Below are 53982 nucleotides of genomic sequence, written 5' to 3'. Positions count from 1 at the left end.
CTGGGTGGCCTCTGGCATCTCCTATTGCCTCTCTGAGCCTTTGGTTTTTCCATCTGTGAAAGAGAGGACAATAGGCCAGTTGTATGCAGGCAAAAGACGCTCTCCAGAATTCAAGCCAAGGAATGAATTTAAAAATCAGAAGGTGCGGTAAGCACCATAAAGCAGTAAAGATAGGCTGGGTGCAGTGGCTCACACCTGTAATTCGAGGATTTTGGGAGGTTGAGGCAGGCAGATCACTTGAGGTCAGGAGTTTGAGACCAGCCTGGCCAACATGGTAAAACACTGTCTACTAAAAATACAAAAGATTAGCTGGGCATGGTGGTGCACACCTGCAATCACAGCTACTCGGGAGGCTGAGGCAGGAAAATCGCTTGAGCCCTGGAGGCAGAAGTTGCAGTGAGCCAAGATCATGCCATTGCACTCCAGCATGAGTGACAGAGACTCCATCTCAGAAAAAAAAAAAAAAAAGAGTATAAAGAGTATATAAGATTGAGACTAACTGGGCAGGTGGGTGAGGGAGCTACTATGCGCAGGTGGTCAGTGAAGTCCACATGGGGGAGGCAGCCATGAGATGGGAAGGACCAGGCTTGTGAAAAGCTGCAGAAGCAGCACTGCAGGAGGCAGGACAAGCATGTGCAAAGGCCTCTGTGGTGGGAAGGAGCCTGGTGCTTCGGGGAGAGCTGGAAGGGGAATAAGGGGCATAGTGCTTGGCAGGGATGGGTGACCAGGAGATGAGGTCAGACGGGCAGGGACAGATCCCGCTGGCCCTGGTGGCCGCATGGAGGCACGCGATTGCTTTCTGCTTTTGGAAATGCTGAGTCTGGGTGTTGGGAATGAGGTGGTTTTTTTAATCCAGATGCTTTCAGTCTGCAGCCTGGGAATGGCTCTGGGCTCTTCCAGAGATGATGGGCAGGACAATCTCTTTACCCTCCATCCTAATTCCTCTACGGGGATATTGCAGGAGGGCAGTGTCAGCTTCTCCATCCTCCCTAGCCTTTCATTTCCCAACAGAGCTGAGGTGTGGGGGTGCCATTAGCCTCTCTTCTCCCACGAGTCTCCCCCTTACCCTCACCACTGCCCTCCCATCTCAACGCAGGTACAGCTCACCTGGAACAGAGGATAGCCTGTGACTCTGCAGCTTGCCTGGGCCGACAGATTCTCAGCACACAGCACTGCCTGGGATGGCTGCCTGGCTGCCTTTCCGGGGCAGGTATGTGGGGTCTGGCCGCTGTGCCCAGTGTGGGGCTCCCCTTTGCTCCAGGCTTCTCGGCTGCCCCCCCAGGTCACGGTACCCTATTCTCTTCTCTATCAGCTCCAGGAAACATTGGGCCTGGACCCCCTGCGGGGCCATAACACAGACCCCAGACATGTTCATTGAACAGCTCAACCTGTCCTGGGGCCAGCAGTGCATGCAGCAGAACTTGACATACGAGGTGAGGCCTGGGGAGCAGTGTCCAGGCAGGGAACCCCCACATGGCTCCACATGCTACAGGAGTGCTGGCTCTGAGACTGTGTGGTTTTGAGTTCCAGTGCTTGTGGGACCCTAGGCAACTCACTTCTCTGCTGTGCACCTAGGTTTTCTCACCTGTGAGATGGGCACAATACTCCCTTCCTACCTGGGTTGTGGTGAGGGCTCTGGAAGTCAAGAAAATCAGTTGTTTCCCACATGAGATGCTGGAAACAGATGGGGAAGGAGGTGGGGTGCTAGTGGGCTTCTCAGGAGGGTGCGGAGGGAGATCGGGAGCTCAGGTTCCTTCCTGGAGGCATCAGGGACCAGGTCTCCTCCAGCATCACTACCTGATGGGCTCCTCATGGGGCCAAGCACTGTTCTGCAGAGCCTCAGGCAGGAACCTTCCCATGGAGAACTGGGGAGAACTGGCTCTGGAAGCCCCCTTCCTCTTCTGGGCCTTCCATCTGGGTTCCTGGGGCTCTTAGGCCCATCCCCCTAAGTGCTCACAGCACAAATCCTGCCATGGTCAGGGTGCAGTGGCTCACTCCTGTAATCCCACCACTTTGGGAGGCTGAGGCAGGGAATCACCTGAAGTCAGGAGTTCAAGACCAGCCTGGCCAACATGGTGAAATGCTGTATCTACTAAGAATACAAAAAAATTAGCTGGGTGTGGTGATATGTACCTGTAGTCTCAGCTATCTGGGAGGCTGAGGTGGGAGAATCACTTGGACCTGGGAGGTGGAGGTTGTAGTGAGCCGAGATTGTGCCACTGCACTCCAGCTTGGGCTACAGAGCAAGACTCTGTCTCAAAAATAAGAAGAAAATCCTGCACCAGAGTGTAAGGGAGTGCTGTGGCTGATGAGGGCTCAGATGGTGGATTCCTGGCACACGTTCTTGCTAGGTGAGGGTCTCCACCTGCAGCTGGCCATGTACATTCTCTTACGTGATGAGCCCCTGACACATGGGCCCTCATTCCAGAGGCATCGGCCATCTCAGCCAGACAAGATCATCATGGAGGCCATGCTGGAGCATGTCCTCAGGGCCTCTTGTGCCCGGCAGAGCTTCTGGGGAGAAGTACAGACTGACTATGCACACTGGCTGCGGCACTCCCTCCATCTGGGGCTCTGTGACCTGCCCAGGGTGAGTCTGCCCTGGGGAAAGGGGCAGCTGGAGGACCAGGGACCCATGGTGATGGGGCAGTATGGAGGGTGGTGCCCGCAGAAGGCAGGGGTGTGAGTGAGGCAGCCAGACGCCAGTATGGTGGCTCTTCCATTTGCCTGCTGGTTGACTGAGCAGGGCACATCTCTCTAAGCTTCCAGTGTTTCATCTGAGGAATGGAAGCAGCAGCAGGCTCCAGGATGTAGCGTGATGGTGAGAGTTAAGAGAGATGTGATGCATAAATGCTCAGCCCTGGTGCCTGGCACAGAAGTTAGCATTGCTGTTGTCATGATTGTCTCAGAAGAGAGGTGTTGGGACCCCGTTTCCTCAACCCCTTTCCCCTCCTGGGGTTGGTAGCTGGTTCATTGGTTCTTTTATCCACCCACCCATCCTTCCTTCCTCTTTCCCATCTTCCATCTATTCCCCTATTTCTGCCCTCTCACCCTTCCACCCTCACTGCCTTGCATCCCTTCATCCCTCCACCATCCATTCATCCATGCATCCATCCATCTATCATCATCCACCTACCATCCATCCATCCATGCATCCCAGAGACCCACACTCTTCTGTAAAGGAACAGATCGTAAATATTTTAGGCTTTATGAACCATACAGTCTCTGTTTCAACTACCAACTCCACCACTGTCTTGTGAAAGCAGCTATAAATGTGTAAGTGAATGCATATGGCTGTATTCCAGTAAAAGTATTTATAAGAGTTGGCAGTGAGCCAGATTCAGTCCCGAACCATCGTTTCCCACCCCTTATCTATTCCTCTGTTCATTCAGAAAACATGTATGTGTTTTACCTATGCCAGGCTGTGCTCTAGGTTCAGGGACTGGGTAGTGCATTCCAGTGGGGCCAGGGAGATACGGCAAACTAGAGCTGTTTGGTCTGTGGTGAGGGTGTGGTAAATGCTGTGCAGGGAGGAAGAAGGGAGAGGGGGCAGGGTGTTGGAAAAGAGGCCTCACTGGTGAGGGTGAGCCCTGCAAAGGGAAGGGGCCTGAGGCAGGACTTTGTCTTGAGGACCACGGAGCAGCCCTTATGGAGGGAGTGAGGGAGGTGAGGTTGGGAAGACAAAACAGTCCACAGGCCATGCCAGAGCCCGGCTTCTCTTAAGTGCAGGGGACAATGTCTGACTCACATTTGTTTTTTTGTTTTTTGTTTTCCTGAGACAAAGTGTTTCGCTCTGTCGCCCAGGCTGGAGTGCAGTGGTATGATCTCAGCTCACTGCAACCTTCGCCTCCAAGGTTCAAGGGATTCTCCTGCCTCAGCCTCCTGAGTAGCTGTGATTATAGGTGAGTGCCACCATGCCCAGCTAATTTTTGTATTTTTAATAGAAACGGAATTTCACCATGTTGGTCAGGCTGGTCTTGAACTCCTGACCTTGTGATCCACCCACCTCAGCCTCCCAAAGTGCTGGGATTACAGGTGTGAGCCACTGTGCCCAGCCCTGATTTGCCGGGAGGTGACAGCTGCTGTGGTATTCCAGGTGCAGGGGATGGTGAGGAGAAGCAGCTCTTACCACCCAGCCCCCCCCCACCCCGTGCCTGCCTGACACCCAGACTCTTTCATCCTAGGCGCTCTTGGTCTCCAGGGAGCACATCCTGGGCCAGGGTGGGCTCCTGCTGCATTCCCACTGCCAGTTGGGCTTTGCCCCAGCCCCAGACCACAGCCTGCACCTCAGCCTGACCCTCTGAAACCACAGCAGGCCTCATTTGTCTGACTTCTCCAGGGAGCTGGAGGTGGGTGGCCAGGACCAGGCTGACAGTCCCTGTGGAAGATGCCCCGACTTCCCTCCTGTTCCTCCCTGGCCATCAGGTCCTCACTTCCTGGGCACCGCCATCTAGTGGCCACCTGAGGAACTGCAGACAAGCACCCTGGATGGGGCCAGAGGACACTCTGGGTGCAGAGAACACCTGCTGAACCCCAGGCTAGGCCTGCTGCCAAGACAAAGCAGCTCCTCCACCGGCCCAACACCCAGCCCTTCCTATAACAGAGAGGTAGTAGCTGGGCTGCCCAAGTTTGAATCTGAGCCCAGCTGCCTCCTGGCACCTGAGATTCCTCCTCTGTAAAATGGTTATAATAATTGCACTGGCCCTATCTCCAATGGGGTTAATATTGCAAAGATTACATATGTTCATAGGCATAGATTGCTTAGAGCAATGCCTGATGGAAAACTGCCACTACATAAGTATTTGCTGTCATTAGCCATTATTGGCCCCATCTCCTTCCCTTCCTGCCTCCCAGCAGCCCTGGAAAGTAGAAAGGGGCAGAGTTTGCCTCCAATGCCTACTCTGCCCTGACCTGGCCAGGCGATCCCAGCAAGGAACCTCTCTGAACAGCTGTTTCCTCATCTTGGATTAGGTATTTCATAGGGTGGTTTTTGGGGGTCTGGATAGCAGTTCCCACTGCCTGCGTAGCCAAAGCACGTGACATAGCAGGTGCTCTCTCGATGTTTCCATCGACCTCCTCTGTCTCCCTGGCCAGGTGAACTTGACCTTGTGACTTTCCTTTGCTGAGCCTCAGTCTTCCCCACTGTCAAATGGGAACATCTAACATCTCCCTTGCAGAATCCTTAGGAGGAAAACAGACATTTGTACAACATCTGCACATAGTAGGTGCTTGTGAGAAGGGAATTTCCTCACTTCCTGGCATCTGGAGCTGGATGAGGATGGCATTTGTGGGTTGATAGTCCAGCAGCTATGGCCATGTCAAAGGAGCTTCTCCTTCCAAGCTTCTTGTTCTCTGGGACTGATGGTCACTTCCCGTTTCCCAGCCAGGCTCCTGGTTTCTCCCAGATCTGTAAGCCCCATGCCCGATGGAACCAGATGCCTGGGATTGAGCCTGTGGTGGACACTCAGCAAGTGACTGGTCCTCTTGCTTCCCTGTCCCAGATTTATTTGGGACAGCTCTTCCGGTGCCTTCTCATTGGCTCCATTCTGGGAGCCAATGTTTGGTCTCACAGTTCTAGACACCAGAAGTCCAAAATCAAGTTGTCAGCAGGGCCACATTGCCTCTGAAAGTCCTAGGGAAGATCCTTCCATACCACCTCTAGCTTCTGGTCACTGCCGGCAATGCTTGGCTATGGTGGCATTGCGCCAGTCTCTGCCTCTGTCCCATGTGGTGGCCTTCTGCCTTCTGGGTGGTGTCTTCACATGGCCTTCTCCTAGCAACAGCATTCTTTGGGTATGTGGCCTACCTTCATCCATTGTGGCCCCATCTTAACTTGATATTTGCAAAAAAATCTATTTCCAAATAATACCACATTCAGAGGCATGGGGGGGTCACCACTTCAACATATGTGAGGAACCAAATTCAACCCATAACAGACACACGTGCATGTGTGCACTCTCTCTCTCTCTTTTAAGTCCTTCTAAGTTTTGTGAACCATTTTTCTATATGTTATACAGACCTTGGAACTGAGGCCCAGAGAGGGTGCCACCCTTACTGAAGTGTGCACAGCTTGTTAGCTGCAGTGTCTGGAGTAGAATACAGGATAGCTGAGGCTCCTTCCCCCGCAGTGCCTCCTCCAGGCTTGTGTTCTCTGGGGGTCTCTGAGCCTCTCCCCCATCCCATTCTAGACACCTGTCCTGGTCCTGGTCCCTGCCATGCCCCAAGGATAGGCACCTGTAGTGATTTAGGTAAACTGCTCAGTGCCTGGGCTGTTATGTCAGGTGTTACCCACATCTCCTTGAATTTGCTTAGACCTTTGCAGTGGTTTCTATGCAAACTCAGAAAGCCTGGGCTGTTGGCAGAAACACCAGGGAACTGTGAATGTTAGAAACACAAGTGCCCAGGGTGCCCCCTCAAACCAATTAAATCAGTGTCTGGGTGGGGTCTGGGAAGCCATCTCTAAGTTGCCATGTGGAGGCTGCTGCTGGGTTGGTGGGATCCTACATGGTGTTTTTTTGTTGTTGTTTTTTGTTTTTTTGTTTTTTTTTTTTTAAGAGAAAGAGTCTCATTCTGTCACCCAGGCTGAAGCTGAAGTGCAGTGGTGCCATCTTGGCTCACTGCAACCTCCACCTCCCTGTTCAAGTGATTCTTCTGCCTCAGCCTCTCAAGTAGCTATGACTACAGGTGTGTGCCAGTACACCAGGCTAATTTTTTGTATTTTTAGTAGAGACAGCATTTTACCAGGTTAGCCAGGATGGTCTCAAGCTCCTGACTTCGTGATCCACAATCCACCTGCCTGGGCCTCCAAAAGTGCTGGGATTACAGGCGTGAGCCACCGTGCCTGGCCTAGATGGATATTTAAAAAATTGTTTAAATCTATTTGCTAAGAGACTGGCTAATTTTTGTGTTTTTGGTAGAGACAGGGTTTTGCCATGTTGCCCAGGCTGGTCTCAAACTCCTGGGCTCAAGTGATCTGCTCATGTTAGCCTTCTAAAGTGCTGGGATTACATGAGTGAGCCACTATGCCCTGCCCTGATTATTCTCATAGGTGCTTTCTGTGATGAGGCACTGGGAGCCTTTCGGGAGGGATGTGGCACAGGGAACCTGCTGCCCTGGAGAATGGGTGTGGTTGTTGTGCCTTCCCTTTGTTTTCTACAGGTCCGACTGTAGCCTCTTCAGCCAGCCCCTTCCTAAGCCTGGGGCTGGCAGGAGACAGAGACCAGGGACAGGGCCTGGGACAGACTCCACTCAGGACTTTGCCCCCCAGCTCCCAGCTTCGTGGCTCCAAGGCTCAGCAGGTTGGCCTACTGGGACGTGTCTCCACCTCAGCTTCTCAAAGCCTGGTCCAGTTGGAGGGAAATGTGTACAATAGGGAGGAGAAAATGAGGCTGTCCATGTCCAGGGCCCCAAGCTGTCTCGAGGCTTCTGTGTCTCATGAAGAAAGTGAGTGGCAGCTAGGTCCCAGTTCGGCTCACTGGGTCATAGCCCCCATTGGCTCAAGAAAGGAGAAGGGTCTGGGCATTAAGATTTCAGAAGTCAGGACTGGGCCCAGGGGTTCACACCTATAATCCCAGCACTTTGGGAGGCCAAGACAGGAGGATCACTTGAGCTCAGGGGTTCGAGACCAACCTGGGCAACATAGTGAGACTTCCATCTCTACTTAAAGCCTGGTGGGGTGGTGTGCTCCTGTGTCCCAGCTGCTGGGAGCAAGCTGTGATGGTGCCACTGCACTCCTGCCTCAGTGACAGTGAGACCCTGTCTCAAAAAAAGGCTCAGGAAACCCTATCAGGAGTGCATGGCATCCCTCACTGACAGCCATGTCAGGTGAGGCTGCTGGGAAGGGTACAGAAGAGGGGGCTTCAGGTGACTCAGCAGGTTGACTGAGGTGGTGCAGCTTCAGGTTCTCAAGTCCTAGGGCTTTGAGGCTTGGCCTGGGGCAGTAGGGAGCTAAGGAAAATGGTGGAGTAGGAGGCAGCTGGAAACATCAGGGTACCCCAGCCGGTCCCCTTCTGGCTCCAGAAGGCAGAGAAGAGAGTGTGGTGCTGTGGACATGTGCCCACGGGTGGTCAGCAGAGGTAGAGGTCCTGTTCCAGGATGACAGGCAGCCCTTCCAGCCCCTGGGATGCCTGACCTTGCAGGCTGCCAACCACAGCCTCCTGCTGGCTGTGTACGGCTGCCAGGGGCGCCTGCTGGACCATGTGGAGGTGAGAGGACCTGGACTGGGACACAGGGAAGGGGTTACCGTTCTCTCTCTGGGCAGAGGCCACAGTGCCAGGAACCCCGAGCCCTTTGGGTCCATCCATGCCCAAAAACCAGAGCACACGGCCCCAGGGTGAGGCCTGCACCTGCTTCTGGCACCGAGACCTTTTGTCTATTTCATTCCTATGCGGCCCCGAGGGAGTCCCAGCCTCTTCTCTGTCTTAACAGTCCAGAATTGCAGCAGTTGGCTGCCAGGTGCAAGCCTGGCTGGAAAAGAAGTTTCCAGCACCTGGTGGGTAGCACAGGGGGGAAGGATTGGGTGGAGAGCTCCCCCTCTGGCCTGGTTTGTAACCCCCACTTGCCAGGCATCCCACACTGGGCAGGAGGGCCTGGGGCTCTCTCTGCCCTGAATCTCACCCTGATTCTGCCTTGGCTTCCCTGCCCAGGTACAGCCGGCAGGCACCCCGGATGGCATGGCAGGCCGCCTCCTTCGGCTGTCCCAGGCAGGGCTGGAGGCCATGCAGGTGAGTGGTCGGGCCGTCACCACCTTGTGAGGCCAGAGCCAGGCCAGGCAGGCACTGACCTAGCACCTGCTTCTTTACCTGGACCTGCTGCAGGTGGGGCTGGAGCAGCGGTGGAATGATCTGCAATGTGAGTGTGGGAGGGAGGGCTCAACCCTGCACCAAAATCCAGGCCCAGTCCGGGGCCTGAAGCCCTCACATTGGCCTATGGCATTGTTTCAATCAGAATGGTGGCCTTGCTTCCCGCCGGCCTGCAGCTCAGCTGTGTTGAGACCCCCGCCTTACTTCTTACAGACCTATAGTCTTTGGTGCTTTTTTTTGTTTTGTTTTGTTTTTTAACACGGAGTATTGCTCTGTTACCCAAGCTGGACTGCTGTGGCACGAATTTGGCTCACTGCAACCTCTGCCTCCAGGGTTCAAGTGATTCCTGTCTCAGCCTCCCAAGTAGCTGGGACTACAGGTGAGGGCCACCACGCCAGCCAATTTTTCTATTTTTAGTAGAGATGGGGTTTCACCATATTGGCCAGGATGGTCTTGATCTCTTGACCTCGTGATTCGCCCACCTCAGCCTCCCAAAGTGCTGGCATTACAGGTGTCAGCCACTGTGCCTGGCCCAACCGTTTTTTCCATAGTCTGCTGTCTTATTGTTACAGGGTCTCCAAGCTAATATCACTTATGCCTGCTGCCTAGGTTTCTCCAGTCTTCTGCCTGCTTTCTTTTGAGTGGACAGCCTTGTTTCTGTGAAGCTCACTGCCACACGGTCTCTTTCGGGTTCCATGATGGGCTCTCTGTGGCTGTGTGGTTGTTAAATGCTCACAGCTACTGCCCTCCTGGCAGGACTAAGAACTTCTGGCCTCTCCACCATCCAGAGCTAATGTCTGGCCCAGCGCAGAGAACCCAAGACCTTGCCAGCGCCAGGGTGGGTGTCCCTCTGACTGGCTGTTGAATGTCACCTCTGTATCCTATCTGCTGTGCCAGAGTCCCATGGCCACCCACAGGGCAGTAAATTTGAAAGAGTGCTCCACGACTCGGCACACTGTGCTGTTCGCAGCTATCATTGACTACAGTGAGAGGAGGCAGGAATGTTGGCGCAGGGAAGGGGGCCGGGGCAGAGTCCAGGGGGAACCAGTCCCAGCACCTTCACACGGGAGGCACTTGGCTGTCCTAGCATTATGTGACACATGGTCTTTAGTGGGGCTGCCCCATTGGCAGGTGCTGCTTGGTGCGGACCACGCTGTCAGACTCCTAGGAGGCAAGCAGGGGGTCAGCATAAAGCACATTTGTGCAAACAGTTCAGGTGCAGAGAGCCTTGTATCACTCTAGGAGTGGTGGGAGCCCTCCCCAAATCCAAGTTCCCAGACAAGCTATGAGCAGGCCATACAGAGGTGGCTTGGTTCTGCTGTGACAACTCACCCGCAATCTCCAGTGCCTGCTGCTCTATTCCTTTTCCCCCACTCCCCCACCAACTTTACCCCAGGAAGAGGCCCTGTCTCCTTGAGGCCTGGGCTAAGCCTCTGACCTGCCCAGAGGCCTCATGGTGGGTGTTGGCTGCCAGTTGCAGGGCCCCTGGCCACACTGAAGGACTCCTACCTGGAGGTGATGCTGCAGCCCCTAAAGGAGATATGGGAGTGGGCAGAGGAGGCCATGTGGTGGCTGCAGATCTGGGTGCCCGGGATGCCAGGCAACGGGGGTCGCAGGCCCATCAGGATGGCCCTGGGGTCCGGGAAAGGTGCCCTGGAGCTGGTGAGTGAGAGCAAGGATGGGGCGTGGCTGGCAGTTGAGGACAACTGAGACAGCTCTCACTATCTCCTCCCTCTCCAGGTGGCCCACCAGATGCTGTCCTGGGCTGAGGCCATGTTCTCACGGGCACAGAAGAGGCTCTGCAAACCCCTGCTGGACCTGTATGACCTTGTAACCAGGTAACACAGGGCTGGGAGTGGTGCATCCAGCGTTCCTGCCACATATCAGGCACAATGCTGAATGCTTCGACACACTCTGACTCACTGACTCCTCTGTCCGCCCTGCACAGAGGCTTCTTCACTCCCCATTTCACAGAAGAGGAAGCTGGGGTTTCTTCCTCACTCCATAGAGACCTCATGAGCATGGTTCCAGGGCAGGTAGGATTTTAGGAGCTGCTGCGGAGAAGCGCAGTGGGCAAGGCTGACCCCTGCCTTCAGGAAGCTCAGTTTTACTCAGAGACAGACATGAAGCCCAAGAAATCATCTACAGCAGGGTATGCACAGCTCCCTGCAGAAAGCCTGAGAGTCACCTCTCTTAAGCAGGCCATTCCGCTGTGTCACATTTCCTTTTGTTTTGTAATCATCTTTTTTTTTTTTTTTTTTAGATGGATTCTTGCTCTGTAGCCCAGGCTGGAATGCAGTGGTGTGATCTCAGCTCATTGCCACCTATGCCTCCTGAGTTCAAACGATTCTCCTGCCTCAGCCTTCCGAGTTGCTGGGACTACAGGTGTCTACACCATCGCACCTGGCTGTTTTTGAGTTTTTAGTAGAGGCAGGGTTTTATCACTACAGGCTGGTCTCAAACTCCTGACCTTAGGTAATGCACCCCACCCTCTTGGCCTTCCAAAGTGTTGGAATAACAGGCATGAGCCACCACTCCCAGCCTGTTTTGTAATCTTTTAAACACACAAATCCCTTCTTTCTTGCAGGCCATGCGGAAGCCGGCTGTGGGCTGGGTGTGGCCCACTGCTCATCATTTACCACCACCGAGCCGTACCTTAGGTGGCAAATGCTAGAGATGGAACATTGGTGGGATGGTGGGCTGGGAATCCTATGGTGTGGCCATGGTCAGCTTTGAGGAGAAGGTACAGTTCAAGCAACAGCCATGGGGCCAGAGTGGGAAGAGAGTTCCAGGTGGGAGCACCACTGCACAGAGGCAGGGATGTGCCTGGCCTGTTTTTGAGATGGGGTCTCATTCTCTGTCAACCAGGCTGGAGTGCTGTGGTATGATCTCAGCTCACTGCAACCTCTCTCAAATTAAAGTGATTCTCCTGCCTCAGCCTCACAAGTGGCTAGGATTACAGGCATGCGCCACCATACGTGGCTAATGTTTGTATTTTTAGTAGAGTCAGGGTTTCACCATATTACCAGGTGTGTCTCAGGCTCTGGGCTCCAGAGACTTGGCCTCCCAAAGTTCTGGGATTATGGGCAAGAGCCACCATGTCTGGCCTGTTTTAATAGCAAGCTGGTTGGGCTGAAGCAGAATGTGAGCAACGGAGAGTGGATGCAACTGGGAGGGACTGGGAGGTCCCAAGGCTGGAGGGTGGCGGGGAGGACTCTGGCTTCTGCTCTGATCTAGGAAGGACATGATCACCCTTTCACTTCAAAAGGCCCCTTTGGTCCCTGTGTTGAGAACACGGCTGTGGTGGATGGAAGTGGGGAACCAAGTCTAGAGCAGGGGCCTGGGGACCCAGTATCCTTTTCCCTCCCAGGCATAAGGCCCACCAGGAACTGGGCTCCAGGAAGAGAGGCAGCCCCCTTCTTCCATGCTGGTGGCCTCGTAGAGCATCTGGACTCCAGCTCTGCCTCTAACTGGGATTCCTCTGCATTGGCTCTGTGTGCCTCAGTTTCTCCAGCTGTAGAATAGGGACTAGACCCATGTCATGGGGAAAAGGCTCCATGTAATACAAGTTCCTGCTCCTGCTGCCTTGCAGTCAGAATGTAGGCTGAGGAAAGAAAGAGCTCCCAGTGTGGGGCTTTGGCTTGGTTGAAGAATCACCTGCCTGGTTATTCACCTACGTGGGAGTGGGATCTGGTGGGGGTGCCAAAAAATGGATTCAACTGGCAGGGAGGGCATTCAGGCTCTTCTTGCCCCCAGCTGCAGGGCCTCTGGGCTCCCTAGAAGGTAAGTGAGGCCACCTGCCCCTGCACCCCCTCCACTGGCCTATCAACAACAGAGTGAGCAATGTTCCTCATCCCACTCCACCCCTACATGAGCCCAGATCTCCCTGATCATTCAGATCTCACGGGCTTGACCCTACTCTGCATATTGAGAAAGTGCCTGTCCTCCCCTCAACTGTAGACATTTGCTAGACCTGTTGGCTGGGCACAGTGGCTCATGCCTGTAATCCCAGCACTTTGGGCGGATCACTTGAGGTCGGGAGTTCAAGACTAGCCTGGCCAAAACGATGAAACCCTGACTCTACTAAAAATACAAAAATTAGCCGGGCATGGCAGTGAGTGCATGTAGTTCCAGCTACTCTAGAGGCTGAGACAGGAGAATCACTGAAACCCAGGGGGCAGAAGTCGCAGTGTCAAGATAGTACCACTATACTTTAGCCTGCGACACAGAATGAGATTCTATCCCAGAAAACAAATCAAAACAATTTCCTATACCTTCTAGCTCCTGTCCTCTGCAACCCCACACATAGGCCCCATGCTGCCCAGGACCCAGGGGGCAGATCTGGCATGACATCAGACATCTGTGTCCTCAAAATAAGGCAGGTTGTTTCTGTCCTGGCCTCAACCCCACCTCCACTGTCATGCCGGCATCTGTGCTCCTCCACCTCGTTATGGGATTCCCTAAAACAAGGACAGCCCCTCCCCAAGGGGCACCTCCATGCTTTCCATGGCAGAGCTCTTCCTGCAGACCTGTGAGCTCCCCCTCTGCAGCCAAAGGAAGCATGGCTCGGCTGGGCACAGCAACTTGTCCTGTGCGTTCGCTCTAGAAACTACTCAGTGGTGGTGAAGCTGCTGCTGCTCCTGCTGCTGCCTGGGGGTGACATGGCCTGGGTGACTGGCTGCCTGGTGGAGGAGAAGCTGCTGTGGCCACTCTGACAGCTGTCCAGGGCCAATGTGCTGGCCGGGTTCTACCGGCTCAGACGCCGCCTGCTGCAAGGTCCCTGGGAGTGTGAATCCTGCCCCACGCTGTGCCACCCTCCTCCCTGGGAGCCCCCTGCCCCATGGGCACAGCAGCAGGGCCATGCAGGGACAGGTACTGTGGGGGCAGAGGGAAGCCTGCAGAGGCTCATGGCATCACAGTGCCAGGCCCAGAGCTTACTGGACTTGCCAAGGTCCTGTGGGACTAGAGCTGAGGCTACACATCCTGCTTTTGTCCAGAACATAAGGCCTGGCCCAACAGAGGAGTACAGTGGGTGGTTTAGGGCTTCAGGCCAGCTCCCTCCCTGTGGGCTCTGCTGGAGCAGAAGGCAGACCTCCCATTACAGCTGGAAGGGCACTGAGTTCGCAGGTCAGGGGCAATCTGCTGCTGGGATGACCAGCTCTGGGCTCCTGGGGAGCTTGCGTGTGGCTCAAGTGAGCCTGCTAACCTCTGTGGACTTGGATTCCTCCACTGTGAAATGCAGGTAACTATGTGGCTCGCTCACATGGGTAAGAGGCATGTATGGTTCTTAATGCATGAGGGAGCCCCTCCTGTCCGTGGGGGAGCCACTGTTCCCAGGCCTGGCAAAGAGCGGTTTATCTGTGTGCGACTCACATGGAGGCCTAGGGCTCCCTAGAAGCAAGGGTGCAGTCATGTCTAAGCAGCACGTTGATGCTATAGAAAAAAGCCTCATCTTCAAGTTGTGTGTGTGTGTGTGTGTGTGACCATGGGCTTCTCTGTGCCCCTCAGTTCTCATAGCTGACCATGGGACTGGTAGTGCCTCCCAGGGGATGATGGCCCTGGCCAACAGGTGTCTGGCTGTGCAGGATGGATGGTGCTTTCCCACCATGGGCAGGAGCACCCCCAAGGCACAGCTCAGGGGCCGTGCTGGCTGGACTGCTCAGACCTGCTCCTTCACAGGCCATCTCTTCCCTAACCTGAAGAGGGCAGGTCTGCAGGGCACCGCTGTCATGTTTGAGGGAGCTGTTTGCCATCCACTTAATGTCTTTTTCCCCCCAGTAGCTTCCTTGAGATTAAATGGATGACTTTTATGATTTTTTTTTTTTTTTGAGACTAGGTCTCACTCTGTTGTCATGGTTGGAGTGCAGTGGTGTGCTCTTGGCTCACTGCACCCTTGACCTCCTGGGTTCAAGTGATCCTCCTACCTCAGCCCTGCAAAGCACTGGGATGGCTTAGCACCACCGTGCCTGGCCAATTTGTGAATTTTAAATGCACAATTCAGTGGCTTCTAGTTTATTCAGAGTTGTGCATGCCTCACCAAAATCGATTTTAAAACGCTTTTATCATCCTCAAATAAAACCCTGCAGCTGCCAGTCTGCCTGCTGTATCCATGGCTGTGCCTGCTCTGGACATCTGATATAAACAGAGGTATGACTGTGACCTCTGAGCCAGACTTTGTTACTTAGCACAGCAGTTTTGTAGTGGGTCTCAGGACTCGATTCCTCGTTAGGGCTGAATTGGCTGGAGGCATTCAGCTCATGTCATCCTGAAGCTGGTGGGGGATCGCTGGGGCTCTGGCTGCTGCACCAGGGGAGGGGGACTCCTGGCCTCAGGGCAGGCTAAGCCGGGGCTCTAGGCATTGGGGTGCCCAGCAGGCATTGGGCTCCCACTGCGATGGGTGGAGCTGGCTCCACTTACCCTGCCTTTGGGGCTGCTTCTCCCCAGACCATGCCCTGGTGCCCTGGGCCCAGCACGTGGTGACTTTTGACAGCCGGGTGTGAAACCTCAGCATCCAGTGCGGCAGCATCCTCCTGGCCCAAGACTTTGCTCACAACACATTCTCCCTGATGCTGATTCGGACAGGCTTGGGTCTCATGGCCCTGACCGTGGAGCTGAACCATGTGACCCTCATCTTCTACCCCAGCCTGCAGGTGAGAAGGAGAGGCCCGAGCTTCCCCTGGAGACCTGTGCCTGTGGCAGGTTGCCTGGGGGATGGCACTTTCAAGCTTGTCCCCTGGCTGTGGGTCAGCTCTCCTGCCCACCCGCTCTGGTCCACAGGCCTACAGGCTATACAGCTCCTACCTGCTGGGGGAGAGCTGTCCAGACCTCCAGCTGCCACCTGCCCTGACAAGGAGGGACGTCCCCAGGATTGAGCTGGCCAGTGAGGACAAAGTCTGTCTCCTGTGATGTGCCCACCAGCCCCTGCAGCCTGACTCTGGGCCTCTGGCACCATGGTGAGTCTGGGCCCTGGCGGGGTTGGCTCCACCACCAAGAGCCTCTCTGGGATACACCATTCTCAGCTTCCAGTGGGACAGGTCCCCGGGCTGTAGGCAGGGACTGTGGTTGAGATGATGGCACTGAGGCCCAGGGCTTTCTGCCCCCATCCCTGGGATATGTGGCTCCCTGGGATAAGGGTGAAATGGGCCCTTCTCTCGTCCCTCTGCCAAGGAACATAAAGGGTGGGCCTGGATTCTGGCCACTCAAGCTGAGGCCGTGGGGAGGGGATGGGAGGGACACATGCTGTCCTCAGTCCCTGTGCTTTCTCTCCCTCCTTTGATGAGGGTATGGAGCCAGAGCCCTGGGCTCTGGGAGTCTGGGGTGGAAGTGGCAGGATTCTACCTCTTCTCAGTGTGCCTAAGGCTTGTCTCTCATACAGGTCCCCAGGGGGAGGATCACGGGCTCTCAGGACCTCCTCAGCTTCCCTTCTTCCCACAGGTATATCTGCTGGCCTTCTGAGCACCAACAACAAAGAAGTCAGGCAATGAGCTGATGTTGTCAGTTGGCTCTGTGGCCCACAGCCTGGAGAAGCTCATCCTGGCCTGGCAGGTGAGCAGGTGCACCTGCCCTTCCTCCCTCTGGCTGAGGCTCTTGAGGGCTGTTCACTGCAGAGTCCCAGGAGAGGCAGGTGGCCTGCTGGCTCTGCAGCGGTCTTTGTAGACCCAGGGTTGGGGGGAGTCTCCTGCTGAGGCTGATGTATGTGGGGGAGCCACATGGTCCAACGGGAGGCCTGCGTCTTGCGTCTGTCCCACCAGGTGGATGGTGACTGCAAGGCCACCAAGAAGACTCAGCTGACCTGCCCAGGACAGAGCCCTGCCTGCCAGGCCTTCTTCCAGGACCTCCATTCCAGCTTGAGGAACTGCTTCTGGGTGGTGAGTGTGAGCCTGGCCCCTGGAGCACAGAAAACCCTTTCCCCAGTCTACCCTGGGGAGTGGCATGGAGGAGGGGCCTAGGCTAGAGATAGTGACTGGGTGGCCCTGATTTCAGGTGGACCCTGAACCATTCCTCAGCCTGTGTGTGCAGGACCCCTGTGGCACCCAGGAACTCCAGCCTGCTTGCAATCTGGCGGCCACCTACATCCACCTGTGTGCCTGCAACTTCGGATCCCTGGCCCCTCCTCCACAGTGTGGTAAGCTGCCCAAGCCAGCTGGCACTCTGCCCCCTGGCTGGCATCTGCCTTCCAGCTGGAGGGAAAATCCATCTCTCTCTCTTGCTAGGGAGAACAAATAATTGTCATTCAAGGAATTACGAGTCAAAACAAAATATTTATGGCCTATACAGCTTGGATGTGTGTCCCCTCCAAATCTCACGTTTGTTAGAGGGTGTACATCCCTCATGGATGGCTTAGCATCCTGCGTTTGTTGAAGCATGAGTTCTTGCTCTATTAGTTCACCTGAGAGCAATTTGTTTATAAAGAGCCTGGCACCTTCTCTCTCTCTTTGAACCCACTCCCATTTCTGCCATGATCGTAAGCTTCCTGAGGCCTCGCCAGAAGCCAAGCAGATGCTGGAACTGTGCTTGTACAGCCTGTAGAAATGTGAGTCAATTATCTCTCTTATTTATCATCTACTCAGGCTGGAGTGTAGTGGCACAATCTCACCTCAATGCAACTTCCACCTCCCAGGTTCAAGCAATACTCCTGCCTCAGCCTCCCAAAAATGCAGGCAGGTTTTTTGTAGATGGTGTTTTTCCATGTTGGCCAGGCTGGTCATGAATTCCTGACCTCTGGCGATCCACCTGCCTTGGCCTCCCGAAGTGCTGGATGACAGGTTTGAGCCACCGTGCCCAGCCTCACTAGGGATTTGAATGTCCACTCTCGTTTAGGGATAATGCTCAGCCCCTGTTTTCCCTCTGCTCTCATACCGCAAAAATCATCATCAACACAGAAGATGGCTTCTGTGAGCAAATGCGTGGGGGTTTGTCCCCACTACCAGGGTGGACCTCTAATTCAGTTCTAACACTAGCTACCTTGAGATTCTTCAGCCAGTGCTGCATATGTTTGCCACAGCCAAAGCCCCACTAAAAGGGCATAGAAGTCAATGGTAACAAGAGAAGGCTGGGCACGGTGGCTCAAGCCTGTAATCCCAGCACTTTGGGAGGCCGAGGCGGGTGGATCACGAGGTCAAGAGATCGAGACCATCCTGGTCAACACGGTGAAACCCCGTCTCTACTAAAAATACAAAAACATTAGCTGGGCATGGTGGCGCGTGCCTGTAATCCCACCTACGCAGGAAGCTGAGGCAGGAGAATTGCCTGAACCCAGGAGACGGAGGTTGCGGTGAGCCGAGATCGCGCCATTGCACTCCAGCCTGGGTAAGAGAGCGAAACTCCGTCCCAAAAAAAAAAAAAAAAAAAAAAAAAAACAAGAGGATGGACTTCCAAGAGCTTCAGATGCCAGAGTTAGTGGCTGCCATTCACAGACATTTAAAACTTAATGAATTCAACAGCAGAAGAGAAAATTAATCAACTGGAAAATATGACAAAGGGCAGATGACATGAGAGGATCTAACATGTCTCAAAGAAATTCCAGGCTGGGTGTGGTGGCTCATCCCTGTAATCCCAGCACTTTGGGAGGCCAAGATGAGTGGATTACCTAAGGTCACGAGTTTGAGATCAGCCTGGCCAACATGGTGAAACCCCGTCTCTGCTAAAAATATAAAAATTAGCCAGGCATGGTGATGTTTGCCTGTAATTCCAGCTACTTGGGAGGCTGAAGCAGGAGAAACACTTGAACCCAGGAGGTGGAGGTTGCAGTGAGTTGAGATCTTGCCACTGCACTCTATCCTGGTGACAGAGTGAGAATCTGTCTCAAAGAAAAAAAAAAAAAGAAAAAAAAATTCCAGAATAAAAACAGAGACAGGACCCAGGACCCTTTAGAGTCAGGAGGCACAATCCCCAATACAATAAATCCATCCATACCTAGACCCTTCCAAACATAACTACAGAAAAGACAAAGAAAAAGCTACTGAGGATGGTGGAAAGAAGGAAGAACATGTTGACAATTGCTTTCCCACCAGCAGCAACAGAAGACAGTGGAGTAAGAGAAAGTAAGCATGAGGTTAGAGATGATCCCCAGCTCAACTATTACTGAAGGAAATAACCTCAGCACTGATCTGTCTAGAGATCTCTTTACCACAAATGGACACTTACTCAAGGGATATATCCACATGTTCATTTACATATTGTCTTTGTCTGCTCTCCTGCTACAGTGGCAGAGTATTGCCAAGAGAGACCATATTTTTGCTCTCTGAAAGACTTGATTAGAAAGATGGAAAGATAAGCTACAGATTGGAAAAAAATGTTTACAAACCACCTATCAGACCAAGGACTCATCTCTAGAATATATAAAGAACTCAAAGCTCAAAAGTAGGCCAGGTGCAGTGGCTCATGCTTGTATGCTCCTTACACTTTTGGAGGCTGAGGTGAGATGGTTTGAACCCAGGAAGTCAAGGCTACCGTGAGCCATGATTACACTCCTGGCTGCATGACAGAGTGAGACCTTGTCTCACAAAACAAAACCCCCAAAGTAAAAAATGGGAAATAAATGCATGAACAATGTTTGCACACCCAGCCATAGAGAAACAAGGTAGTGCTACATACCTGAGCTCTGGTGAGTTCTGGCATGGGTTGGTGAGTTCCAGGGAGTCTGCAACATAAAGCATTAGTTGAACATCCAAATGGCCAGGTTGTGATTTCAGCATCCACTTATGAGTGTACTAGAGAAGGTAATGTTCTAGTACCAAAAAGGCGATGGCTCTTGAGAATAAAGCTAGGCTTAGAGGCAGGAGTCAAGATCATGGTCTACCAACTAGATCCTCTCAGGAAGCAGCCCTGGACTCATGCAGTGCCAAGACAGGAAGTGGTCTGGCTCAATGGGAACCTTGGAGAATCTGGGAATCAAGCAGAAGCACTCATTGTTCTGACCGTGTAAATACAAAACTGTCAGCTACTATAGCCATCAACAGAACATCTGGCAGGACAAGCAACTCAGAAGATTTCTAGCCACAGGGTAACAATGGACTATTATCTGCTGTTAAGGTCCTCTCCCTTCCTCTTAGGGTTTATTTATTTATTTATGTATTTATTTGAGATGGAGTCTTGCTATGTCACCCAGGCTGGACTGCAGTGGCACGCTCACTGCAACCTCTGCCTCCTGGATTCCAGCAATTATCCTGCCTCAGCCTCCTGAGTAGCTGGGATTACAGTCACGTGCCACCACACCAAGCTAATTTTTTTGTGTTTTTAGTGGAGATAGGGATGCACCATGTTGGCCAGGATGGCCTCAAATGTCAGACCTCATGATCCACGTGCCTCGGCCTCCCAAAATGCTGGGATTACAGGTGGGAGTCACCGTGTCCAGCCTTGTTTATTTATTTTTTAATCCAGGGCTAAATTCTTCCAAATTACAGTTAAATTTTGAAGGACAAATTAAAAGGTGGTTATAAGTTACAACATAATGGCATCTTATGAAATCTCATAAGAAAAAGAGAAAGGAATTAAGACACTTTTCATTATTTTTTTGAGACAGGGTCTTGTTTTTTCCTCCAGGCTGGAGTACAGTGGTACAGCCTCCCAAGTATTTGGGATTACAGGCATCTACCACCACATTTTTGTATTTTTAGTAGAGATGGGTTTTCACCATGTTGGCCAGGCTGGCTTCGAACTCCTGACCTCATGTGATCCTCCCACCTCACACCTGACCAGAGAAATTAAGACATTCTCAGATAAACAAAAGCTGAGAGGGTTCATTACACTGGGACCTACCCTGCAAGAAATGCTAAAGGGAGTCCTTCAAGTCAAAACAAAAGGATGTTAGGTGGACATTTGAAACCACATAGAAAGACCTGTATTATTGTAATTTTGATAGATACCTCTGATTTTAATTATTTTATTGGATTTAAAAGAGATATGTAACCATAAGTCTATGTTAAATATATAATTTATTTTTAAAAAATGAGGCATGGTGGCGTGCACCTGTAGTCTCAGCTATGGGGGATCGCTTGAGTCCAGGGGCTTTAGGTTACAATGAGATATGACTGTGCCACTGCACTCCAGCCTGGGTGACAGAGTGAGATCCTCTCTCTAAAATATAGATACAATTTGTAACATCAACAACATAGGACGGGGTAGAGTTGTCAAGGAGTAGAGTATTTGTATGTGATTGAATTTACTAGTTTAAAAATCGAGTGCCATAACTTCAGGATGTTTTATGTAATCCTCATGGTAATTACAAAGAAAATATCTATAGAATCAAAAGGAAATGAGAAGAAATTCTAAGTGTGTCAAACCAAAAAATCAACACAAAGGAAGGCAGAAGGAAAGAAATGAGAAAACAAACCATAAGCCCTGCAGAAAACAATCCACAGAGTGGCACCGGGAGACCCCGTAAATGGTGTGCTGGAGTCCTCCAAGAGGAACTGCTCACTGAGCCCTTGGCTGTGGGCCTCATGGCACAGTTACCCACTGGGGTAGTGAGTTTCATCAGATGATAGTCTTTAAAAATGCAAATGAATTCTACAATAAAAAAATTGTAAGAGATTTACATATTGGCTGAAAGTGAAAGGATGAAAAAAGATATTCCATGCAAATGGTAACCAGAAAAAAGGAGGAAAAGCTAGGCTAATCTCAGACTAAACAGACTTAAAGTCAAAAGCTGTTTTAAGAGATAATAACAGTCAATTAACCAAAAAGATGTAACAGTTATAAATGTACATGCAACACACCTCAGAGCTCCTAAATACATGAAGCTAACACTGACAGAATGAAAGGAGAAACAGAGAGTTCTACAATAACAGTAGGCGACTTCATCATGACACTTTTTTGAGACAGAATCTGATTCCGTTGCCCAGGCTGGAGTGCAGTGGCATGAGACAGATCACTGCAACCTCCTGGATTCAAGTGATTCCTATGCATCACCTAAGAGTAGCTGGGATTACGGGCGTATGCCACCATGCCCGGCTATTTTTAGTAGAGATGGGGTTTCACCATGTTGGCCAGGCTGGTCTCGAACTCCTGACCTCAAGTGATCCACCTGCCTTGGCCTCCCAAAGTGCTGGGATTACAGGCATAAGCCACTATGCCTGGCCCAATAACTCACTTTCATTAATGGATACAACACCCAGACAGAAGATCAAGAAGGAAGCAGAGGGCCTGAACAATACTATAGATGAACTGGACCTACCAGACATACACGGACGAGTTTGCCCAGCAGCACAATACACATTCTTCAAAGTACATGTGGAATGTTCTCTGGGAAAGATCATATATTAGGCCTCAAAGCAAGATTTAATACACTTTAAATGACTGAAATCATAATAGCAGAAGGAAAACCAGAATATTCACAAATCTATGGGAACTAAACAACCCATACCACAAAACTATGGATCAAAGAAAAATAAGGAAAATTAGAAAGTATTTTGAGACAAAACAATGTATCAAATCTTACCGGATGCAGCAAAAGCAGTGCTATGAGGGAAATTTATAGCTGTACATGCTTACATTAAAGAAAGCTGGCCAGGGGCAGTGGCTTCCACCTGTAATCCCAGCACTTTGGAAGGCTAAGGCAGGCAGATAACCTCATGTCAGGAGTTGAAGAGCAGCCCACCTAACATGGTAAAACCCCCTCTCTACTAAAAACATAAAAATTAGCCAGGCATGGTGGCAAGCCCCTGTAATCTCAGCAGTGTCAAATAAAAGAAAAAGGAAAAGCTCTCAAACCACAATCCTAACTTTGTACCTTAAATTATTAGAAAAAAAAAAAAAGAACAGCCTAAACCCAAAGCTAGGAGAAGGAAGGAAATACAAAAAGTTAGAACAGAAATAAATGAAATAGAAGATGGATAAACAGACCTATAACTACCAAGGCATTACTGATACCAAAGGCAGACAAATCAGCGGAAGAAAACACCACTGTCCCTGATCAATATAGAGGCAAAAGTGCTCAAGGAAATACTAATAAGGAGAATTCAACAGTGTCATAGATGAATTATACAACATGATCAAGTGAGAGTTATTCCTGGAATACAAAGGTGGTTACCATATAAACATCAATGTAAGATACCACATTAACAGAATGAAGGAAAGAAAACCCATGACAATTTGTTTCAATTAGCACAGAAAAAGCATTTAATGAAGTTTAATATCCTTTCATGATTAAAAGCATACTGACTAGAAATTGAAACAAACTCAACATAATAAAGGTCATATGAACAACCTCCAGCTAATATCATTCTCAATGATGAGAGACAAAGCTTTCCAAGATGAGGAATAAAACGATGCCTGCTTTCATAATACTGGAAATTCTAGCCAGAGCTATTAAGAAAAAAAGGAAAAAGAAAAGGCATCCAAATTGGAAAGGAAGAAGTAAAGTTTTCTCTGTTAACAAATGACATGATCTTCTTTGTAGAAAATCCCAAAGACTGCCAAAATAAACTGTTAGAACTAATAATCTGTCCAAGTTTCAGGATTATGAAATCCACATACAAAAGTCAGTTGCATTTCTACACACTAACAGTCAACAATCCAAGAAGGAAGTTAAGAAAACATTTCCTGCTGGCTTGGTTGTGGATGCCTATAGTCTCAGCTACTTGGGAGGCTGAGGCAGGAGGATAGCTTGAGCCTGGGAGGTTAATGCTGTCAGTTTTTATAACGATTATGCCTGTGAATAGCCACTGTACTCCAGCCTAGGCAACAAAGTGAGACACTATTGAAAAAAAAAAAAAATTCAGTTTACAATGGCATCAAAAAAATAAATAAATAAAATAAAATAGGAATAAGCTTGACCAGGAGGCAAAGACATTGGCAGAATTTAAAGTTCCAGAGACTGGTTGTGTAACAAATGTAAAGTCATCTCATATTTATAGATTATAAGGCTTAGTTTCATTAAGATGTCAGTATGACTCAAAGTGATCTACAGGTTTAGTGTAATTTCTCTCAAAATCTCAGTGACATTTTTTCTTCAATTATAGAAAAATCCATCCTTACAAATTGTGTAAAGTTTATATGTAATTTCAAGGGACCCCAAATTACCAAAGAAATCTTGAAAAAGAATAACAAAGTTGGAAGTCTTTTACTTCCGAATTTAATGCTACAGTGGTCAAAAGTGTGGTGTGGCAGTAAAGACATACAGAGAGACCAGTAGAATGGAATGCAGAGTGCAGAAGGAAACCCTTACACATATGGTCAAATGAGTTCAAAAAGGATGCCAAGACTTTTCAATCAGGGAAGGGACAGTCTTTCAACAAATGGTGTGGGAAAACTAGATATTCACAGGCAAAAGAAGTTAAACCCTTACCTTATATCATGTTAAAAAAAAAAAAAAAAAGAAGAAAGAAAAGAAAACTTCAATAATGAATCAAAGACCAAAGTGTAAGATCTAAAATTATACATCTCTTGTTTTTTTGAGACAGAGTCTCACTCTGTCGCCCAGGCTGGAGTGCAGTGGCGTGATCTCAGCTCACTGCAACCTCCAGCTCCCGGGTTCAAGCAACTCTCTGACTCAATCTGCCAAGTAGCTGGGATTACAGGCACCCACCACCACGCCTAGCTAAATTTTGTATTTTTAGTAGAGACAGGGCATCTTGGCCAGGCTGGTCTTGAACTCCTGACCTTGTGATTCATCCACTTCGGCTCCCAACGTGCAGGGATTATAGGCGTAAGCCACCATTCCAAGCCAACAACTCTTAAAACATAGAAGGAGAGCTTCCTTCAGCGGTGATTTCTTGGATATGACACCAAAGGCCCAAACAACAAAAGGAAAAGTAGACAAATTGGATTGCGTTGAAGGATACTATTAACAGAGTGAAAAGACGGCCTACAGAATGACAGGACAGAGGTGAAAATTACATGTGACAGAGTTCCCATCTAGAATACATAAAGCACTCTCACAATGCAACAACAAAAACCCAACTAATGCCGTTCAAAAAATGTGCAAAGGATGTGAATAGACAGTCCTCCAAATAAGAGATACAAATGGCCAATCAGCATATAAAAAGATGCTCACCATTACTAATTATTAGGGAAACAAATCAAAACCTTGTGGAGATGCTGGGCATGATGACTCACTCCTGTAATCCCAGCACTCTGAAAGGCCGAGGTGGGTGGATCACTTGAGGTCAGGAGTTTGAGACCAGCCTGGCTGACGTGGTAACACCACGCACATCTCTACTAAAAATAGAAAAATTAGCTGGGTGTGGTGGCACGTGCCTGAAGTCCCAGATGCTCAGGAGGCTGTGGCAGGAGAATTGCTTAAACCCAGGAGGTGGAGGTTGGAGTGAGCCAAGATTGTACCACTGCACTCTAGCCTGGGTGACAGAGCGAGACTCCATCTCAAAAAAAGAAAAAGAAGAAAACCTACATGGAGAGGCCACCTGAGACTCATTAAGATGGCTGTAATCAATACAGAAAATAACAAGTTTTAGTGAGGATACTGAGAGTTTGGAACCCTTGTGTACTCTTACTGGGAGTTTAAAATGGAGCTGCAGCTATGGAAAACAGTATGGCAATCCATCAAAAAGTTAAAATAGGCCAGGCGAGGTGGTTCACATTTGCAATCCCAGCACTTTGCAAGGCCAGGGCAGGCGAATCAGTTGAGGCCAGGAGTTCGAGACCATCCTGGCCAACATGGTGAAACCCCATCTCTACTAAAAACACAAAAAATTAGTCAGGCTTGACAGTGCAAGCCTATAATCCCAGCTACTCGGGAGGCTGAGGGATAAGAATCGCTTGAACCTAGGAGGCAGAGGTTGCAGTCAGGCAAGATTGTACCACTGCATTCCAACCTGGGTGATAGATCGAGACTATGTCTCAAAACAAAGGATTACCATATAATCCAGCATTTCCACTCCTGAGTGTGTACCCCCTACAATTCAAAGGGCCTCACACATTTATACACTGATGTTCATAACAGCGTTGTTGAGAGCAAATGCTGATGTTTGCTGAGAAATCCTATTGAGAGCGACAGGCAAGGGAAAACTAGTCAGCCCCTCAAAGCAGAAAACTGCTCAAAGCACTATAAAACAGTAACCAATATAAATATGTCTCACACCAGATGAATTCGTTCTTTGAACACAGGATATGTGACCCTTTCCTTTGTTCCCTCATAAAGAGGTCTTTCTAATTTGTTTTTAACCTATAGTAAACACACACTAGCTGCCTGGTTAGTTTACTGTTAACCAATGAAAGAACACAGAGCATCCACTTGTAAAACTTGTCACTGGAAAGTCAAGAATAAACACGTAGGCCAGAGTTTGCTCTGGACTCTCAGCTGGAAATGCTGTGAGACCCCTGGTACTCCACTCTGAACCCACCTTTTGCTATCTCTGTGTCTGTTTCTTAATTCCTTCAGCGCCACCTGGGTTGGGTCTCCACAGCTAAGCTGGTCTCAGCACAGTGTTATTCACATCAGCCAAAAGACACCAGCAACCCAAGTGCCCACTGACAGATAAACAAATGTGGTCTCTCCATACAATCAAACATTATTCAGCCTTAAAAAGGAAGGAAATTTTGACACATGCTAACACATGGATGAACCTTGAGGACACTATGCAAAATGAAATAAGCCAGTCGCAAAAAGAGAAATACTGTATGATTCCACTTATGTGAAGGACCTAGAGTAATCAGATTCACAGAGACAGAAACTAGAGTGGTGGCGGCCAGGAGCTGGGAGAGAGCAGTAATGGCTTATTCAGTGGGGATAGAGTTTCAGTTTGGCAGGATTTAGTGAGTTCCAGAGTTTGGCTGCACAAAAATATGAATGTACTTACACTGAACTGTGTACTTTAAAATGGTTATGGTAAATTTTTTGTGTTTGACCACATTGAAAATTTTTGACACTGGAAATTATATTTATTGAGCACCTCCCTGCTGGGCATGATGATATGATTATGAACACCGTAGTTATAAAAAACACCCTTAGGGAGGTAAAATTCTAAGTGTATAAAATAGCACAGACAGACAACAATAGACACGCACAGGACTCAGTAGGCTTATTAGACAGAGATTATAGATTTCAGCAGGGAACTAGAAATTATTAAAATTACTAATCACTAAATTTGTAGTTTAGTAATTAATTTAGCCAATCAGCTAATTTACTAATTACTAAAAATTACATACTGAAAAAGAACCAGAGTGGAGTAGAAAGAGATGGCAGAAAAGGCCACCTAAAGCCCATCTTTTAGACAGTTTTAGCAGATGAGGGATAGAAGGGCACTCCTGGCCAGGTCATGCCTGTAGTCCCAGCTACTCAGGAGGTTGAGGCAGGGAAATCACTTGAACCCAGCAGGCAGAGGTTGCAGTGAGCTGATACTGCACCACTGCACTCCAGCCTGGGCAACAGAGTGAGACTCCATCTCCAAAAAATAAACAGCAGGGTGTGGTGGCTCATGCCTGTAACCCCAGCACTTTGGGAGGCCGAGGTGGGTGGATTGCTTGAGGTCAAGAGTTGGAGACCAGCCTGGCCATACCCATCTCTATTAAAAATACAAAAATTAGCTGAGCGTGGTGGCAGGCATCTGTAATCTCAGCTGCTCAGAAGGCTGAGGCAGAATTGCTTGATCCTGGGAGGCAGAGGTTGCAGCGAGCCACTGCATTCCAGACTGGGTGACAGGGTGAGACTCAATCTCAAAAAAAGCCCATCTTTTAAGCAGTTCTCCTAGCCGATGAGGGATAGAAGAGCACTTCCTTACCCTGGTAGCTCTGAGTGTCCAGTCTGTGCCCTTCATCACCACACTTGATGGGGAAAGAGTAGAGCAGCCTCCACTACAAACTGTGCTGAAGAACCCACCCACACAGTGAGTTTCCTTTAGCCTGCACTTTAGGTTGGAAGCATCCCAAGCTCTCAAAGCATCATGTGCTAAGGTTCCATCCTCCCCTTGGCTGGGAAGGTATGTCTTGGTCTTCTGTCTCCAGGGTGCTGGTGGCAGAGCCTGACATGGAGTGAGCACTCCATAGATGCTTGTTCAATTTCCTAGGAACTCAGCAGGCTGGGCCTAACACCACTGCCTGCAAAGGCCTGGCAGGTGTAGGGACTTATCGACCCATCCCTGCTGCTCTTACAGAAAGGGGAGAGGGAGTTGTGTGGGAGTGGATGGAGAGTTGTCCTTTTAATAAGGAGGGCCAGGGGCTGTAATAGGGCCCCCAGCATAATTTATCTCAGGAAACAGCAGGGGTCCCTCTCCTCTCGGGACCATAGCCTGGCCTTACTTCTCTCTTCTTTACAGTTTGAGATTTCGTCTAAGCCAGCCCTAGGCTGCTAAATACTTCAAACTCTTCACCTTCTACTCTAATTCCAGCTCCTTAACAAGGGCAAGATTCTGGCTGGGACAGAATAACCAGCATGGAATGCTAAGAAACTCAGAACAGCATGTGCTACAAATGCAGGGAAGAAGAGCTATTTGCCATTGTGCTCAAAATACTTCTGAGGACATACAACTCTCCCACTGGTCTGGGTAATTTCCCACATCTCCACTGTAAACTGAGAGACAGCACAGCCAGTGAGTCCCAGCCCTGCAGAAAGAGCTCTACCCAGCTCCTGTTCAAGCCCAAGGTATTTATTCACTTATTCAACAGCCATGTGGGAAGCCACTGATTCAGAATGCTAACTGTGTAGAGGGGGACAGGAAGCCAGGTCCTCAGCTCCCTGGTCCTAGCTTTCCTTGCCTGATCCAGGGATCTCCTGAGGCAGGAAGTTCTTTGAGGGGAACTGATAGCTCTTCAGAAGCCCAGGCAGAGAGCTGCTGTCTTTAGGGTAGACACACTGGGACTGAATCCTTTGGAGGGCCTCTGTTTTGGTAGGTGCACCTGTGAACTCAGCCCCCAGGCTACAGCATTCAAAGTGTTTTTTTGTTTGTTTGTTTTTGTTTTTTGGTTTTTTTTGTTTGTTTTACTTTCTTTTGGAACATAACATTTTCTTTTGAGTTTTCAACAAAAAGCAGAATCCAAGAATGTGTCTCTGGATTGCTGGGGCTGATCATCCACTCAGGAGATGGGGAGATGTGGGCAGCTATGGAATCTTCTCACTGATAGAGGGTGCCCTTGAGCACTATTTGGGCTGAGCCTTTGGTAGGCGATTGTAGGATCCAGATTCCAGAGCAAAGGGCCAGGTGTCAGCCAAGGGGACTGAGGCAAGCTGAAGGCCAGACACCAGACTTGGCTGTCCCTGGCCTCCCCACCCATGAATCCCTGGTGCACAGCAGGTGCTAGATGAAGCTTGGAAGAAAGAACTCCAGGATAAATGGAAACAAGAAGATTGGTCCTCCACATTCCCAAGCTGGAGGGAAGAGAAGGGAGGGTGGCTGGGATCTGAGTGTTTGCTATGGTTACAGCCCAAAGACCTAGAGCCCAGGCACTGCTCCTGGTGCCTTGAAAGATGTTTGATCTTAAGCCTTACAGTAGTCCAATGAGGAATAGATGATCTCCTTAATAAGGGAAGAAGCAAAGGCTCAGAGAGTTGAGGGGATTCCCCCAAGGTCATATAACCTACAAATGGCCAGGAAGGTGCTGATGCGGGCCTGTCTGCCTCCCAATGCTGCTCAAGCTCAATCACCCCCCATCACTTCTGCTTTTGCAATAATAGCCTTATGCCACATATTCTACCAGTTACTTTATGAAAGAAAGTCAAGTAAACTTTAGCCATTTCCCAAGCCATAATAGGTAGCTCCTGTTCAAAATACCCTGTAAATCAGGTCATGCAAGATCAGATATGCATCCACAACTGTTACAAGTGCTGTGCTAGCCACTGTTTTGGGGAACTCGGCCTAGGAATATGAGTGAAGAGACAACTCACAAAGAAAAGCAAATCACTGGCATGCAGGGGGCCCTGAGAAATTCAGAGCCAGATGCAACCAGAGTGAGCAGCCACCTGAACCTGCTGGTTTCCCAATATGCTTAATGGATCCATGATGTGGGGTCCACAAAGGAAATGCAGAAGGCTTCCCTTCCTGCCTCCCACACTCTGTGGGTCAAGTATTTGTCAAAAACACAGCAGTGGACTGGACACCAGCAGAGATACAAAGAGGGAAAAACAGTTCTCCCTTCTCAAGGCAGGTTGGACAACATCAATATTTTGCAGTTAGGAGGTGCAGGTGGAGTCTGTGTGCATGCCCAGAATTTAAAGACAAACAAATGGGAGAGGGAATGATTCCAGCACAAAGACCAATAAATATTCACATCTACAATGTACACTGAACTGCAGCCTAGACATCATAGCAAGTCTCTGTCTCTATGAAAAATTTAAAAATTAGCCAGGCGTAGTGGCACATGTCTGTAGTGTCAGCTACCCAGGAGGCTGAGGCAGGAGGATCACTTGAGCCCAGGAGTTTAAAATTACAATACACTGTAATCACATCACTGCACTCCAGCCTGGGCATCAGAGCAAGGCCCTATCTCTAAAACAAAACAAGATAAGACATTTACATAAAAATCAATGTATGAAAATCCAAAATAAAATATTAGCAAACAAACCCCACTGGGGCTTACAAAAAACTTAACTAAACCAAGTGAGACTTGCACAGTGTGAAAATGATGGCTCAAAATTAGAACATCTTTTCATTTATATTAATATGTTAAAAATCATCATCATCATAGATGTTGAAAAGGCACTTGACAAAATTTACTACAAAATTTATAAAATAAGCTTATCAAATTAGAAGGAGGGATACTTCCTTAAATTACACACAATAAAGGAAATTACACCCAGACACACACCCATCAAGCCAAAGCCCAGCATCATTTGTAAGGGATGGAAGCAATAGAAGCTTCCATCAACTTTTGGAACAAAAGAATGCTCTCTGTTACCACTATTATTTTGGAGGCCCTAGCTGATGAAACTAGGCAAGGAGGAAAGTAAGACAGTAAGGCTAGAAGTTCCATACCAGCCTGGCCAACATGGCAAAACCCTGACTCTACTAATAACACAAAAATTAGCCGGGTGTCATACCAGGTACTCGGGAGGCTGAGGCATGAGAATTGCTTGAACCTGGGAGGTGGAGGTTGCAGTGAGCCAGAACTTGCACTGCTGTACATCAGCCTGGGCAACAGAGCAGAACCGTGTCTCCAAAAACAAACAAAAAAAACAAATAGAGATGGGGTCTTACTATGCTGCCCAGGCTGGTCTCAAACTCCTTGGCTCAAGCAATCTTTCCGCCTCAGTCTCCCAAAGTACTAGGATTACAGGCCTGAGCCACCAAGCCTGGCCTTAGACAGTCTTCCTATGTACAAATAAGCAGTTAGAAAAGAGAAGAAAACACCCCATTTGCAACAGCACACCCCGAAAAAACAAAACTCTCAGAAATAAACGTGAAAATATGCACACACAATCCATATGAAGAAATCTTTCAATGAAACACTTTGAATGCAAAGAAAGCCACACTGCATGTGTTATTGAGAAAAGTTCAACATTAAAAAGACGTCAGCCAGATGTGGTGGCTAACACCTGTAATCCCAGCGCTTTGGAAGTCCAAGGTGGGCAGATCACAAGGTCAGGAGTTCGAGATCAGCTTGAGCAGCATAGTGAAACCCTGTCTCTACTAAAAATAGAAAAAAAGTAGCTGGGCATGGTAGCCTGCATCTGTAGTTCCAGCTACTCAAGAGCTGAGGCAGGAGAATTGCTTGATCTGGCAGGCAGAGACTGCAGTGAGCCGAGATTGCACCCTACACTCCAGCCTTGGTGACAGAGTGAGACTCCATCTTAAAAAACAAACAAAAAGATGTCACTATCAATATCAAGTGGGGGTGTGTGGAAGTGGAGCCTTCACACATGCTGGGGGAACATAAGACAGCATGGCCACTCCAAAAGACAGTTTGGCAGTTTCTTTAAAGGTAAATATAAATTTACCTTATGGAGCCAGATGCAGTGGCTCAGGCCTCTAATCCCAGCATTTTGGGAGGCCAAGGTGGGTAGATCACCTCAAGTCAGGAGTTTGAGACCAAGCCTGGCCAACATGGTGAAACGCTGTCTCTTCTAAAAATACAAAAAAGTAGCCCAATGTGGTGTCAGGCACCTGTAATCCCAGCTACCTGGGAGGTTGAAGCAGGAGAATCGCTTGAAACTAGAAGGCAGAGGTTGCAGTGAGCTGAATCACACCTCTGCACTCCAGCCTCAGTGACAGAGCCAGACTGTCTCAAAAACCAAAAAAAATTAGGTGTGGTGGTAGATGCCTGTAATTCCAGCTACTCAGGTGGCTGAGGTAGAAGAATCACTTGAACCTGGGAGGTGTAGGTTGCAGTGAGTCAAGATCATGCCACTGCACTCCAGCTTGGGCAACTGAGTGAGACTGTCTCCAAACAAATAAATAAAAATAAAATGTCAACATCAGTGGCTCTTTGTATACTCACAGAATGGTGCATCTATCACCATTCTGTTCTAAAATTTTTTTTTTCTTTTTGAGACAGTTCTGTTCTAAAATCAATTTTAGAACATTTTGATTTCCCCAAAAAGAAACCCTGTTATCCTTAGTCATCACCCCTCCCAATTATTCCTTCCACCACCAGCACTAGGTAACCAATAATCTGCTCCTTGTCTCTCTGGATTTTCCCATCTGGACATTTCATATAAATGGGATGATACCGTATGTAGCCCTTGGTAACTGGCTGCTTGGACTTGGCATAAAGTGTCAGACTCACCCATATGTGGCTCATGTCTGTGCTTCATTCCTTTTCATTGCCTTATTGCCCAAGTGGTGTCATAAGCTCTGCAGGTGAACTGTGAAAAGTTAGGGTGTGTATTGTAATCCCTAGAACAACAGCTAAAGAAAGCATATATAGCTAAAAACATAGAGCAAAAAGATACAGCCAAAACAACACTAGAGATGAAAGGATAAGTGAAGAATCACTCCATTCATCCAAAAGAAGGCAGGAAAGGAGGAACAAAAAACAGAGAATAGGCCAGGTATGTTGGCTCACTACTTTAAAAAAAAAAAAAAAAATTAGCCAGGCACAGTGGTGCACACCTGTAATCCCAGCTACTTGGGAGGCCTAGGTAGGAGAATCCCTTGAATCCGGGAGGTGGAGGTTGCAGTGAGCCGAGATCACGCCACTGCATTCCAGCCTGGGTGACAGAGCAAGACTGTCTCAAAAAGAAAAAAAAAAGAACACAAATGACATAAGTTAGAAATTCCATTGAACTGTAAGTGAACTACACACTCCAAGTTTAAGTGAGATAGTAAGACTGAATTTTAAGAAACACAAACAAAAACATGACCCACCCATATAATGTGTAGAAGAGGTACCCTTTAAATACGAAAACAACAGGATGAAAAAAGGTATCTATGTAAACATTAGTTATAAGAAAGCTCTATTAACATTAGATAAATAGATAAGTAATATGAGGGCTTCCTACTTCTTTGATGGAACAATTAAAAACTGTGAATATGAGTTTGATGCAGTGTCTTATGCCTGTAATCCCAGCACTTTGGGAGGCCGAGGTGGGCAGATCACCTCAGGTCAGGAGTTCAAGACAAGCCTGGCCAACATGGGGAAACCCTGTCTCTACTAAAAATACAAAAATTAGCCAGGCAGGATGGTGAGTGCCTTTAATCCCAGCTACTTGAGAGCGTGAGGTGGGAGAATGGCTTCAATGTGGGAGGTACAGGTTACAGTGAACCGAGATTGCACCATATACTCCAGCCTGGATGACAGAGCAAGACACAGTCTCAAAAACCAACAAACAAATACCAGAGAATGGTACACTTTAAACTTCTGCATTTTGTGGCATGTGAATTACATGTCAATCTCTTAAACGGCTGGTAGGGGAAGGAAGGCACGGCAAATGATATTTTGGTTTTGTAATTAAACAAGAGATTTCCTCCTTTCCCCCCAAAAAAAGTCCTCTTTCAGTTTCTGCAAACTTCATCCTTCCCTCTCCTATCCATCCACTTTTATCTGTTCCCACCCACACAGATTAGAAGCCTTTGTCTTTTAGTTTGAGGCTTGGTAGGTAAATTAGAGGTCCCAAGTCAAGAAAAAGAGGCATTCCAGAGCCCTGTTCCATCTGAGCCTCCCACACCCCCTGACTCACTTTACCCCATAACATGTTTCCCTTTCAGTTTACCATCTGGGAAAAATAATAAACTTATTTTTCTTATTCACCAATAATTTATATAAACCAAACATTGCAAACAAGGGTGTCCTTAGCAACCTGGTAGATCTCATTCTCTTCAAATAACAATTGCTCTCCTGTAAAGGGATAGTCCTTTTCCAGGCAACATAAATTCACTTGGAAATCTCACTTAAAACAGAAAAGTTAAGGCCTTCAAAGCTTTGCTGGGGCAAAGCATTTGCAGGAATGCATGGGGCTGAAGGTCAAAGGCAAAGGAAACAAGGCATAAATTATTTTGCCCTCATTTCATTTGTCCTTGTATACCCACACTGGTTAGTGATTAGTAAGGTCACATGACAGTGACAAAACTCTGCTTTGGAATTTTTTTTTTTTTTTTTTTTTTTTTTTTTTGAGACAGAGTCTTGTTCTGTGGCCCTGGCAGGAGTGGTGCAGTGGCATGATCTCAGGTCACTGCAATCTCCGTCTCATTGGTTAAAAAGATTCTTCTGCCTCAGCCTCCTGAGTAGCTGGGATTACAGGCACCCATCATTATGCCTGGCTAATTTTTGTGTTTTTAGTACAGGTGGGGTTTCACCATGTTGTCCAAACTGGTCTCAAACTCTCACAGGAGAAATGCCATGTGATCCACACACCTTGACCTCCCAAAGTGCTGGGATTGTAGGCATGAGCCACTTCGCCTGGCCGGGTCAATTTTCTCTAATGGAAGTAACAAAACAGGCATAATCCAAAAATCACAGATATATAAAAAATTTTAAAACACTGTTGGAGGCCAGGTGCTGTGCTCATGAGTGTAATCCGAACACCTTGGGAGGCCAAGGCAGGAGGATCACTTGAGGCCAAGAGTTCAAGACCATCCTGGCCAACACAGTAAGACCTCGTTATCTACAAAACATATTTTAATGATACTGGAAAATGCTAACTTGGGTAGTGACAGTTTCAATGCATCATTACCTGGCCCTCTGAGTTTTGCTCTGAACCTTGTGACAGATGATTAAATCATGTGTTCAAGCTCAGGGACTTACTGTTGTATAGAGATGATGCTCCCTGGAGCACCCCGCTCCAATCCTCCTCCCTTCAACTTGTCCCAGTGTATCATATTCAGCCCAGACCAGGACAAGTCCCGCTCATGTCGTCAGCCCTGCCCAGGCCAACAGCCTAGGAAAGATCCCCATCAACCCCTGCAAAGGGCAGGGTAACTCAGTTTACCCACATGGTGCAGGCCAGCTGCCTGCCTTGCACTCTCTCCAGACCTGGGCCAGTGTACAAACTACGCAACCAGGGCCCTGTGCTCAGAAGGCTCCCTAATGCTTGCTTGAATGTTCTGTTTCTTGAATCTTTTTCTTTTTATGAGATGCAGTCTTGCACTGTCGCCCAGACTGGAGTGCAGTGGCACGATCTTGGCTCACTGCAACCTCCACCTCCCGGGTACAAGCAGATCTCCTGCCTCAGCCTCCTGAGTAACTGAAATTACAGGTGCCCACCACCATGCCCAGCTAAGTTTTGTATTTTTAGTAGAGACGGGGCTTCACCATGTTGGACAGGCTGGTCTTGAACTCCTGACATCATGATCCACCTGCCTCGGCCTCCCAAAGTGCTGGGATTACAGGCATGAGCCACTGCGCCCAGCCCACTTGAATCTTAATTTCTGAAAATTATTGATTTTCATTTTGTGCTGATCCCTGCAAATTAAGTAGCAGCTCCTACTTTAGAGCCACTTAATGAAGATTCTTGGATGGCTGGAGTAGTCCAGGGTTTCAAGTAAGGGGCTGGCCAGGCACAGAGCCCCTCCAAAAGGGAGACCTTTCCCTTGCTCTAAAGTAACCCTCTCAGAGCCATTTCCTAATGGAGCCTGAAACAGCCTGGTAACGTGCCCTCAACTGTTTTAATCACTGGCTGTCCCCCTCTTCAAGAGCGTGTGCATTTTACATAAGTGCATAATTAATGCTAACAATAGGGGCTGTGCCCATAGGCTGGATTACTGTCATGGGTTTTCTGTGTTCAGGGTCCCTGGGAGGCACAGGACCCAGATCTGTCCTTAGAGTATGACAATAGATCACTCTACAGTGTCCTGTCCTGAGTAGAACAAGACACAGCAACCCTTTTGGTCAATACTGGAACGTCTCCCAGGCATGAGCAATGGTGGCATTTGCAGGATGGTTGGCAGCGGGCCAGCTGTGTCTCAGTCACTCTGGTGGTTTAAACCCACAACACAGCCAACTCACCCTGGGCTCCAACCAGCCTGGCTAACTGGAGACAGCCACTAACAGCTGCAATTGGGCATCTGAAAGACCCTTCCTTTCCCAAGAAGCCTCTTGCAGGGCTTCAGGAAGGAAGTGGAAACGGTAAGGGGAAACCACAAACTCATATAACTCTAATAGCATCACCTCTTGGTCCATGGGGGTGGGCGAGGGTGCTTCCCATGTTGAATTTCATCCTGATGCCACCCTGGTGGGGGTAGGAGCAATGCCATTTGCTTCATCTCACAAACAAGATTGCATCAGCCCTCCAATAGATGAAGCCACGGACTGAGACTGGCTAGCAAAGCCAGGACCAGGACCGACTGGGCCTCTCTGACTTTGGAGCCTTAGGACAGGCTGTTGGTGTCCACAGATCCCTGTCTAGTGTAGCCTGTGTGATCAGCTGGGGCTGAGGTTCCCTCTGCTGACAGAGCTTTCCCTCTTAAGGACACTGGTGGGGCCGTGGCCCCATCAGATCATCTGTCCCTGGGAACACTCTTTTCCAGGGAACTCCAATGAGGAAGAGAAAGTGGGTCCACTGACTTTCATGTCTCTGAAAATAACTTTGTAGAATTACGTAAGGACCCAATACTGCACTTATAATCAGACAATTCGGGACACTCCGCTCTGAGAGCATCCACATTGGTCATCTCCTTTTCCTGGTTGGGTTTCAAACTCTGCCTCTGGAACCTTGTTTCAAAGGCTAAGTTTCCAGCCAGAACAAGTGCCCACCCTCTGCTCTCCCAACCCCATGTCCCTGCCATAGCCAGGAAGGTTGAGGACAGACAGGGTCTTTGCTCTCCTAGACAGAGCTGGCCATGACTGAAGGACCCTCAGAGGCAGGCAGAGCCCTTTGTCCTTTTTTGTCACTGTGCTGATCACCTTGGGAGCTGATTATGCTCCTTAAACCTTCTGGGGACATTTAAGGCCCCTAGCACTGGAAAAAATATTAAGTCAACTGCGATGAGACATGTTTTTCCAATTAGTTATAAACCACCCACATTGGAGTCTTTGCAAAACTGGCTGGTTGCTTTCCCATTACTCAAGATTCCTCATTCTTTCTTTCTGCATAATTTCACAAGGTTTTCAAGTAAATTTGGTACTAACGGCCTATGACCATGGAACAAACAGAACGCTCACAGTGAAGTGTGAAAGCCAAAATCTTCTCTTCCATGTGCCATGCTATGAGGAAGGAGATGGAAAGTAACTTCCACCTACCAAACTTCCCTACCTCAAGCTTCTTAAGACACACATCAACAGGTGCAATGATGTTTGTGTTGAGATGTGCATTTTACTATATATGTGCATCTTTAAAAAGACTTCCTGGCCAGGGGTGGTGGCTCATGCCTGTAATCCCAGCACTTTGAGAGGCCGAGGTGGGCATATCACAAGGTCAAAAGATCAATACCATCTTGGCCAACATGGTGAAACCCCATCTCTACTAAAAAATACAAAAATTACCTGGGCGTGGTGGCACGTGCCTGTAGTCCCAGCTACTTGGGAAGCTGAGGAAGGTGAATTGCTTGAACCTGGAAGGCGAAGGTTGCAGTGAGCTGGGATTTTATCACTGCACTCCAGCCTGGCAACAGAGCGAGACTCCATCTCAACAACAACAAAAAGATTTTTCCCACTGACATTTATCTCTCATGACAAGTCAGGGCCTGCTGCCAAACTGGGGAGACCAAGATCCCAGAGCCAATGTGCTTACTCTCCTTAAAGGGCCATGACACCAACCAGAGAGACAGAGAACGTGGTAAAGGTAGGGAAAACACTGTCTCACACTTAGGAAGACAGAAGAGGTCTCGCAATGGGCAGGGCAGCCCTGGGAGCAGGTGACTCATAATAGGAGGAATAAATATTACAGTAAGTGCATCAACACATGGGAGGAATTTAACAGGGCTGTTCTTTTTTTGAGATGGAATCTTGCTTTGTCACCCAGGCTGAAGGGCAGTGGTGCGATATTGGCTCACTGCAACCTCTGCCTCCTAGGTTCAAGTGATTCTCCTTGCTCAGCCTCCTAAGTAGCTGGGATTACAGGCATGCACCACCACACCCAGCTAATTTTTTGTATATTTAGTAGAGACAGGATTTCTCCATGTTGGTCAGGCTGGTCTCAAACTCCTGATCTCAGGTGATCCACCTGCCTTGGCCTCCAAAAGTGCTGGGATTACAGGCGTGAGCCACTGCTCCTGGCCAATACATTTGTTTTTTTTTTAAGCTCCTAAGTTTGTGGCAATTACACAGCATTACCAGCTCTGACCAGAGGTCTCAAGTACCAACCCCGGCTGTCATACCTATGGAAAACGCCAAGTCCTCACATGCCTCTCCAGGCCTCCAAGAGACCTCCTGTGGTCCCATCAGGCTCCTAAAGGCCCCTTAAGGTGCTGTCACTACTCTCTGCAGGAGCCACCTGAGGGCAGTTAGAAGAGGAGTGGCTGTGGAATTTGAAAACTTCTAAGTCCTGCCCCCCAGGGCCTCAGGCGTCTTACCCAGGTGTGCTGTTAACGTGATGTATTGCTTTACATTAACCTCGGCTGGCTGGCTGGGGCAGCCTGTCAGGTTTTGCCACTGTAAAGTTACTCTTTGATCCCCCTTTCCATTCTGGAAGGAAGTCACTGTGCACAGCCCACACTGATGGAGAAGACATCCTAAACTTTTATTTACTGAGTATGGCAACCCTGCCTGTCACACTAGCACATTCCAAGTACTCCATAGATCCATGAGGCTGCTGACAGTCACATTAGACCGCGCAGCTCTACTCTAGAACATCAAGGAAAAGCAAGTACTCACACATCAGTCTCTCAGGTACCACTGTACTATTGTTTACTTAATAGTTTTCTGTAAAAGGGCTCACTTATTTATTTATTTATTTATTTATTTTTGAGATGGAATCTCACTCTGACACCCAGGCTGGGGTGCAATGGAGTGATTTCATCTCATTGCAACTTCTGCCTCCTGGGTTCAAGTGACTCTCCTGCCTCAGCTTCCTGAGTAGCTGGGATGATAAGCTCACACCACCACATCCAACTATTTTTTGTATTTTTAGTAGAGATGGGGTTTCACCATGTTGGCCAGGCTGGTCTGGAACACCTGGCCTCAGGTGATCCACCCACTTTGGCCTCCCAAAGTTTTGAGGTGTGTGAGCCACTGCACCCAGTCACAGGGCTTTTTAAAAAGGGAACTTGATATCAGTACCTTGCAACGGCCCAGTATCAAGTATGGCACTGGATGTCCAAAAGGTAGAGCAGCTCTATTCTTCCATATGGGCTTTTTCCAGCCTACGTTTCTTCTTCTCCTCAGAAGCCTGGGGCAGGTGGGGACCCCTTGGTCCTGGTCCTCTGGGCTCCAGGGTCCCCACTCGAGGGAGCCTTCACCAGTTCACAACCAGCGTCACAGGCAGCTCTGACACCTCCTGTACCTCAGAGGTCTTTGGGCCAGAAAGCTGTAGATCTGTGGCTGCCAAACGTGGTTGATGATGAGACTCACCGGAGAGCTTTCTAAGAGCTTAGACTTTCTTGAGCCCCCAGCACGTGGATCCTAATTGAAGATATGGGTAGGGACCAGGTAAAAACAGCCCAGGTGGAGCTGATAATTAGCTACATGCTGGAGTCCTACACACAGGACAACCAGGCTTAGCTGTGCTCTGGGAAAATTTTCACTTGCAAGTAATACACAGCTGTCCGATGGAAGACCCCAGGGCAGGCCCTGACTCTGACTCTCTTCCTTTTTTCTTGAGGTAGAGTCTCACTCTGTGGCATCAGCTGGAGTGCAAGTTCACAATCTCAGCTCACTGCAACCTCTGCCTCCTGGGTTCAAGAGATTCTCCTGCTTCAGTCTCCTGAGTAGCTGGGACCATAGGCCTGTACCACCACGCCTGGCTAATTTTTGTATTTTTAGTAGAGATAGGGTTTTGCCATGTTGGGCAAGGTGGTCATGAACTCCTGGCTTCAGGAAATCTGCCTGCCTTGGCCACCCAAAGTGTTGGATGACAGATGTGAGCCACCAAGCCTGGCCTGACTCACTTTCTAAAATGAGCAGTACCTGCCGAAGGAAAGTGTCTAGCTCGACCTTCTCCCAAGCTCACAGGACATGGAATGAGGTGCCGACAGACCCTTTGGAGAAATTCCTTTCCCTGTCCTCTGTGACCAGGTGGAAAATAGGCTTAGTGGTCTGGTATTTCTGGGTGTACAGCCTCTTTGTTTCTTCCTTATCTTTCTTGCCCATATCACATATCAGGTCCCTTGGATCAGGGACAGAACTAGATTGTACCCCTCTGAGTGGCCGCTCACTACACCTTAGGGCCAGGTAACTGGTTCAGTGAGTTCCAGGTTCACAGAGAAAGAGGAACTGCTCAGGATGGGTCATCCCCAGAGTCTCCCCCATGCCAGATTGAGGTGATACAGGTGAAGAGATTTAGAGCAGATTTTGGACTCCTGAGCTGATGTTATAATGGGATGAGGCCTTAGGGCAGGGTGAATGTATTTTGTATTTGAACTGAACACACATCTCTGGGGTCTAGAGGGCTGACTAGGTAGGCTGACTGTCCATTCCCACACAATGATGTCCATGCCCTAATCCCCAGAACCTCTGAATACATCACCTTATGTAGCCAAAGGGACTTTGCAGGTGGGATTAGCAAGGGGTTTGAGACGGGGAGATTGGCCTGAATACCCAGGAGAGCCCAATCTAACCACACACATTCTTAAAAGCACAGGACTTTCTCAGGCTTAAACAGGAATGATAAGGAGGAATGGGGGGTCCAAGAAGTCACCATGCCACACAGGGAGCAACCATGAGTCTTGTTCACCTCGTGTATCCGCAGAGCCTGGAACCCAGCAGGTGTTTGGCCACAGAAAGCCCAATAAAGTGAACTTTTGTGGTTTCTTCTGTTTTTGAGACGGAGTTTTGCTCTTGTTGCCCAAGCTGTAGTGCAATGGTGCAGTCTTGGCTCACTGCAACCTCTGCCTCCCGGGTTCAGGCGATTCTCCAGTCTCAGACTCTCAAGTAGCACACGCCACTACCACAGGATAATTTTTTTGTATTTTTAGGAGAAACAGGATTTCACCGTGTTAGCCAGCTGGTCTCGAACTCCTGACCTCATCTGATCGGCCCACCTCAGCCTCCTAAAGTGCTGGGATTACAGGCGTGAGCCACTAAAGTGAACTTTCAAGCACTGGATTCCAGCTAACAGCCATGTGGGTGAATTATTTAACCTCTCTGACCCCATGTCATCCCATTTCTATGGATATCAGAAGTAAGGGCAGTGAAATAACCCACCCAAGGTCATCCAATGAATGAACAGTGGGGCTGGCACCACTGCAAGCCCCTCAGAACCCATCTTGTTGCCAAATCCAGCATCCCCCCACCACCACTGTGGCCTGGCCATAATGGGCAGAACTCCTGGGTAGACAAGGGTGAAGTTTCTCATAACCCCGTTTCGTTCCTTTGTTTCATTCTATGCCTTTGTTTCCTGGTGACTGCTTGTTATCCCATTTCCTGAGCACAGACCAGCAGAGGGTGCCAGTGCCCATGCAGAGACCATCAGCTCCCAGAGCTGCCCTGGGGAAGAGCTGCTATAGGGAAGGGCCTGGTCCTGGTCACCCGCAACAACAGTGTCCTTAATGATGAGGGACACCTACTGGTTCATAACCTCGCTCTGTGGCTGGACAAAGCCCCTGGACAAAGGACTTCATCTCCATGGCTTTAGTTTTCACAGCTGTGAAAGGGCACAGGGGAAACAGACTTCCCAGGGGTACTGGGACAGTAGAATGAAGCAACTCATGAGAAGGCTTCTAGCACAGTCCCTGGAACTTAATTCTTAATTGAACTTCCATTCTTTTTGTTTGTTTTATTTTTTTGAGACAGAGCCTTGCTCTGTCACACAGGCTGGAGTGCAGTGGCACAGTCTCAGCTCATTGCAACCACCATCTTCTGGGTTCAAGCGATTTTCCTGTATCAGCCTCCTGAGTAGCTGGGATTACAGGTGTCCCCACCCCCACATCTGTCTAATTTTTGCATTTTTAGTAGAGACAGGGTTTCACCATGTTAGCCAGGCTGGTCTTGAACCTGTGACCCCAGGTGATCTGCCCACCTTGGCCTCCCAAGGTGCTGGGGTTACAGGTGTGAGCCACTGAGCCCAGCTGAATTTGCATTCTTTATCAAGAGTCAATCTCAAAGGCCTCTCATTTCAGATTCTGCCCAAACCATAGGAATCATTTTTTGGACTCAGCTGGCTGTCTACTTTTCCTCCACGCTTTTATGTCTTTATCAAGTCTTCCCTCTGTACTTAAAGAACACTCCCCAACAGTCTAGCAATCACCCTCAGGTTCACTATAAACTATACAGGGGGCCCAATTCAAAAGGCCCTCCTAAGCAGGGGGCTCCTTTCATTTGAAAACTATTGCAGGCCAAGTGTAAATTCAAGACACTGTGCCTTTGCTTGTATATTTCCACTGTCTTCCAGCCGAAAACCCAGCCAGTCCTAACATTGACTGACTGCCCATGTATGTTACATAAGACCCCATGCTGGGCAGGGATACTGAGATAAGTAAGACACAATCACACATCACTGGAAGCACCTTCAACAGAGAGAGAGATAGCAACAGATGATTTCAGAACAGCATATGTGCCTGTCTACAGACACCCGCTCTCAGGAGGGGAAACCTAATTCAGTTCTCAAGAACCTACCAGGTACCACCCTTCGAAGGAAGAATGGTCTCCACTGCACAGACTGACTTTCAAGGCCACAGTCAGACAGGAACCATCAGTACCAGGACTGGACCCCAGGTTTGGCTGACATCACTATCTCCCTTATCTGAAGGAGGCAGAGGAAACTTGAAGATGTCCTTTTGCCTAAGCTCCAAAGTATCTACTAAATGTAGGTCATTATGACTGAAAATGCATTTTTCCCCTTGTCCTTGCAGCTGCTCTGTAAGTTTGGGTTGTAGCCTGATGTTCATCTACCCCAGCCCTAGCCAACTGCTGGCCACCAGATCACAGGGTTGTGACCCTTGGAATTGGAAGCCATTCTACACACAGTGTCTCTTCTAGGTGCTTTTTCTCATCAACCATTAAACCACAAACAGGCCAAGTGGCAAAGCACTTAGTTCCTTCATATGGTCATTCCTTCCCCCTCTCGCTTCGCCTGATGCAGAAGAATTTGTCAGTCAAACTTGAGGATTACAAGAATATGCAACAGAAGGAATTAGAGAACTCAGTAATCCAAAAGCTGCTAAATGAGGGTTTTCTGCATTTTTGGGGGTAATGTAAAGCAGTTCCAAGAAAAGTGAAGTCACAGCCTCTGCGGCTTATTTTCAGTTCTTAGAAAAGAGCCAGTGTCAAAGGGGAAGCGGCTCTGCCCCAGCACATAGACACCATTGCCTGACAGGGGCTGTTTGCTGATAAGCCAGCTTGGATTTGGCACCAGAAACCAAAAACTTCTGACTTATGTTTTCAGTTGGTGATATCAAGGAGGAAACACAAGCCAAAGCAGTGAAAGTGATTAACATTCAGAGAAACCACAAGGCTCAGCTAACATGCTGGGGTGACACCCTTCCAGCACTGAGCCACCAGCAGTTTTGATGGTACTGTCAGAAAAAACACAGTGGCCTCCTTTTCCTACCACTCCCCACATTCCTGAGATGTGTTATCGCTCAGTCCACCATGTTAGCCCAACCAGCATTTTTCAATGGACATTATTTATCAGAAGTTGGGGGAGGACAAAAGGGGCAAGATATGGTACAGGTGGTTTTTGGCAGCTTGGGTCTGCTTTCTGGCATACAAGCAGGTTTCGCCACAGTAGGGCAGACTTCAGGTTAAGATCTCAGGAGTCTACTACACACCCAGCTCAGGGGTTACTGCCAGGGGTGCCCCATAATAATTTTGTAAATAAGGATTGCTTTTTTTTTTTTTTTGAGAGAGAATCTGGCTTCATCATCCAGGGTACAATGGCATGATCTCAGCTCACTGAAATCTCTGCCTCCTGGGCTCAAGAAACTGTCATGCCCAGAGTAGCTGGGATTACAGATGCGTGCCACCATGCCTGGCAATTTTTTTTCTATTTTTAGTAGAGATGGGGGTCTCACTATTGTTGCCAAGGTTGGGTCTCCAACTCCTGGCCTCCAGCGATCAGTTCTCCTTGAACTCCCAACATCGAGTGACCCAGCCAGGGTGAGTGCCTAAGGAGACATGATGATGAAATGGAATTCGGTGTCCCGAATGGGACACTGGAACAGGAAAGGACATTAGGAATAACCCCAAGAAATTTGAATGAAGTACAGAGTTGGGTTAATAAAAGCATCTCAATATTGGTTCATTAATTTTAACAAATGCACCCTACTAATGTAAGATGTTAATAATAGGGAAAGCTGGGTACAGGTACATGAGAACTCTTTGTACTATCTCTGCAATTTCTCTCTGACTCTGTCTCTGTGTGTGTGTGTGTGTGTAGACAAGCAAGAATGTACTGATCCTCCCAGCAATAATGATTTGGTGCCTACCAAATGTCACATACCATGTAAAAGTGATCTACACATATCTCATTTATTCCTCACACTAGTGCTATGAGCTGGGCATAATCTGCATTTTACAGATAAAGAAACTGAAGAACAGAGAGGCTAGGTACCTTGCTCATAGTCACATGGCATGGTTAATGGCAGATAAAGGGCTCAAATTCAGGTTGACAGGACAGCTCAGCAATATTGCCTCAAAAATCCCAAACTGTGAACATAAAACAGTTCAAACCAAGCTTCATGTGGGCAATGAAAACAAGGCACACTTTCCAATGCCCCACTTTAAAAAGAAAAGAGTTTAAAAGCACAGCACAGGCCAGGCACAGTGGCTCATGCCTGTAATCCCAGCACTTTGGGAGACTGAGGCAGTCGTATCACGAGGTCAAGAGATTGAGACCATCCTGGCCAACATGGTGAAACCCCATCTCTACTAAAAATATTTTTTTAAAAAAAACTAGCTGGGCATGGTGGCAGGCATCTGTAGTCCCAGCTACTCAGGAGGTTGAGGCAAGAGAATTGCTTGAACCCAGGAGGTGGAGGTTGCATTGAGCCATGATCACCACCACAGCACTTCAGCCGGGCAATGCAGCGAGACTCCGTCTCCAAAAAAAAAAGCACAGCACAACCAAGAAAAAACTGGCAACACTCACTGCTGGAGAGGATAAGGAACAGGAACTCCCTTTCATTGCTGGTGAGAATGTAAAAGCAGTCTGGCAGTTTCTACAAAGCTAACCATAAGTTTACCATATGGCCCAGCAACTGCACTCCTAGGCATTTACTCCAATGAACTGGAAACTTAACATCCACACAAAACCTGGCCATGAATGTTTACAGCAGCTCATTCATAGTTACCTAAGAATGGAATCAAGTAAGATGTCCTTCAATAGGTGGATTAGATAAAACTATGGTACGTCCATACAATGCAACATTATTTGGTGATAAAAAGAAATGAGCTGGCTGGGTGTGGTGACTCATGTCTGTAATCCCAGCACTTTGGGAGGCTAAGGCAGGAAGATCGCTTGAACCCAGAAATTCAAGCCCGGGAGTTCCTGCCTGTAGTCCCAACTACTCAATAGGCTGAGGTGGGAAGACTGCTTGAGCTTTGGAGGTTGTGGCTGCAGTGAGCCATGATCGTGCCACTGTACTCCAGCCTGGGTGACCTCGGTGACCAGGCAAGGCTCCATCTTAAAAAAATAAAACAAAAACAAAACACCTCAAATAAATAAATAAGCCAGGCGTGGTAGCACACAGCTGTAATCCCAGCTACTCAGGAGGGTGAGGCAGGAGAATCATTTGAACCCAGAAGGCGGAGGTTGCAGTGAGCAGTTATTGCACCAGTGTACTCCAGCCTGGGTGACAGGATGAGACTCCATCTCAAAAAAAAAAAAAAAAAAAAGTCCCTAAGGAATTTTTCAGGTTTCTGTCTTATAATAAACATGGGCAGTTATTTAAAAAGAGAAAAAGAAAAAGAAAGAGCTAATAAGCTGTAAAAAGACCTGGAAGAGTTCAGAGACAGTGGCTCACATCTGTAATCCCAGCACTTTGGGAGGCTGAGGTGGGAGAATTTCTTGAGCCCAAGACTTGAGACCAGCCTGGGCAACATGGCAAAATCCTGTCTGTACAAAAAATACAAAAAATTAACTAGATATGGTGATGCACACCTGTAGTCTTAGCTACATGGGAGTCTGGGGTGGAAGGATCACCTGAGCCTGAAAGGTTGAGGCTGCAGTGAGCTGTGATTGTGCCCTTGCACTCCACCCTGGGTAAGAGTGAGACTGTCTCACAAAAAAAAAAAAAAAAAAAAAAACCATGGAGGAATCTTATTAGATGCACAGCAAATGAAAGAAGCCAGTCCGAAAAAAACTACATACTGTATGATCCAACTATATGATATTCTGGAAAAGGCAAAACTGAAAAAGAAAGATCAGTGATTATCAGGGTTGGGGGAGGGGTGAACAAGGGGAACCCAGGGGATTTTTAGGGGAGTGAAACTATTCTGGAGGATACTGTAATGGTGGATACATGTTATTATGAATTTGGCAAAATCCACAGAATGTATAAGAGGGAGAATAAAGATTAATGTAAACTAGACTTTAGTTAATAAAAATATAATGTTGGTTTATTACATGTATCATCCGAATAAAAGATGTTCACAGGTGGAAAAACTGGGAGAGTGGGATGTGAGTGTGGAGTATATGGGAATGCTGTAGTTTCTGCTCCATTTTTCTGAAAACCTAGAACTGTTTTTTTTAAAGTTTATTAAAAAAAAAAAACCCATACAGCATATTAAACAATTTATTAGAGGTAGAATATCAATAATCCAGGCAAAAGTCTATAATCATGTCAGAACATAATCCAACTCCCTTGATAGGTACAATCTCAAAAAATCCGGCATGAGTATTAAGCAGACAGCAGAAACCCAAAATTCAAATCACAGCCAAGTCATTCCATACAAAAAGACAAAAGAACTCTAAACCAGGAGGCTTGCCATGTCTCATCCAAAGTTATGAAGCAGAAGTTTAGCTAAGGCCTAAAAGGCATCCTTAATCTTGATGTTTTTCATTTCAACAAGAAATTCTCAAAATGTCTCAACATCTGAGTGATGGAAGAAGGTATCACCTTCTCTAGCCGAGGGAAATGAATAGAGCGGTTTCTAAATGTTTGAGTGGTGTCCAAAGCAGAAAGGGAGCTGTTGTCTTTTGGGGGCCGCCAAGTCTGCTGTTAGGAAGTGCCATTTGACTTGCAAACTGGTTATGGTAGATGCTGATGAAGAAGATGAGGAGCCATGATGTCATTCCTTTTTTACACAGTCTGTCTTCCTGCCATAACCACACTTCAATCACCACAGACAATGACTGAGATAAATTTTGCATTGTAAAACAGGGACACAGCAGTAATGGAAAAAGTATCACCACGCATAAAATTTGGAAAATGCAACATGAGACTTCTGTGTCCAAGAGATAGAGAGACAGAGAGAATTAACACACACACACCAGGAAGAAAAAAATATCTGCTTTTCATCAGCAAACGCAGGCAAAGCAAGGGGCAGCAGAGCCTGTCACTGAAGTATCCCAGGATTTAAACATTCTGACATCCAGACTCCTTGGTCAACCAAAGCAAGGCTCTCTGAGAAACTTTTGAAAAATATGCATTGAAAAATATCCATGAAATCCACATCATTATAAATTTTAAATCATTTCAGGATTTTGGTTGTTTTTAACAAACAGTTCCAATGTCATCTAAGGAATATTCCTGTGTAAATCTTCCACTTCCAGTTCCCACACACTTTCATGGATGGGATTATCAGAAAAGTCTGTCATCTTCACAGCCTGCAGGCATGGCTCAGGGCTGTATGCCTATACCAATCCTATCACCATCAAGTATGTTCCTAGAAGAAGAAAACCCATAGTAATGTCCTTTTTTTTTTTTTTCTTTTTCTTTTGAGACAGTCTCATTCTGTCGCCTAGGCTGGAGTGCAGTGGCATGATCTCGGCTCCTTGCAACCTCCGCTGCCTGGGTTTAAGTGACTGTTGTACCTCAGCCTCCTTGAGTAGCTGAGATTACAGGTGTCTGCCATCATGCCTGGCTAATTTTTGTATTCTTAGTTGAGACAAGATTTCACAATGTTGGCCAGGCTGCTCTGGAACTCCTGTCCTCAGGCAACCCACCTACCTCAATCTCCCAAAGTGCTGGGATTATAAGCGTGAGCCACCGTGCCCAGCCATCTTCTTTGGTTTCCGATTTTACTAGGCCAAACAAAACCATCACGTAAACTGTAATCATGCCCAAGGAATGGAGGAGACACTCCCATCAGAGTATGAGTTATAATTAGACAGGCTGCTCTGAGGCAGAGGCAGAAAACCTCCGCTTTCCTCTAATCCCATTCCTTGCTCAAAGCTAGAGTATGTGACTAGTCTCTGTGCACAGGACCCATCCTCTTTCTGCAGATACCCTCTGACAGTTACCAAGCAAATCCAATTTTCCCTCCATGTTGCCAGAAAGGCTGCGCAGGCAGCCCCTGCCCCACTGTTCCAACTGCTTGGACCTATCCCTGCCACCTCCAGCACATACAAGCAAATCCACACAAGGGCAGGCTGCCACCCGGATTAACTAATGACATATTAACTGTGACACTCACTTCCCATTCCCTTGGGGAAGTGACTCTCCTTCAAAGCAAAACTTGGCCAATCTCAACCACACAAAACCCAACTGTGTAAAAGAAAACTCCAAACACTGCAGGAAGGACAAGCCTGGTGGAGCCCCGCTGCCTGCCCTATGAGGCTGCTTTCATTGCACTGTACATGGGGCCTGGGGCTTTGAGAAGAAAGTGAGGCAAGCTGACCCCTGATCCCACCATTCAACCTCAGGCAGGATGTGCTCAGGTTTCTCAGAGCTCCTCCTCACAATCCACTTGGGTCCCTCTGTAAGAGGCCAGTTCTGAAAATGCACTTGCTGTCCCCTCTGAATGGGCCTAAAGTGCTGGTAGGGTTGGAACGGACAGAAGTAGAACTGAAGGCCCAGGAAGAGAACAAGCCCAAGGACATTCTGACCACGAGAGGGGAACAGGAGCTCTACTAGGAAGGCACACACAGCCAGCCGGATGAACTCAAAAGCATGCGATGAGACAAACCGGCCCATACTCTCTTCCACTCCAAAGCAGCTCTCCACTCTGTCCCTCCCTCTCCTTTCCACATTCACGCCCCCCAGTTGCCATGACCACTGCAATGGTTCCCAGCCCATGTTCTGCCAGCTTCCTCCACTTCAAAACCACCCCCACCACACAGCTGCAGTCAACATTCTCTAATCCACCTCCTGCCTCCAGAACTCAGTTGATCACAGCATGATCTAGGTAAGCATGGTTTCTCTGCTTCTCCTGCAGACAAAGAGCAGCTTGAGGACAAGGAGAGCTTCTCAATCAACTCAGCATCTTCAGCACCTTAAGTTTATGGAAACAAACTCCTGGATGTGCCAGAGGAAGAGGCAGTGGAGGAATAGCACTAGAGCAGCAGTGCAGTGAGCAGAGCTCAAGGCCACCTTGGAGCAGGCATGTCCTTCTAGACAGCCCTGAGGCTCATCAGGATAGAGCCCTCCTTCCTTCCACCGCTGTCCTAGCCAGGCTCCCCAAATGCACGAGGCTCTATCCTTCCAAGCCTTTGCACCGGCTGTTCCATGGAGCTGCACAGTCTCCTGCCACTGCACCCAGACAGAGGGTGCCCAACTGTTTTAGTTTTAACACTGAAAGTCCCACGTCCCAGGACGCTCTCAGTCCCAGGCAACTCCAGTGAATCCTTCAGGGCTGCCTCTTCCAGGAAGACTTTCCTGAGCCCTCAAGCCTGGATCAGCTGTCCCTTGTTTGCACCACCTGGCTCTTGCCTGCAACATTACTTTGTGTTTTAGTGGCCTGCTTACCTCCCTGCCTCCCTGCCTGAAGGAAGTGACTCAATTTTGTCAAGTTGGATTTGGTATTAATTAACAAAAGGAAATGACATGGCCCTGCCAGCTGGCATTCAGGCCAGTGGGTATGTCAGACAAGTTCACCAATGCCCATTGGTTCAAACAATGAAGTATTTACTAGTTGTGAGCCTTAGGCCAGGGTTGAGACCAGACAGGAGACTGCCCCAGCCTGCCTGCAAGGGGCTTTGCCTGCAAGCCAACACCAAGCAGCATGGGTTACGTGCTGGGCAAAGGCTAAGGGAAAGGGGTGGCAAACCTTTTCTGTAAAGGGCCAGACAGTAAATATTTTGAGCTTTTCCCACCATAGGGTCTTTGTCCCAGATACTCAACTATAGCTGTAGTGGGACACTGGCTGAGACATTCTGTAAATTACCAATGTATTCCAATAAAACTTTACTTATGGTGGGGCGCAGTGTCTCACACCTGTAATCCCAGCACTTTGGGAGGCCGAGGCAGGCGGATCACCTGTGGTGGGAGTTCAACACCAGCCTGATAAACATGGAGAAACCCCATCTATACTAAAAATACAAAAAATCAGCCAGGCATCATGGCACATGCCTGTAATCCCAGCTACTTGGGAGGCTGAGGCAGGAGAATCGCTTGAACCCAGGAGGCAGACATTGCAGTGAGCCAAGATCACGCCATTGCATTCCAGCCCGGACAAGAGCGAAGCTCTGTCTCAAAAAACAACAACAACAAAACTTACGTACACTGATGCTCGAATTATATATACTTTTCACATGTCATTTTTTTTCCAACCATTTAAAAATGTAAAAACTTGCCAGGCGCAGTGGCTCATGCCTATGATCCCAGCACTTTGGGAGGCGAAGGTGGGCAGATCACTTGACACCAGAAGCTCGAGACCAACCAGTCTGGCCAACATGATGAAACCCCGTCTCCACTAGAACTATAAAAATTAGCTGGGCATGGTGGTACACGCCTGTAATCCCAGCTACTCAGGAGGCTGAGGCACGAGAATCACTTGAACCTGGAAGGTGGAGGTTGCAGTGAGCTATGATTGTGCCACTGCACTAAAGCCTGAGACACAGAGTGAGGCTCTGTCTCAAAAATAAAAATAATAAGAATAAAAGATTAAAAAGCATTTTTAGTTTGTAGGACATGTGAAAAGGGGAGGCCTGTGGTTTGCTGACCCTGTCCTAGACCAGTGCTGGGGCTGAGGGCAGGCAGACAGAAGGCTGAAGGGCAAGGCAGTGAGGGAGGGGACAGAAGCGTGTTTTGCACCCTCACTACAAGCTAGGCGAAGTGTTAAGGCAGTTGTTTACTTACTGAATCTACACAACAGGCAGGAATGATTAACTCCTTTTTACAAAAGAGTACAAATCCAGAAAAGTTAACAAAAGTGCTGCAGGCAGCTCAGCTGGGAAGGAGTGGAGCCAGGAATTCACCTAAGCCTGTCTGAATCCAAAGCAGCTCAGGCCAGACCACTGACCTATCTGCCTCTAATTAAGACTCCAAGACTGAACAGGAGGGTCCCTTAGGAATGAAGTGATCTTGGCCTGATCTCCCAGGGGAGGGAGCCGAGGGGAGGGAAGGCCCACATATCCTCAGATCTCCTCAGCTTAGACCTCACATCCTCTAGAAGCCTCCGAGGGCCACTCAGCACCTTGTACATCCTCAAGGCTCCCCAGGGATCAGCGATTCTCTGGGACACATGCACACCGCCTATCTCCCAGCAGGCTTTATTTGGCTCTTGGCTGCATCCCAGCGCTGCACATGGGGGGCTGGTGTGTAAAACCTGCTCCATTGACATCTCAGTGAACAAGTGAGATGGATGTCTACTGCCTGTCACTCAAGACAATTGGTTCTTGGAGCACTTATGTGTCAGGCACTGGGCCAGATGCTAAGGATATAGTGGTCAGGACCACACAGCTCTGGCCTTCCTGAAGCTCAGTCTGTCCCAGTGGTTCTCAAAGTATGGCCCCCAAACACCAGGCGTGGTGGTGCAGGCCTGTAGTCCCAGCTACCCAAGGAGGCTGAGCAGTAGGATTGCTTGAGCTCAAGGCTAGCCTGGGCAACACAGTGAGTCCCCTATCTCAAATAAATAAAACATTTTTAAAAGTCCAAAGTAGACCAAAATAGCGTCAGCCTCACCTGGGAGCTGGTTAGAAACGCAATTTCCAGCCCCACCTGGACTTCGTGACTCAGGAACCCTGAGGGTGGAGCCCCAGCCATCCCAGCGTTAGCAAGCCCTCCAGGAGAGACATACGCGCTCAAGTTTGAGCATCGGTCACTTGAGACGAAGCGGGCAGGGCGCGGTGGCTCACGCCTGTAATCCCAGCACTTTGGGAGGCCAAGGTGGGCAGATCACTTGAGGCCAGGAGACGCTATAGCCTGACAAACATGGCGAAACCCAGTCTCTGCTAAACAAAAACAAAACAAAACAAAACAAACAAACAAACAAACAAAAAAACACAAAAACACAAAAATTAGCCGGGTGTGGTGGCACACACCTGTAATGCCAGCTACTCGGGAGGTTGAGGCACGAGAATCGCTTGAATCCGGGAGGTGGAGGCTACAGTGAGCTGAGGTCGTGCCGCTGCACCCCAGCCTGGGCGACTAAGTGAGACTCCCTCAAAAAATAAAAATTAAAAAAGAGGAGGTAAACGTAAGTGAGCTACAGCCCATGACAGTTCAATGAAGGAGCAGTACAGGAGGGTCTCCCGTTCCTAGGGGTTAGGGAGGACTTCCCTGAGAAAGGTACACTTGAGTTGAGACGTTAAGGACAGTATTTCCCAAAACTTGAAGACGAAAAAGGGAAATCAACTGGGGTAGGGGGCTTGTGACAAATGCAGGTGCCCGGGTCCCTCACCAGAAATTCACACTAGGAGGTGGAAGAGTCCCGGCAATCTGGATTTGTTAAAGGGAATGTAGGTGATGCTTATCATCAGATCAATTTGACGGAGGAAGGAGGAGGAAGGACCGGAGCAAGGGTACCCAGGCGGGAATTGCCGGGGCAGAGGCCGGGAGGTAGGCCAGCCCCGCCGGGCCCCGCTCCCTTTAGAGTGTCAAGACCGGATTTGAAGAATCTAGCCTCGGCAACTTCTCGGCTGGGAAGAGGGTCCCCGGTGAGGCCCGGGGATTACCTGGGACGAGGCAGGGCTGCCTCGGCGGCACCCGCTCCAGGCCGCGGACTGAGAAGGTCCCTCTTGGGTACCGCAGCAGCGCCTGCCGCCGTCCGCCATCACCACCGTGCCCTGCATCCACACGGCCGCCAGCTCCAGCAGCCTGCGGCCCGCCGCCGCCCGCGACCATGGCCTCACTCCCGCGCCGCAGCTGCTCTGCCAGCACCTTGAGTGGCGGCGACCTCTGCAGCCGTAGGGTCGTGGGGCTACCTGAGAATGAGTCCGCAGCCACCACTGTTCCGCCATGCCGCGGCTTTCCTGCCAACTTTGAGAAGCAGCGGGCCAGCCCGCAGCAACCAATCAAGGAAGCACTGGCAGAGCCGGCCAATGGTCGACGTCAGAAGGCGGGACCGAGTGGCAGAGCGGCCCTCTCTATCAGCCAGGAGTGCGCATTTGTAGGAAAAAAGTAAATAAACGCCCACAAGTCGTAGATAACACTAAAGAAATGCGCGCAAGTTAGGAACGAATGGAGGAAAGGATTAAATGAGAATAAATAAGGGAAGACAGAGAGGTAAAGAACTTCCTCTTTCAACGCATCTCAAAATTTGGCATACATACAGATCACCTGCAAAGTAATTATTCATCTTTACATTGCCTTGATTTGAGGTGAGCGAATACTTTAAAGAATGAAGAGCCTGTGTTTCTTGGGAGCGGTCAGGAATCCAGTCAGGAGATAAGGCTGGGGAGGGAGAAGGGGACAGCTGGAAAACTTGCCCTTCTTCTTTTATTATTATTTTCATTTATATTTTAACAGCATCAATTTTTTTTTTTTTTTTTTTTTTTTTT

General features: G+C 48.6%; 1 long non-coding RNA gene and 1 pseudogene across 3 annotated transcripts; one reads left to right on the top strand and one right to left on the bottom strand.

Annotated features, from left to right (window-relative positions):
• Positions 1–15206: 15206 nt before the first annotated feature.
• Positions 15207–28034, top strand: LOC116556417. 3 transcript variants are annotated; one of them, XR_004270989.1, is made up of 3 exons: positions 15207–15754; positions 16553–16669; positions 28016–28034. It is a non-coding gene; the product is annotated as an uncharacterized LOC116556417 (long non-coding RNA). The 3 variants fall into 3 exon arrangements; XR_004270990.1 differs by lacking the exon at positions 28016–28034 and adding an exon at positions 19620–19708; XR_004270988.1 differs by lacking the exon at positions 28016–28034 and having other exon boundaries at positions 15207–15451; positions 15579–15754.
• Positions 28035–52600: 24566 nt separating this feature from the next.
• Positions 52601–53533, bottom strand: LOC116555923 (annotated as a pseudogene).
• Positions 53534–53982: the final 449 nt, after the last annotated feature.

Source organism: Sapajus apella, unplaced genomic scaffold (genome assembly GCF_009761245.1).
Source record: "Sapajus apella isolate SASKATOON/1434 unplaced genomic scaffold, GSC_monkey_1.0 scaffold16, whole genome shotgun sequence".
NCBI classification, from domain to species: Eukaryota; Metazoa; Chordata; class Mammalia; order Primates; family Cebidae; genus Sapajus; species Sapajus apella.
This window is presented reverse-complemented; position numbering and strand designations above follow the sequence as displayed.